Below are 70,894 nucleotides of genomic sequence, written 5' to 3'. Positions count from 1 at the left end.
TGACTTCATCTGGGTGCAGTTTTGCTGTGGGCTCTGCTGCTTGGGTCTACTCCACACTAACTGCAGATCTGCAAGTCTCTCTTGCCCCATCCTCAGGGCACTTCTGACTCTGGTGCAAGGCAGGTTGGGGAACTATCTATCTAACAACTATCTAACTGCAAAATGAATGTAACAGATACTCTGAGACACCCAATGGTATTCTAGCATTAAGGGTGCATACACTTAACTGTTGGCCAGATAGAATGATTTCTGTGATAAAACTGCACAACATGTCTGATGTCTGTTTTTGTGTTTTCTTTTCCCCTCCTCCTTTGTCTCCCACTCTCTTACCTCAGTGTGCTACCTGTGAAAGTGAGTGTTCTCCTTGGAGACTTTGTTGGAGCTCTCCACTTCATGGATAACTTCAGAGGTCGAGCAAAGAAGGACTGAAAATAGTGCAAGAATCAAATAGCAGCAGCTCTAAAGGGAACTGTATTAAGGGCTGGTGGTGGGAAAGGTTTGCTTGCTTAAAGCTATGGACTTAAGGTGCCTCAATTTATTAGTAATGGTTTTTAAGAAAATTGCCTTTTCAGTTAGCTCTTAACAGCTTTGACACAAGCTTTTATATAATATATATACACTTAATCCAGTGAAATGATTTATTTTTACCTCATTGTGAGGGGGAAAATGAATTGAAATGAGTTGCCTTGATGATGTTTGCTATAATAACTTTAAGCATCTGCATCATAAACTAACAATGGGCAGTTTTGTGGGGAGTTTGGGCCAAGAAGCTCCGGGCAGTTGTCAGGGCTTCAGCAAAGCCCTCGCGGGTCTGATCTGCCAGGGCAGCTCACAGGAGCACAAGGGGCTGCTGTTAGAGTTCCTCAGTGAACTGAGGAGTTCAAGAGGTTCCTGCAACAACAGATTCTAGAATTCAGTTGCAAAAAATATCCATTTTTTGCTTTGAAATGAGCCATTTGAAATAACCATTTCCTTTTGATGCTTTGAAATGAAAACAATTGCTGCATTGGTGCATAACCATTAATGGATTGAATTTTTAGGGTGTCTCAGGACTCAAGATGACTGAATGTTTGGGGAAACAATGAATGTAAATGATGCATTTATGCTAGTAATGTACTTTTTGTCTAATTTATTTTTAAAGCAAATGCTATGTCTGCGTCTGTAGAGTAAGACAGTGTCTTCGTATCTTTTAAGTGCAATATTCCAAGAACAAATTTAAATTCTCCACTCCTAAGCAAATTACACCACTTACAGGTGGGCTGTTGGACAGCCCAGATAAGACAACGAGCTACTGAAAGCAAAGATATTATATAGCATAATCATAACTTCTTCCAAAATTGTTCCAGCAAGGAACAATGCCGACAGACATGACATGAATGAGATAACTACAGACAACTACAGTTTGACTTAGGGTTATATTACATTCCTCTGATTTGAGGGGATTGCCTTGGATCTACAGAAGTTGATTTTACCTTCCTTTTACAACTATTCACTTATTTTGGACAAGTGCTGAGGAGGCCTCCCCCTCTTTGACAATGGCCACTTACTTGGAAAGCAAAAAGTCTGACTTGACATTGGTAAACCCAAAGCAAGAAAAAGGAAGATTATACTTTAAATGTATGTCATTTAAGCATCTGCTGCTTAATCCCCTCTCTTGTCACAGTACTTAACTGGTAATACCTGAAAACTAAGACTATTCAGAATTCCTTATTGTGCAAACAAATGGAAGGATAGGATGGAGAAAAGGGTGTGCACATCTTCCAAGCTGGTCTGGAGACGACCTTCATTTCCCTTGTCTATGCAATTAGTGAGGTTTGTCTGATAAGCTGATAAAAGTTTACACAGAACTATTTTTTTTACTGAAGAACAAGAAACTATTGAGTAAAACGACCATGTTAATAGTGGCTCTCTGTATGTACATTGCACTGTTTGCTGGTAATAAAGCTGGACCACTAATTAAACTGTTGAGTTTTTGTCTTGCAGACTCCTCACTCTTCATTAATGGGATGAAGGCTATGCCCCACCAGCCACACTTTTAATTATAAAATAAGGAGTGTGCAGGGGTCTAGAGCAGAGGAGGAGGGAGGCAGAGCATACAGGTGAGCAGCCTGAATTAACTCCAATTCCCAGCTCCCACAGTCCCAGCTTTCTCAGCCTTGCTTCCGAGTAGATGCTGCAGGCCCTTAATCGTCTCTGTGGCCCTTGGTTGGGTTCACTCCACTAAGTCCCTGCCACTTTTGTACTGGGGAGCCCAGCACTGCAACGGTGGTCTCACCAGTGCTGAGCAGAGCTCTCTCTTGACCAGCTGTCCAATGGCTTCCTCATGCAGCCCAGGAGGCTCTTAGCCTTCTTGGCCACAAGGGTCCAAAGTTGGTTCCTGTCCAACTTGTCCACCGTTCCCTTTGGGTCCTTTTCTACAAAGCTGCTTTCCAGCTAATTTGGCCCTCAGTCTGTGCTGTTTATGACATTATTTGTCCCCAGGTGCAGGACTACTCTGCACTTCTAGTTGGACTTAGTGCGGTTTCTCTTGACACGTTTCTCCAGCCTGTTGAGGTTGCTCTGAAAAGCAGCACAACCATATGTCAAATCAACCACTTCTCCCAATCTTGTATCGTCTTCAAACTTCCTGAGACAGCACTCTGGCCCATCATCTAGGTTATTAATAGAGATTAGTAATGGAGATTTTTTTTCTTGCCTCTTTTTTTTTTTTTCCTCTTGCAAGCTCAAGTTGAGTAGGGTCTGAAATCTGTCAGTAAGTAGGTGATAGCCTACTTGAACGCACTGACAGCCTGATAAAAGAAGGTGAGGTGTGACTTTTGGAGCCCAGGTGAGTTTGTAAAGTCTTCTAATACACCTGCACCAGAAAATACCTCCTCTGTTAGCCACTAATCCTGGTAGGAGTATATAGACACTGCTTTTATGCAAGAGTGCTGCTGTCTCTTTGAATAGCATGGTCACCATACTGAAATTACCTCATGCGACTGGACAATAAGATGGCAGGACTGAACTCCTACATCTCCTAACTGCATCTATTGTGATGATTTGATAGATGTGTAGAGATACGTCCTTGAGACTAAGAGATGGAAACCCTCCCTGTCTTCAGGAGGTAGGTATGAAGTGAGTGTGTGGGTCTTCAACTGAACTATGAATTCTTGAGGTTGAAGATGGCTCACTACCAAGAAAAAAAATGGTTTTCATTTCTTTCCTGATGCTGATTCCTCCTGCTGCTGACAAGAGAGAACCAGTCACAGAAGGATCTCTGTGAAAGACCCAAACGGGAAAGTAGAATACGAAATACAAAAGTATCTATCTCAACTGTGGCAGTGCTTGGGGCTGACAACAGTGCAAGGCTGCTCTCTGAAGCACCTCAGAGAGATCCTTCAAAGGACCTAGTTGTTCATGAGCATTACTTGAAACTCTAAATGATCTCTACCAAAATGACTGCATCTTTTTTCCTGTGTAGTCAGGCAAAAAGATAGCCTTCTAGTCATCCTCTTTAGCATGCCACACAGAAGTAATGGGTTTTTCCCATCCAAAGGAAGAGCAGTTGCTTTGTTTCTGTTGTTGAGGACTGTCTTGTGTTTTCTTGTATAAATCTGCTTTTTGTCATACTGTGCTGTGCTGGGCCAAGCCTTACTATAAATACCCATGTTTTCACCTGAGTTATGGTTATATGAAGGTATTTTGTTTGTTTGTTTTGTTTTCCTTTTAATAGTGTTGAATTTATAACCAAAAGGGACCACTAAAAACATTCATCAATCAAAGGACCACTTTAGGAGAGACATTCGGGGATCACACGCTTTGACTGAGGATTTTGGAGGAAACCTAATAGAGCAATGAGTTATTGCAAACCAAAAATGATTTTTTTTTAATGATTTTGAAGCATCTGGTCTGGCCATTTTGGCATCCAGGAAATCCCACTGAAAGAATCTACAGTGTCTGTGCATTTCTCAGTATAAATGATTAGAGCTTTTGTGGTAACTGACTAGTGAAGTTTTGCACTTGTTAAGGCTTCATGTTCCTGGTAGTCCATGAAATCTTCTTTTGGAAGGAATCATTTTTTGCAAAACTGTCTCCAGATTTTTTTACTGTATGATTTACAAACATTTCTAAAGAATGTTTTCACACTAACAAAGCTATAATCTTTAAACTGTAAAACAAATGTAACTGAAACCCAGAATGATAGATTTAGGTGGAAGCTAAAACAGTCTCAAAACAGAATGTTTTGGAGTCAAAGCACGCCAAAAGGTTATGCTTGTTCCTAATTAGCAAATGGCTGCCTTTCTTCTTCTTTACCTTCTGCATAAAGAAATGAGAAGCCTTCACTTTTTTCTGGGGTGCATGGATAGTATCTGCCAATCCAGGGCAGAATGGTCCTACTTGCAACTTTCAGCAACCAAATATTCATGGTGCTGCTTACTAGCACTTACTTACTGACTTACTAGCACTTTTAAGATTTCTGGAAATTCCTTGGCTCTCATCCTACTACCACTCCCAAGTCAGACTGTAAAGAGACTTGGCTGGAAAATATCAAGAACTTTTGTATTATGTCTGCATAGAAAAAGGGATTGCTATAAATTGACTGCTATTTTCAGAGAACATTTTTTAAGAATAGCAAAACAAGATGATTGTAAATAGACTACAATCCTTTGAGGAATCCGTGAAGATTGCTCCTAGCAAAAGTTGTTGTTTTAGGAGGGAAAAAAAAATGTAAACCTACATGAATATATGTTATGCTTACTTTTAAGATGGTGACTACATAGAAATTAAATAGAACTCTGAAATTGGACTAATTTGTTGGAAGAAATAATTCATAGCTCTATTTGGTTTCCTCCAAAATCCTCGGGGAAGGGACAGTGTGATTGGTCCCTGAGCATCTCTTCTAGCTTGTTCTCTTGATCTGTGTGTTTTCTTTAGTGGTTCTTTTTCTATATGAAGTCAACACATCAAAAGAAAAAAAAATCACCTGTGGGGGTCTAGAGACTTTCGGTGGTGAAATGGTTGGTTGTTAGTTTGAAAATGAATTGAGGTGGAAAGGCAAGTGGCAAATCACAGGCAGTATGAGGCTGACCGTACTTGTGTGACTGTAAGCTCTGTGTGTCTGTGCATGGGGGTGCACGTGTGCTGTAATGGAAGGAAGAGCACAGCTCAGCAGCGGCTCTCTACTGAGGTGGGAATGATAAAAGTACAAAAATTGAAGTATACAATATTACCTGCCACCTAGAGAGGTATGTGCACCTTTGCTTTTGTTTCTCCATGGATGTCTACATTTTTCTCATAGTGATGTTTTAGGAAATTATCTCTGCAGATAAGGACCTTAAATATGTCTAGTATTCCATTGCATTGGTGAAGGAATATGTAAAGTAATATCTTTTAGAGTAAATATCAAATCTGTTTCTCAAAGTTTATTGCAAGACCAATTTGCAGACTTACTGAGTTACGTGATCATATGAGCAAACCTGGCTGTGGGATTCTGCCATCTCCTTGGACCTTCCCCTGCAAAAATGTTAGTAACAATCAGACTTGTTCTAAAAATAAGAATTGGTAGAACTGTAGTTGTTCATTTAGCTTGGTCCTACCAGCTGGTGAACCCTCTGGCTTTGCCACAGTGAGTAGTTATACAAATACATAACTTCAAAGAATCCTGTTTGGCACCGTTTTTTTCTTCCCAGGACTAATGCTATTTAACCAGCATTGTGCAATCATTGGCTTGTGAGAGGAATCTGGCTCAAGAGACACCGACAAAGATGATAAGGGTGAAGTTGCCAACCAGCTGGACAGTGGCCAAGATACTGCTGTTATCCACATGGGAGAGAGGTGAACTGGAGTTATGCCTCTCTTGAGGGTGGAGTCAGTCCCCAGAAATATCTTAGGCATAGCAAGCACAAAATACATGCAAAAAAAAATATTTGCAACATAGATAAAGCTTAGTTTTTCCTTGGCACTTTCTGAAGTCCATCATCCTGAATGGATGATGTGAAGCCAAGGTAACTTACCTGTGACTATTTTCAGACTTTAGATGTTCAAGGAACTGTTGCTGGTGAGGTTAAATGGACAAATCTGTGCCACAACAAGTACAGAGCAAAAAGCATGCAGGTTCTTGCCAAGGTGTTCTCACCAGTGCCTGAGATCATCTCCTAAGATGATCTTCTCACAGTAGGTGCTTGCTCAGCAGCACAGCTAGTTGGTATTACTGTCACTGAGAACAGTCAGCTGGCCATTTGTTCTTCTAATATTAAACAGAAAAAGGTACAAATACTGAAATAAATAGTTCTAAGTATCATTGATTACATTAGTTGTTAAAAGTGTTGTGCTGTATAGTGGTGTAAAGGAGTCTCTGAAGCTGTCTGTTTGCAAAGGACTTGCCACTGACAAGTTCTCCTTTTTTTTCTGCAACGCTGCTGGTTGGACATGTGCAGTCCCTTGGGGAAGCAGAGCCTGGCTCAGTTTTCTACATGGCTTTTAGTTTTCTTTCTGTCTTTCTCTGCTGTCACCAATCCAGAAAATGGTAATTTGACATTGCAAGCTCTGATCTCTTTGGGAAAAATCAGAAGTAGCACCTGGTTGGAGCTACTCCATTATTTTTTATGTTGCCAACTGGCAAACAGTGGAGCATCACTAACCAAAGTTTCTCCAGCTACACTGCATATGAGATTGCTTTTCTGTAAATGAAAGTTTATGGCAGTCCATGTGAAAAAGTCCTCCCTATCATGAATGAGCAGCTGCCCAAGGAAGCTTTGATTAGACAAGATCTTGGTAGGGATGGCTGAAGTCGCAGTGAAGTCTGTGCAGATGAAGGCAACGTCACCCAGTGCAGCAGAAGTGGCTGCGCAGGCAGGAAAACACTCCCAGCTGCAGAAAACCATTTCCTTGCTCATCAGCCTTGAACAGCTCACTGTTGCTTGAGGAACTTGAGCCAGACTCTCACTCTCAGCGCTTGGGCAGGTGATTCACCAGCAGTTGAGTCATCCCTGTCGGAAGGTTAGCACTTCCAAAAACAAGGGAGGGGTACGCAGCTGGGGAAAGGGAGCACAACAAAACTGCTAATTCTTGCCATGTGGGAGTGACAGCCTGAGAGCCTGCAGCTTTATTTGCAAAATATTGGTTGCATTTTTTTATTATTGAGTCTATAGGGAAAAGACTTACAGTTCACAGTTCATCATCATTACACAAAGTGATGCTCTGGATTCAGCTTCAGAAAACAGGAAGCAATACTTGTAAGGCTGATTTCTTGGGCTATTTTGCAGACTGCCATCGGCAAAAAAAATGTTAGATAGGAAGTTGGAACTGGACAGTGTGATGGAATTTGAGTGTTTTGGTGTTTCAGGTTCTTTGGCTGAGCCAAGGAGATATGAGCCGTTACAGTCTTGACTCACCAGTGTGAGTGGTGGTAACCCTGCTTGCTGTGGAGGTCCCTCGCCCATGGTTGAACAAGAGGGCAACAACTACACGTGGTCCCTGCAGCTCACGTATCACAGCGCTTGCACAATCCTCATCCTCAAGTATGAGATTTCATGAGGCAAGTCATTAGCCCAACAGAAAGCTGTTTTCCTTATCCTGCTGGGTTAACAAATCTAATCAGCTCAGTGAAGGGTCCAGCAAGTGTCAGAACCGGAGAGAGGAAAAGCTGAAACTGTCCACAGGCAAGAAAATGGTGCAAAGGGAGCAGGCTCTCCACGTTTTGACAAGGGCTCAGCCCTAACATGTAACTTTGTCTTGGCATGCTGTTTTCTTTACTGCTCTCAGATGCCACTTAAAAAGAAGATCCCAATAGTAGTTACTGACAGTAGGAGTTGCTTTCTTTTTGGTGGAACCCATAATTAAATAACAACCTTGCAAGGTAAGCATATGCAATGGATTATTCATCAAACCACAGTGCTAGAAAGGCAAATTCACAGGCCTTGGCTAATGCTTTAAACACTGAATTAAAGTCAAAACACATGTTGAAAGCCACTTTGACTTCTAGTTTCCATGGGGAAGGAGCATCCCTTGCACTTCCATTCTGACCATGCGGCCTGGATTGACAACAGTGTTTCTAGCATCAAGGGATCCCCACCCATCTCATCTTCCCCACTTAAAGACAGATTTTAGCTTAATTTCAGGGCTATAAAATTGGACTATAACTAAGACCTGGGTTCCCAAATCAGCTCAGGTTCTGTCAGAAGACATAAATGGGGATAAAACATTCCCAAATCTCCTCCCTTCTCTCCCCACTTCCTCAGATAGGGCAAGGAGCCAGGAATTGGTATGTGGTGCAGGTTCTTGAGGAACCTAAAGGAAGGAATGAAAGCATGAGGAGTGTGATAGCAGCAGTTACATGCCACAATTTCAGGTGTATCTAGTGCCTGGGCATTCACACTATGAGCACAGCCCGAGGCATACTCAGAGGGTCAACATTCACAAGGAAGAAATACTGCCTGAAACCACAGCTTTGCATGCTGAAAGCACATCCTGAAACTGCCAGATTCTGGACCTGGGTCTATAAGAGTCATTGGCATCAGCTGAGGGTGACACAGATCTCCAGTGAACAAGACTGCAGGTTTCCCCATCTGTGGGCTCAGTGGAACATTTTATCTCTAACTGAACCTCAAAATGCTCCCACTTACTCACTTGGGAGCTTTGACATTATAGATGTATGTGAATTTTAAAAGGTATTCAGAAAAGTGATTCACAGATCCACTTATTCCAATCTAGGTATGGCTTAAATCTGTGGGTTTTTTTGTTTTGTTTTGTTTTTGTTGTTGTTTTGTTTCAAGAAGGAAACAGCTTTTATATGGGCAACAAAAACACCAGGCCATAACCTTTATTAAAAGAGTTGCTCAAGCTATCAAAAAACTACTACATGAACTACAGCTAATTATGACAATTATTTTCAAACATCATTTAGTTGCAGAGTAAAAATGATGGCAGAACTTAACAAATGTTCTGTTTGGTATTGGCAAAAAAATAGCACAACTTGTGCTTTATACAGCTTTTAAAATAATACAAATGTTTAATATGTCGGTTTAAAAAATGGCAAACTAAATTTTAATGAAATCCTTAAGATAAAAAAACTATTATTGATACTATAAATATTCTCTTGATCTGTTTCTCCTTTCTGTCTCCTCTTCCTTGAATTATCCTGAAAATGACAATTAGCCTGATGACATCCATGCAGCTGAAATGGGCCTTAAAGAAGGGGAAATAAATTTGCTTCAAGTTTTGAGAGGTAAAACGTGATCATCTCACCAGACGGAGAACATGCACGTGATCATACTGGTGCTGCAGGCATTGACAGGGAAATGTCTACTTCAATGTATGCTGGTTGCCTTTCTGTTTTTAAGGGTAATGTGGGCTAAAAGTTTGAAAAATTAAGCCAAAAATTATTTGGGAGAGGTCTGGCTGAGAGAACTATGCTCATAAGAGGTACCTTTGCTGCCCTTCCTCTGACCACTCAGTCAGGCAAGTCAACTTGGTAGGAGCAGATGAGGCAACTGCTAATAAACAGGATATCAAATCTGCTTATCTCAGACAGCTGTGACTGTGTATAGTAGAGAGGGAACATTTTAAAAGGCTGCTACCAGCATATTTATTCTGAGATTCATGTGGAAGAAGAAAAACATATAAACTTCCTAATGCAAACAATGTATTTCCTTAAGTGTAACGAGTATCTGCTACTTTAAATTATTCTCGTGCATATTGTGAGGGTGAATATAGTTCTACCAGGCACTCAAAAGGGTGCAGCTCAGTCCTTACTGACAGCCAGCAGGTTCGTTCAGATCCCAAGATGCTGACTGTGAAAGTAATGTGTACTCACACATATGTAAGTTGCTGTCTCAAGTTTTTAGAATGTTCTGTTTTGGTATGGATGTGTTTCATTAAATCAAAATGAGTTTATGGCAAGAAATGTCTTACTTTGAGTTATGTTAGGGAATAATACTGTAAAGAAAACAGAAAAGATTAAAATCCAGTGAGGTCACTGAAGGACAACTGTTAGTGATGTTTTGTTTATTTTGAAGTGTCCAGATATATATTTTTTAATTACTTTAGAAGTATTTTTTTCTATTTTTAGAGTTGCTATACTCTAGGAATAATCAAATTGAAGGAAAATATGCTTCTAATTTTACAAGAACAAATTCAAAGCCCCATTTTAACAAAAAACATATGACTGGGAAGAAAAATAGTATTGTTTCTGCTTCAGGAATGAGGAAATAATGGCACAGTCATATGAATACAGGAATACATGTATTAAGAAATATAAAAATAACTTGGCAAACAGATACTCTCACAATCAAATGCTAATATTTCATTGTAAAACTCATTTGTATTTCAGTTTGCTAACAGAACTCATATTTCAGTGGCTGAATTTGTGACAAGCTCAAGGAAGACTGATTACCCTAATTACAAAAACAGAATAGCCTGACTATGCTGGGTGATGAAGGTGGAAGCCATATATTAAAGTAGGATCATCATCAGTGAAAGAAAGTGCTTACAGACTCTCACTCTAAGAAAAGTCACACTGAGGAGCTACCTTCATGATATGATAAGGTCTGTCTGACTGCCTAGACCAAAACATTATGCACTCCAAGGGTGCTGCATACCCAGAAACAGCAGGACAAATGAAACAATCCATGTAATGTAAATAAATGGAATATAAACTGAGTCATTGTCTTGTATCTCTCAAAGAAACCTGATGCTTCTGCAGTCCTTAGAAGCTGGGGTGGGGATGGAGGAAAGTTATAATCTCAGTGTTGATTAAGTCAGTTTAAGGACACTTGGTTAAACACTGCAGGAGGCAGCGTTATCTGTGAGCTGCCTGATCTGCTGACTCTTTCAGACAACATCCAAAGCACAACATGAGCAAGATCTGGTCCAAAGATCCGCCGTGAAGATGTACAGCATGTTCTGGATCCCACAAGCATCCTATAGCACAGAAATGATACGGGGAGGGAATTTCTGGAAAAAAAAAAAATCCTTTCTGACATTGCAATCATTTCTATGGAGAATTTACATTTTAACTATAAAAAGCACCCAACTTTGTGGATCTAGGTCTCTGCGGACACAGAGAAATTATTTTTTGTCTATAAGTGTTGAAAGATGTATTGAATATGGGTTTTTGAAAGAAGACCTTGGTGCACATCAAAATCTGTTACCCATAAAAGGCTTTTGCAAGTGAACTCAGCACAGTTAATGATTTGCCTTGTTAGAAACCTCAACAATTACTATGGGACCAGGCAACAGCACCCTTGATTTCTTTCCTCTTTTTGTGCATTGCATAATCCAAAAGCAGAGATGGGCTGGAATATCTCTGGTGAAATGGAAAGCAGGGAAGTGTTAATATGAAACAGCCCTCATTTCTTAGGGTTGTTTCAGATGATTCTTCATGGGTTCCTCAGATTGGGGATGCAGCTCTGCATCCGTTGACACTTCAAAGACTGGAGCAAGAACATCCCAGCGAACTCTGTTGTGCTCCTTGCCGTGCCCTTCCCATCCCACCATCTTTTGGTGGGAAATCTCAGTGCCAACAGCGCCACTCATCCCTCTCCAAAAGGGCGCGTAAAACAGATAGCTTAGTAAGGACCAAATTATATTGCGCTAATAAAAATAAATTACTTGGCTAAGCACTTGATTTGGCTCCCTCTAGTTTGATGAAAAGTAGCTCATTAAATTAAGCAATTTGCTTACCTAAAATTTGTTGAGCATGTTCTTGCAACACCACATGTAAGAATGTCCTTTCAAAGGCTTGTGTAGGAACATCTGCAAGCCTCCTGTGTCAGAAACATCTCATCAGAAATATTAATCCCTTACTGAACAGAAGAAAATGTTCTTTCTCTTGAGTTTCTGTGGTGTAAATGCTGCACTGGAAATAAATCAGAAGACTAGCACATTAAACCAGTCCACAAAAGCAAACAGCAATCCTTTACCTAAGGGAGGAGGCAAACGAGCATAAATGAACAAGTTGAGGCTTTAAATTGGCAAATTGTTTCTAAAATCAGAGTGTTCAGAAGCAAAGTCAGCTTGTCACTGTTTTATAGAGGTCAGTCAGCAGAAAACCACCTCACGAGCGTGTTCAAAAACAGTCAGCTTGCACTTCTGAGGCGGTACAAAACAGTGCAGAGCTGCACCCATTTGAATCCAACCAGGAATGAGAATTCCCGGTCCCGAGCAATGGCTGCCCGTTTGCAAACACCCCACGCCAGCTTTACGGCAGCCTTGCTGGGGGCAGATCTCCTGCGGTGCCAACCGGAGGAGACCGAGGGAGATACTGATGCTCTCTGCCAACTCCTGGCTGGCAGTTTTTCTCCACTGCAGAAAAACCAAAGCATTTTGTGAACTCTTCTTGTCCCACAGCAGCCCTAAAAGAGCTGAGGTGTTAAAGTATTTATTAACATAATTGAATCTCAGGGTTTTGAACATTAAATTTTAAAGGGCAGAAACTTGAAAATTGCTTAATGCCTGAGTAGGTAAAATCTACCACTGAGCCTTTTACTGCATTTCTATTCATCATACACGTGCGCTCACAGCACTTAATTGCAATGCAGTTATGTCTAAGTGTAAAACATCTAGCACTGTGTCAAAAAGCCTAAATTGGAGGTACTATGAAGTGCCTGCTTCAGTTTTGGCTCCTTCCAGGTTTTAGCTGTTGCCACCTTGAGAACCCCAGGCCTTCACAGAATCACAGAATGGCTGAGATTGGAAGGGACCTCTCGAGATCATCTAGTCCAACCCCCTGCTCCAGCAAGGACACCTAGAGCACATGGCACAGGGTGGCGTCCAGGCAGGTTTTGGACCCCAAATTGTGAACTAACCTTAATCTTTAACTCGTATTTTAAAGGAACTGCTTTTGCCTACTTGTCCAGTAGAATACCAACATGCAGCATTTTAAATCATCAGTAAAGATGTTTTAAATCTACCAGCTGTGGAAACCTAAAGCCAAGGTACTGAACACTGATGATGCGGGATATCAAAGACACAGGATCTGCCCCTTCAGCTTTATTCCTTCCTTTAAGCCCCTATGCACTGATGAAACTACTGTACTAGTAAAATATTCCAATGCAGCAAACTTAATTCCATTATGCACCCAAAAGCTGAGAAAATACCACAAACTCAACTCTTGCCACTAATTCTCATATACAACTGCGCTGACTTATCACTTGAGCAGTCACATGCAGCTATAGCTGAGGACTGTGTAAAGGTCCACATGCCTCAGGGCAAGAACTTTGCCTGAGACTCACATGTAGTATAATAAAGAATGTTAGTAGGCTATTTTAGTGAAAACAATACAAAATCCTTAAAAAAAAAAAAAAACACACAGAAAAATGCATAGATTCTTCATAGAAATATAACAGTTTCCACACCTGAGCTGGTTATATTTGTTAAGTCTAACTAGATCTCAACTGTGAATTATGTTTAGTGAGTTCCCTCACCTTCAGCACAGCTTTCTTGTACATTGGCACACCATACATTCTCATTCTTCTTGAGAAGATTTTCCATATTAGAACAAACTCTGAAGTATAAGTGTCTACTACTTCAAAATTTTTACACATAATGTTGTTGCTGAATCCTGATATGAGATTAACAGTAATTCAATTTTGTTGCACACATGTAAAACCAAAATCCAATTCTTGACCCAAAGAGCTAAAAAGTTTGGCTTCAAACTATGAAATATGTGATCAGGTCATCTGAAACTTATATTTCAACTGCGTCTACTGAAGAGTAGTCAAGGAAATCTTTCAATTTCTTTCTAGCAAGAACACATCTGAAAGAGAGCTCTCAAAAAAAAAGTTTGTTGATTGGATACTTTCTATTTTAAACCCACCAACCTATAACACACCAGAACACATGCAGCTGCTGCAGGAAAGGTAGGGTAAAACACGGTGTTTTGCAGTGGCTGAGGGCAATTATTCTTATAAAGATTAATGAATGACTGATACTCCCTGACACTCCTTGGCATGAAGGACAGGTTTTGTGCCAGGAATCTGTCATATAAAATGTTAAACAACAAAACAAAGCCAGCATAGAGTGATGAAGCATAGGAATTTAAAAACCATTGAGAAAAGTACATAGGAGATGGTATAAACTGGAAATACTGAGTACTGTACATAAAAAGAAATGAAACAAACAGGAGGTAGTCAGATTGTTAGGAGCAGAAATGCATGTATGAGATACAAGATCTCTTCACCGAAGTGGAATGAAAAATGTAGCAAGAAGAACAATGGAGTGCAATATTTATAGTTGTATTATAAGAGTAAAAACATTTGCCAGGTAAAATTGAGTCTTGCATTAACACAAAATGTTACATAGCAGCTTAAAGAGTTGGACCATAGATTGTATCCACTGATGAGACCTAGGGAAAAAAAGATGAAAGAGCAAGAATAGACAAGACACTTTTTAAACTGTTTGAAAATGGAAATGCTTAAAAAAATGCAGCAGAGTTCTGACAATTTAGACATTCATTTTTGTTGCAGATTCATATCAGAAAACATTCAGAATGGAGAGCTGCTTACCAAAATAAATTAGGTAAAGAGGCAGCCCAAGGGTACTGAGCTTTTTTTTTTAAAAAAAAAATATATATATAAGAATAGTGCGACACATAGAAAATATTTCTATAATTGACATTTGATTTTAAAAAAGAAGGTTGTGGAATAATTCCAATTAGGTTAAAACAGTGCAGAATTGGGGTCTCAGTCTGTTAAAATTTGACTTTGACATAAAAAAATCCAGATCCTGAGGTAGTGCAGTCTGACTAGTTAATCTAGAATAAGGGCAAAATGTTACAGATAAAGCCTAAAAATAGAAAATTATTTTTAAGTGTTCCAGAGGAAAAAGTGCATGCTCAACTTTGAAAATAAAGATTTTAAATTAAAAAGGCATATCTGTGCTAATTCTAAAAGAGCCACGATGCTCCAACTTGCCTCCTGTTTTGTTAGACAATCCATTTTTATATGCATATATATTAAAGAACAGTCCTGCAGACAGCATTAGGAGAGCACATTTCTCATTGAATGGTTTTTTATATCTTTGGAAGACATTAATTTGGGAAGGAATTGCTAATAGTAATTGGGCTGCCTGCCACTCTCAAATGTCGGAAAAACACTAAAACTTGTCGAAGCTCTCAGCATAACAAACCTCAGCATTATTTTTACTTGAACGCCACAGCTGTGTACAGTGCTCAACAAGCTAATGGGAAACGGCAGCTTGCTGCTCAAGGAGCTGGCGACCTGCATTAGACACAAGGCACCACAGTATGACAAATGGGACTGGAAAGTTTGAGAAGGGGCTACTAGAACTTTAAAACGCATTGAGATACACTTTCACTAGCCAACAACTTCATATTTTATACTGATACACAGACACTGTGTTCACTGCTAGAAGGGCCTTTTCTAGGAAAGTAGAAAGTAGCTACAAAAGTGGTGGGGAAAGTTTTGTAAGAAACAAGTTTTAGATAGACTTGTAAAAGCGAAAATCAATTTACTAACACCTGTATGAGCAGGAAAGATATTCCATCCAGAGCTGATACGAAACAGCTTGTGAAGACAAATGAGCAAAAGACAATTGGAGAAAAGCTGTGAAGAAAGGAAGCTTCAAAATGAACTTTGAACCTCATGCACATATGGAGATCATGAAGTTACAGGTCCAGTTAGAAAGCAACATACTTGATAAAAGGAAGAAAGTAATACAGAAATTAGGACAGGACATTATTGTAGTTTAAAAAAAAAATAGAACATTGTCCGCAGGAAGCAGCATCAGCTTGAGGAAAACAAGAGGCTGAAATTATTGAAAGTGATGCTAAAGGAGAGGCAGGCAGTTGCAACAGGGTTGTGTTACCTTGATTCAGCTTAGCAGCTGCAGCATCAGAAGGGAAGTAACCATGTGTGATCGAGGGATCATTGTGTGGAAAGTGTTAAACTTGAAGACCCTCAAAAAAGGATTTGGAGGAAGGAGGCATGAAGCCAGAACCCTGAGAAGGGCAAGATTACTTAGTCAACACCTGAGTGTTATGTACAGCATACACCTGAAATCATACTATGATCTATTTTAATGTCCTACTGCATCTAGTGGGTATAAATGCAGTGCATTGCTACATCTTCCATCACACAGGTGGTTTTTCCTTCCCCAATACAGTCTCCTGGTTCTGTTCTTCAGTTACAATGCTTATAACAGTGTTTCCACCAGTCACCAAGTTCTTAAAAAGCCTGCAATATTGTAGAAGGATGGTGCCAAAACACCAAACTCCGCAAACTTTAACACACTGGTTACTTTTTCCATAGCTGCTTTGGAACTTTGAAACATGCAGATACTTTCAGCCTGGGTGAGGGGTAGCCTCCAGAGGCATGAGAGCAGAATTACAATTCATGCTCTACGTTCATCCCATCCATTCTGAGGAAGGATGACTGAAACCTTCCTATATAGATATTCCCTGCTTGATCATATGCATGAGTCAGTGTCCTAAAGCAGGAGTTCAAAAGCTTTCTTTGGAGAAGTTCATGAAACAGAAGAAACAAGGCTTGGGCTGCTACCCAGACAACTTCCTGCTTTTGAGAGGGGCCTCAGCTGCTGAATGTCGATGTCCAACATGTTCAAGAGCACAGACTCATCCAATCCTGGCAGCATGAAGTATCCAAGGCCAAACACAGCGACCTCACCCCACAGAGCAATGGGAAGAGAGGAAAATGAATGGATGTGGGGCCAAATACGCACCTAGGCCTGGCCAAGATCTTGTGGTTGCTAATGCCTCAGTGCTCAGCCACTTCTGTCAGATGACCACAACAAATATTGCTCTGAACCTTAATACAAGGCTGCATGCATCAAAAACATGAAGCTTCCCAGCCCTGTGGTTTTTAGATTCTTGTCCTCCTCTTTCATTTATGGTGCCAGGACAGTGCCAAGCTTTTCTCCCACATGACTTCTGCAACCTCTGTACAAGGAAGCTAAAAAACCTACCTAAAAAAGGACCCACTCCAGGAGTGCCGCGGTTTTGTTTTCATATGGTCTCTGTTGTGCAACAGCACCATCCAGCTGTCAGACACAAAAGTGAAACAGTTTAGCACTGTTCATTTTTGTAACACTTCAGATTACTGCAAAGAACGCAGCCAAGATGAAGAATTCTAGAGCTATTACAAAAATGGAAAATCTTCTTCCTGCTTTTGAATGAATCACTAGTCCTTTATGTTACATGCCTGTACATGAACTCAGAATTATGATTTAGAGGAAACTCAGGACCAACCCAACCCAGTTTATTTCTGTTCAGTAAGACTGGCAGGCTATAGTTTACATCTGTGTTTCAGTGAAGGGTGGAATATGAACTCTCAGATACAAGGAGGAGACTATTATCTTTGGCTTACAAAGAGAGACAATTAATCACACTATAAAGATTAATGGGGAAAAAAAAAAAAAAAAATCAACCATTGCATACATAAGAGCCTATGTTTCAACTACCATGATTTACTACCCTGGGTTTCAGTAGTAAAAGCAGAGACAGTAACCTCCAGTAGGAGAAAAAACACACCTAAGGAAAAGCAGACTTGGCTAACAGGGTAACTCTTGAGAGGCTTTATGGCACAAGGAAGAACACACTTGTTTTCCAAGAATTTCCAGTAAAAAGTTGTGTTGTTTTAAAGTAACTACAAGACATACTCAGCAGAAATACACATGTAAACCACATTCCCCCAAAGAGGTGACTACTGGAATTAAACCCATTAAGCCTCAGGCAGGCTACTGCCTCAGTTACCCTCAGACCCCAAGAACCCAGCTTTGCAATAACACACAAGAAGTTTATCATGTGCACTCACTGAGCATCAAAGTCTCCAGTCTCCAATACTAAAAGTTATTCTTCCATTCTCTATACCTTAGCCCATCCTGGGATTTCACCTTGAGAAATGTGCCATTAAAAGAGCAGTAAGGCCAGAAGACTTCAGAGATAAAACCCTAATGAAAAGGGAGCAGTCAGCTCCCTGAAGACTGAATTAACAGTTCAAAGAAATATTGGCCATTAAGGACCAAGTGGGATTATGAAAGGAAAAAAAAAAAAAAAAACCACACACCTGTTCTCATCAAGAGGGTAAGGAGCATACAAAATGCATGGTCTTCAAAAAAGGACTTTTTTTTAGAAAAATTGTTGTAGGACTAACATGAGCACAGAGAAAGAACAAAGCTGTCAGGGAAAAAAGGGTGAAATAAGGCTACACACCAAAGAGCCAGAACCAATGAAAAACCCAATTTGGGTCACGCAGACAAGACAAAGATTAGCAAGTAGGAGAACACTGAAAGACTCTGGAGGGGATGGGCAAATTAGAACTTTTGAAGTTATTACAAAGTTTCTCGTCCATACCACAGACAAGGCACAAACAGTGACAGCAGAGTATAAGCACAAGTCCAGAGAAACATTGTTCAAAAGAAATTAAGAATTTGGTAACACTGGAAGACTATTTCCCCCACCAAAACCCACTAATCCCAGTTTGCTACATGGTTTGGAGGTTGGACAGTTATGCACCAGGAGCTGTATGTCCAAAAAGCACCATTACATGTTCTTTCCAAGAAGAAAGAAAAGATATGATCAATCCACTACTGAAACTTACATAAGAGCAACAACAACAACAAAAAAGACAACATTACAAAAACAGTAATAAAGAGAAGTTATCTCCATTAGCTACAGATCAGGACAAACAATGAGGGGGAACTTGGAGACAAAAATCCATCTAAGCACAGAAATAGGCCTATAATGAAAAGAGATGAGACACTAGCCAGGAGGAGAAATGGGAAGCCATGAAGCCTTTCCAAAACACTCTAAATAGATACAACACTTTTACATCATCCTCCATAAGGTCAGCCAGACTTCTGCCAGCTTCACTGCCATAAGTCTTAAAGGATTTCACAGGGAACCTGAGCCCCACCCCCAACAGTGTGTTTTTTCCTGTTTTACCACAAGGTGTAATTTTAAGTCAAGACACTAGAAAGGCAATCAAGGTAGGAAGGTACTGTTTCATCAGACAGGAACCTATTACTCCTAATAACAGTCCACTTTAGTTAAGGAATCAATCTTGCTGAAGATTAAGAGTTCCTGTTCAAATTGTATGAGTCCCCTATGAGCAAAGGTTTCCAAACCCAGGCCATCAGCTGTCCAGAAAGTCTTACATAGATGTACTATAGTTAAACCTGCAATGTCACTCAGAGTATATGTTTACATGTCTACTAGCTTCCCCCAAGTGAAGTATCCATTTACTATCCAGAGAAGGCTCTATTACTACTCAGTTCAGAGCCGAGTTCAGTTTATCTTTCTTAACCTCCCTAACCTTGCAACAAGTAAATCACCTCAGTGAGCTTTGCAGCAAGCGCATGTTTCCAGGGACCACGGCAATGACAAGACCTCCTAAGGACAGTTGCAGAATTGTGGGATTCAGTTCATGAACAGTCTTAGTTAAACCAGAAAACATGGAACAGTTTGCATGAAATCACTGATGCAACCACATGCGAAATGCAAAACAATTGTCAGAATAGCTAGATGCAATAACTATGCTGCAAAGTGTCTAAGTCTGCTTCATCCTTAGTTGCATCCGTGTTGCAACTCCCACCATCACCTCTTTGACGAATCTTTTTGAGGGAACACTAATTTGATAATGCTTCATAACAAGTTTCTGCTTGCAAAGTGTTTAGACATAAGCTATATCAGAACCCAGTTTCCAGTGAAAGAAAGTTTTCATAAGGTGAATATGAACAGACCCAAAAATCCCATTTCAAAGTTCAAGAGCTTATTTTAATTTGAGATATGGCAACAGTAAAGTTCCCAGTTAGCAGCTTGCTGCTGACAAGTCTTGGTATGTACAGTGCAGAGTATAAAACAGTGCCAGGATCTTCTTCGGTCAGTAGGGCTTCTCTATTGAATCCAGTATTTTCTTTCTCTCTTCTGCTGAGGGCATGTCTGGCTTCACACCATTTCTTCTCCTTTCCATCTTAATATCATGCTGAAAATAGAAGAAAGTGAGAATGAGAAGACAGATTTCTAAAGTCTTTGCCTCTACTGAATAAGGTTCAATACAAAAGTACTTTTCTGTATTAAAATCCAGATACTCTACATCTGATCAGCTAATAACTAGACACACTAGTGCTTAGTTTAAGCTGACAACAAGATGCACTAGTCTAAGCTACCAGAGAGTTCACCTTACTGCTTCAGGGAAATCAAATACTCTCAATCACAGTATTCCCATGACACCATGTCAGACTAACAGACAGTTGTCTGACAAGAGTTTTCATTGTTTGTGCAACTATTTAAAAGCATCAGCTGAAGAACTCTTTACTTGCAAGGCATATGCAAAGAAAACAGAGAGCAGCTCAACTGCAGACAGCCCCTCATAAAACTTCTTTACCCAGAAAAAAAGCTAGGAAAGAAAGAAAAAAAAAAAAGATAGATAGACATCATCTCAGCTTTCTTTATATCCATTTAAAACAAAACTTGTTACAGAAATATCTGACAGAGTCAGAGGAAAACATATCAGGCATTGTAAAAACATCCACTTACAAATCTAAGAGGGCAAACTTAGGAGAGCCAAGTAGAATAGTTTGATGTACATCTGCTTAAGTCTTCTGGTAGCACATACTGAGGCTACCTAGGAACTACACCTAGGTCTGTAGGTCACTGTAAAAACAGGGTCAGCACCAATTAAATCTAAAGAGTTCAGAAAGCAGTGCATCACAAAATATAGTGCAAGCAAAATATGGAGTAAAATTTCAGATCTACTGTGATTAAACCTGCTTACCCAGAATTTTCTGCAGTTTTTGTACTTCAAAAAATAATCAGTACACATACTCTTGTCATAGTTGTTTTCATCCATACATTTTCTAGAGGCATCTGTTTCCTTTAACAGGGAAAACACACTTCAGCACTGAGAGAAGTTACTGTACCAGAAATTTGCAAACTCTAAAGCACCACTGAATGTCTATGAAGTTGAAAGAATCATATGAAAGAATGAGGCAGGCTGATATCCATCACAAAGCAGGGTTAGTAATCCTAACAAATGACTTAATTTGGAGACAAACTTTACGATAGGAAACCTCAGGATGTTTTCTTGCAAAAATTCTTGGTATAACCTACAAAAGACTATTTTAAGATTAAGTAAACTTGTCTAACCAGGATTTTTGACTAATTTTAAGGGCATAAATTTGAGGAGATTCCTACTAGTTGTATTACTGCTATTTGTGAAATGGAAATCTGCAATCCTTCATATTTACTACAAAGTGATTTTCAGCTTGTTCCCTCCACTTCAAGTTCCTTAATAAATTTTTTTATTCAAGATACTCATGCAAGAGTGTTATCCACACTGCATTTTCTAGACGAATTACCTTAGTACTTGGCCTAAAAATGAATAAGCTAAAATTTGATCTTACCGCGACACATGGGTTTATATCATGGTCTCTAAGCTGTTGTGGACGTCTGGACATTCTAGATGGACACTTGCACCTCGGTTAGAAACAGAAAAGAAACACGTTAATTTTTTTTTTTCTGTAGTTGTACCGAGGGATGAAATTTGTATTTCCTTTTCACCATTTAGGGAAAGCCTTGGTTCCTCACATGAGTAGCTTATTGAAGGACCAATGCAAAACTCTTTTGCAAAATTGTGTCTCAAAGAGCGGGGCGGGTGGAATAGAGAGAGACGTTGTCTAACAGCAGGACAACTCACATCAGTTCAGCCCATCACCAAGATGCTCACTACCTGAAACTCCTGCAGCAAGCAGAGCCAGCGGCCCTTACAGCAGCCTGTCACACTGCTAAAGTGCAATTTTCTAGTATTCTGGACAAGTAGATACATGAACGAGCCAACAGTCCTCCTCCAGCTAGCAGGAACGGGGAGCAAATCACAAGAAAGACTTGCCCAGATCTGTGCCTACTCTGACTGGATCACGACATCTGTATCCTCTACCGAGCTCTCCCAGAGACGCAGACACCTTCTCCTATGCTGCTCTATTAAAGGTGTCCAACAACAGGAGAAGGCTGTTTCCCTGCAAGCCTGACAACCTGACGCCTCACACGTGACCAGCCTGACACCAAGTCCAGGAACCCTGAGCTCGAGAGCAAGCCCAGTGCCAGGAGCCGAGCTGCTCCAAAGCTGCCGCCCTCGATGCCACCAGCCTGACCCTTCGCCACGAGCTCGGGAGGAGATGGGGCAGCGCAAGTAGCTGCTCCAGGAGAGACCAGCTGCAGCAAAACAGGCAGCCAACATTTCCTGTGTGTTGTGTGGTAACACAGGACTGAGGAAAAGGCTCTTAACAGCAACCCCAAAATACAGGTGACTAAGGAGATTAAGAAACAGCACCTTTGCTTGGGCTCAGATTTATTTTTTTTTTAAAAAAGATATTGCTCCTAAATCTAAGCTCAAATGTGTTTCTGATTCTGTTTGACTGATTACTTCAGACATGCAGTAAAGAGCCAATTTTGTGCAATATCAGCTACAAAAAGGTCAAATACTGCTGGCCACTATCCAGAGACAAACTCAGAGAAAACCACACTCTAGATAGAGACTTATTGCTCTACTTTTTCCTCCAATAAAAGTAAGCTAAAAGGATAAGTAATCATTTTCTGAGTTCGCATACTGAATTTCAGTATAAACATCTGACAGCTAGAATACTATTTCTCTTGCTTTCCATGTACACAGTTTTATGGAAATGCACCTTAAAGAACAGCATTGGGAAAAGCTTCCCCTTCCCTTTGAGGGCCTTACAGGGTCTAAACTAGCTTTACTAGGCTAGTTGTGTGATATCTGCATTTTTTAATGGGTACAAGCAGATTTTTTTTTTTTTTGACCAGGCACTTAGAAAATAGGGACACAGGCCAGCAGAACAGCAGCATTCCACGTTCAAAAGCAGGAAACAAGAAAAAAAACACCCAAAAGCAGCAGACTGCAACACCTCACCTACACAGTACTACAGACACAAGAGCTGGGAGGTTTGTTTACATCCACTTATAACTCAGCACTGCACTGGTTTTAGAAGCGTTAGGAAGCACTGAACAAGCACATTTTAAGGAGTACAGTATTAGATTAATTCCAGCATTCTCTGAAAGACGATTCCCAGGGGATTTGCGGGTGCCATCAGTACTGGACACCATAAACACTGGAATTAACGTTTTCAGATTGATCACCAGGGTCCATTAACGTACGTGCACCCAAGAACCAGCGCGCTGCGTACGCCGCGCACCTCCCTAACCAACAGGCAGCTCGGGCTCCCGCGGAGCTGCGAGCTCAGAGCAGGCGAACACTTGAACACACTCAGTCCTATTAAAAGCCCGACAGTTCCCGAACACATTCCCTCCTCCCTCCCTTTGGGGCTGGGAAGGGCAGGCAGGTCGCACTCCGGCACTGCCATCTGATGAAGCTAACGCTGCGCGGCGGGAAGCGGGTTTTCCGCGCAGCTCCTGCGCGCGCCGCCGCGCGCCGCTCCCCGCTGCGGGACGAGGGGAGCCGCACCGGGCACACGGAGCGCCGGCACCCCCCGACCCCGGGGCTCCTCCAGGTCAGGAGACACCGGGATACTCCCCACGCGCTCCCTCCGCTTGTTTGTTAAGCTCATTAGAAACGGCGGCAACGCAGAGCAGGGCATTGCAAACGCGCAAGGAGCCCACGGGTTTCGCCAGCGCCGGAGGTGGGAAATGGAGGGGAAGGCGGCGGGAGCGGCGCGGGGGGAGCCCGCTCCGCCCGCCGCAGCCTCCAGCGCGGGGCAGGGGACGAGCGCGGCCCAGAGGGCGAGCGGAGGCCCCGCAGGGCCGGAGGCGACACGCGGGGGACGCCGCGACCGCCCCGCCCGCCCCAACGGCCAGCGCGAGGCGCGCGGCGGCAGCCCCCGGCGCGGCGGGAGCGCGCGGCGCCGGCACTCACCTCCGCGGCCGCGGAGCCGGCGGCAGGAGGAGGCAGCGCCGTCTCCAATTCGAAAGACGTCAGCGGCTCGGGCAGCGCGCTTAAGTAGCGGCGCAGCCTACCCCGCTCCCGGCCTCGCGGCTCCCCCCGGCGCCGGCGCCGCTGAGTGGCACCGCGGCGCGGCCAATGGCGGCGGCGCCGGCGCTGAGCGGCGCCCGCTTCCACCAACGGCGCCGAGGGCGCGGGCGGCGGGCGCGGGCGGCGGGGCGCGGCCGCGGCGCTGAGTGACGGGGGGAGGCGGCCAACCCGCGGCGCGAGTGGGCGGCGGGCGCCGTGGGCGCGGCGTGCGCGCCAGGCTGGGCTGCACCGCAGCGCATACACTACAATGGCTGCTGGAAAGACGGGAAAGCAAACAATTTCCAGGCCCGCCGCGTCCAGCCCGAAATATGGGGAAAAAATTACGGAAAAATCGGAGAACACTGTAAAGGGTGGAAACGGGGCGCAGAGGGGATGCTGAGGCTCCCGCGGTGAGTCTGCTGCGGGTTTGGGGGGCAGGCGCCGGGGTTTAGCAGGGAAATATCAGGGTTATTTAAATTATGAAGGGGGAGGAGGAGGAGGAGGGGGGAGAGCGGAGAGGAGCGGCGAGCGGCGAGGAGAAGTTTGTGCTAATCATCCCTCCCTTCCATCCCGCTTCTTCCCCGTCCCCCTGAGCCCCCCGCCGCCCCGCGTCGGGACCCCCCCCCCCAACTCCCTTCCCCTTTCCCGAGGGGCAAAAACTAAAAAACTAAAAAAAAACTAAAAAAAAAAAAAAAAAAAAAAACAGGCGAGGGGGAGGCAAGCGCTGCTCCCCCCCCCCTCCCTTTTCTTCCTCGGAGGGAGAAAGAGATGATTTTCGGAGGAGAGGGAAAAAAAAAAAAGGAAAAAAAAATAAAAAACCACCCTCTCTCAGGAGTTTCCTCCACTCCTCCCCTCGCTCCCTCCCCGCGGCGCCCTGCGGGCTCGCGGTCCGCCCGGGGCACGGCAGGAGGGCGCGGGGTGCCCGGCGCGCACCCCCCGGCGGGCCGGGGCCGGGGCCGAGGCCGGGGCCGGGGCCGCGGGGCGCGCGGCCGCCCCCTCCCCTGCTCGCCCCTGCGGAGCCTGTGCTGTGCAGGCAGTGACAGCGGCGAGAGGGAGCGGAAGACATTAGGAGAGCGCGGTGCCGAAAAATGGGGGAAAAAAATTAATATAAATTCACCCCGCGGCGCAAACCGGCCGAATTTCGCACAGAAATTTTCCCCGCGGAGCCGGCTACCCGAGGGGTGTCCCCCGGAGCCGGCGGCTCCGTCTTTGGGGGGCTCCGGAGGCACTTTGGGGCGCTCGACCCCCCTTCGCCTGCGTTTTTTCGGACAAAAGTTTCTTTTTTTCGTAATAAAGAAACGAATTCGCCTGCGCTGCCCCTCCGGGCGGCCCGGGGGCTTTTCCCTTCCCGAAGGGTGCGGGTTTGGGGAGCAGTGCGGAGCGGAGTGCGCGCCGAGGCGCCTTGCCGTGGGGAGGGGGGTTTGCTAACTGAAAGCAGGAGAGATCCGGAGAGAGAGAGAGAGAGAGAGAGCAGGGACAGCTTGTTGTCAGTATCATAAACAACCAAAATGGAGGGAGAACTGAGGCATATAACAAAATAAAAATCGGAAAAAAATGCCAAAAAATACCTAAAAATCGGGGCTGCGCCCCCTTTTCCTCCTCAAGGTAACAGAATAAAACTCGGGTCTTCCTGAGCCTGTTTTAAGGTTTCAGGGAGCAAGGAGTTAATATTTATTATTTTTTTTTTGTTGATGAATTCTTTGGAAAGGCAAAAGCCACTTATAACTCGCCACCGACAATGAGAAAACGTGAAAATCCCTTTCAGGAGAGAGAGGTAGGGGGAGATGATAGTGCAGAAAGTGCATAACTTTGGGGCAGTGTGGAGTGATCCTAGATAAGATAAATGCTGCGTTTGCTGCTTCATAACTTCCCTTTCTAAGGCTTTTCTTGTATGTTTGGGGGATTTTGGGAGGCGGGGGCTCTCTCCTTCCCCTTTGCCTTTTATTTTCCTCCTCCTTTTCGCTTTTCGGAGCAGAATGCAATGCCTTTGTAGTGTCACTTTCCTGATCTGATTAGGATGTGTGAAGCAGAGAGTAAACCTTTCCGGTTTGTACCGTGCAGTTCTCGTTGCCTCCCAATTTGGAGCTTTCCTGGTGGCTCCCTCCTCTATTTAAAGTGGATTCCTCAGAGGAGCCTGGGCTTGAGGTAATGCTCCACAGGGAGAGCCCAGATGCCCAGGGTGAGGGCACCCCTGCTGCGCCTGGGTGCTGATTTCCCTGGCAGGCTCCATTCACCTGCTCGCGTCCTGCCAGGAGGGGCTTCGGCGCTCTCCCCGTTTTATTTATATTAAATAATGATGCCTCATCTCGCCTCACGTTGAAGTTAATGCGAAAGTGCTGCTGATGTTGGTTCCACGTGGGATCAGGGACATAGCAGGGCATTTTAAAGAGACAGCTGCTGTTTTCCTGGAGTTATCATCACTTCTGCCTCTACCAGAGGGATGACTTGGAATTTTTTTTCCTTTTTTTTTTTTTTTTTAATGGAAAAGTATTAAATCAGCCCTGATATGATAAATTAATGCAACTCTGTGTGGGGGGGTAAACATGCAGATTGGTTGGGATTAAAGCATTTCTTTTGTGTATAGCAGGTCTTCAGGGGAGTTTTCTGGTGTGTTAATTAAAATGCTGTGTTTTGGAGAATGCTTTTTGGAATGGATGTTGCAGAAATGAAATAGTTTAAGGTTGTTAATATTAAAACCTAGTGGTGTCCCGCCTGCTCTGAGTTCCCTGAGAGGAGACCTGTGTGGGCAACACAGTTTCAGTGGCGCTTTGCAGAAGTTGTGATGTGCATTATTTTTGCTTAAATAACTTCAGCTTTGTTGGAGACACTTGAGTTTGTTCAAAAGTATTGTAGCGCTGAGATCTATACTGGAATCTTCTGAACCCTTCCCAAAAGATTTGAAAACGGCGAAAATAACTGCAGGTTTTAATTGGCCAAAATAGGCACTTTTTAAAAGTACACCTGAGGTGTGTAATTATAACATCCCTTGGAAGAATTACCTCTGGCTTTGTTTATTTTTTTAAATCATCCTACCTGTGGTCTAGTTTCGTATGTGTGTGTGCATGCTTGCTTTTAGCATGTGTTTTGGCTGATACAGTTTTTTGCTTATTTTTTGACTTGTAAATGTTTAACTGTAATGATGTGAAATGTTTTGCTTGTCTGTATTGTCTCCTAAGGATTTTAATTTACAGGAAAATGTTCTATTAAAAAATTACCATCATCTCTTAATATGGCAATTTGATATCTTTATGAGGAATTACAAGGTTTCCTTTACATGTGCTTTGTTTTTGGAGCCTTCGTGCTTAATTCTAGATTAAAAATTGAATACAGGTACCTGGCTCTGGAGGGAGGAGAAGGAGCCCTGACCTTGTAGGGAGGCTATTTCAGCAAAGTTTTCCTTGGATTTCTTGATATTGAATGTAACTGTGATAGTCCCCTGTGTTCAATAGCACGTGTCCCCAAGTGATGTGTACCCTGTCTCCAAGTGTGACTAAAGAAGCTGTTGTACAGTAGTTGTTGACTAGGATAGTCTTGTGGTTACAGATTTTGGAAGAAATCTCAAAGTTTTCCAGTGACTCACAGTTGTGAAAATTAAATCCCATCAGCTACACTTAGGCTTGAAAAAAAAAGGCTCGTTAAGGAAGAAAAATTAATCAGTTTTATATAAAGGAATGAAATGCAACATTTTTCCAGAACTGTCTTTTCATGGTTTGGAGGTGTTTCGGATAGTTAGTAAAAATTCATACTTTCAAGTTTCTTTCCAGGTATTTCTTAGACTGATTTTTCTTAACTGAAAGAAATTTCAGTCTCTTGAAATTTATAGAAATTTGAGGAATTAGCAGCAGTGTGCTGTCTCTCTCTCTCCTTTTTTTTTTTTTTTTAATGCACCAGGGCAGATAGTAGTAGATGTACAGAACTAACTATATTAAACAAGCTAACTGTTAAACTAGTTAATGAAAATAATATTTGAGAGCTCTTCAAATACTGCATGGGTGACATTCAGGACTGAAATATTTAATATGTTACAATATTTTTACCTATTTAACAACTTCAAAATCACTAATTTTGTAATGCTGAAAATAGTTACAGGCATAGTTATATGATCGTATCAACATATATGATGCACATCTTGTGGGAAATATTTCTTGACTTACAGTTAGGTGTTGCAAAGTGAATTCAGTATATTCAAGCATAGCACAAAATTCAGGACATGAGGATGAGGAAGAGGGAAGGGTGTTCTCGGAGAATTTGATACTCTTCTAAAGCGGTTTTAATTTGAGGGTATAATCCAGATGATGATGATAGCAGTGGAAGATGAATGTTGTTTAGGGTTGTTTTTTTTACAAACTGAGTTATCTCCTTATGTACAAAACTGAATTCTTCTTAGAGGGACAGTGTGGTGCTTAATAAAAATAGAAGTAACTTTCAGAGCTTCTTTGCTGCTAAGAGTTAAGATAATCTCTTCTATTATGCATTGCTCTGGTTCTAGACATTATTCAGTAAGATTTTCAGGATTTTCTGAAGTTTTAGCACCTAAGAAAATAAATACTTGCTTACAAATTGTTGTTGGCAAAGTTATCTCAGTTTTTTGTAGGTAAATTAGGGAGATCTAAAAGTAATGAAATCTTTTGTAGATATTTATCAATCCTATTGAATACCCTTTTAAAGTTAGTAACTACAGTATTCTGCAACAGTTCAACAAATGCAGGAATCTAAAGTCTCATGCATTAAACTTTTCCTGAATGATTAGTTCAAGAGTATTTCTTGATGTGTGCTTTTTATTTAGTAATAGCCAGAAAAATTGGTTTTGCCCTGTAGACCTTTGAGATTGAAATTAAGAAAATATATTTTTAATTTTATGTAGTTCAAAAAGACACTACATAAAAAAATGTAGCCGCTTCTAATGGTCGCCCACCTCTGCAGTTAGTCAAAATGGTGCCCTTAAGTCTCCTCCTCTCTGGGGTGTGCATATATTTTAAAATTAATGGGTTAAAGAAGGCACTGCTCGTGTTCTGAATAAACTACTGTTTTTAGCTGTTTAAGGTTATTTTGGTAAAATAAATGTTTTATTTCAGAGTCTGAAACAAGGTTTTTTATTTTATATCAATAACATTTATATTTTTAAAAGTAGATTTTCTCAGCAGACAAATAACTTTTGGGAAAGTCCTTGAATTAGGTTAGCTGTTTACCAAAGGGAAATATTCAGGAGAATATGAAGTGTGTGAGACAACTGTCAGGCGCAGAATAGAGTTAAAAGCAACTAGCAGCCACCTCCCCTGAAGTGACAGAACACTTGGTTTCAAGGAGATCCCCTCTAAATACCTGCTGCTAGTGGAGTTTCACTTGAATTACTTTTGAGATAAATATTCAGTATCTAGACACTGGACTGCTAACCATCTTTAATTACGAATGTTTAGGTAGCCTTAAAAATATTTTTTAAATAATTCAAATATGCTTGATTTTTGCATTGATCAGATGTAAAGTGTTTAGATTTCTAAAGTGTAAGGGTTTTTTTTTGTATTTATCTGAGCAGCTATGTAATACAGAATTATGTATTTTTCCTATTAATCAAAAAATCCCATCTGTTACTTAATTAAGTGTTTATGGATTTTTTAAATTGTAAGAACTTTTAACTTGAATGTAAATCATACTGATTAATTCTCATTAGAATCACTTATGCAGCTTTATATATTTATTTTTTATTTTTTCAAGGAATGTAATAACCCTTTATCTGAAATTGTATAGATGCAATTACTAATGAATTTAAAGTGAGCAGCTGTCCATCAGACATCAAATGTGAAAAGCTCTAACTGTATGCAGTTACGAAAATCTATTATTTAATAAAATTGATCACCAGTGCTGCAAGTTAAATTTAGCTTTTATATAAAAGTCATTACTGCAAGTTAAAATTTACTTTTATACAAACTGACTTGTTAAATTAGTCTTTTCTACTTCGGTATCAGTATTCACCTGCTATTACCTCTTTGTATAGGGATGAAACCAATAGAATTACAATTTTTTAAAATGTTGAGAAGTTATAACATCCTTTCAAAATAGTTTTGTGATAACAGTTGTAAACGATGGGGCCTTCTCATATAATATATTAAAATACTATTTAACTAGTTCCTAGGTGTCTTGTAAACGGTTACTGCAGGGTGATGGCATTAAAAGTAGCCACAGTATGTAGGGGGGATTTGAGATGGCTGTGGAAGTCCTCAAACAGTGAAGAGTGGGAAAACCTATATAGTTATTCTCATGCCGAAGGAATAAATCTGTTTGTGTTATAACCTTCTCGGCAATAGCTTCTCGTCCTTTTCTAATTCACTCCTTGTTCAGAGCGTGGAGGTAACTTGTCAAATATATGAAAATGCGTGGTTGTAGTGATGGACTAATTTGTACCTGCCCAAACCTGATGGTTTCTATAGATTTGCAAGGGTGTAAAAAGAACAGAAGATGGCCCAATGTACATAGTTTTACTTTATGTATTTAAGGGAAAGATTTTGAAAATCGGGAGTAAACAACTATAAAATAAAAAGTGAGATAGATAAAACTGATGTATACAAATGTGGCAGAATAATACATAGAACAGTATGTGAAACAAAATAGCTCAAATCAGTTTTGAGAAGCTGCGTGGGACTCAGGAAAGCAAAACCTAGAATAGCCATCAGATACAATTAGAAATAACTTTGTAGAGAAACTTGGGAAAAGGCAAAAGGAGGCCGTTACAGTAAACTGAATTGCTATAATCTTCTTTTGCACTTAATGTGCTAAATGCCTCTCTCAAAGGAGAATATCCCTAGAAATCAGATTAGAAAGTGTTTAAAGGGAATTATTTGTCAAAGTTGTTTTTTTACTAAAGTTAAGATAACTAATAGCAATCTCTTCCATATTGTTGTAAATATTGCCTTTTTTGGTATCATTTGACTATGCAGGTTGCACATCAACTGTAATTTCCTGCATATTGCGCAGATAATTCACCTGGACGCCCGACATTGCGTGTTCCTAACTTCCACCCTAAAGGTTTTCTTTATGGTTGGGGGTCAGATTACATTTCTGAGACTGCCAAATCTCAAGTATTTCTCATGAAAAAGATGTAGCTAGCTCGTTTTGTCTTATTTCCATTTGCTATGGAATTGCTAAATGATCAAAAGCAGGGAGAATGTGTCCCAAGGCTTATCTTCCCTGCTCGTTCATTGAGCAGTTCATATACCACAGGGTATCAGATTTACTAGGGCATGATTTCCTAAAAAAGCCCTGCAAATCATTTGAATCTGAATTAATGAGATCTCATTACACTGACTGTTTGAACAGCAGAAAGACCCTGTGTATGCGAATTAGAAAATTTTGCTATACCACTTATTCGTCACTTCTCATCAAACTGTTTTTCTAGTGCAGTTTATGTATTTATCGTGCGTGTTACCGGTGTGTATTTATACACACTGTGTATAAGGGAAAACGCTGTGTGTATAAAGGAAACTTATGGCTGATTAGGAAGAGAGCTATGTCCTTTAAATCAGGAATATTTTTGAAGAGAGACCTTTTTGAGAAGAAACCAGTGATCTTATTACCAAAAAAAAAAAAAAAAAAAAAAAAAGGCAAGGGGGAGGCAGAAAGAAAGATTCTGGCAGCTTACTATTAAATTTCAGTCCAGCTTGTTTAGCTAGTAATAAAACATTTACAAGTTTGTAATTGTTAAGTTTCTTCAAACTCATATTGTCACGAGTGGAATGTTCTTATATAATAATTGTGCATTTAATACAGCTGCCTATGTTCGAGGCTTAACAGTGCTTATCATACAGAAGTATAGATACTGTATAAATATGCCAAAAAAATAGAGATTGCCTACAGCTATTCTTATGTTTTCATAAGATAGTACACTACAAGGGCGTAAATTTGTGGAGTTAACTGCCTGTTACCAGCGCTCTTCTCCCCCAAAACATGCTAAGCAAAATGGGTGTTAAACTGAAATAAAACAACTGCAAAAATCCTTTCAAGGTTTTGTGCCCAGTTTAAAAATAAACGTTATTAAAGCTAATTCTGTTCCCTGGAAGTTACTGCGGTCAACACACATTTCATTTGTCTCGTCTTGGACATTAAGAAACTGTGAACAAAGTAGTTTAAGAAGAGCTTAGACGTTAGCAGGTAGCGATAGTTAATTTGAATCTGGTTGGGTTATTTTTTTTTTCTTGTTCTTCTTTGATTTGACAGAGTTTTCTTTAGTTCTTTAGAGTGCTCAAATTGTGTTTAGACTAAACCACTTCTAATTATACCCCAATGCAAACATATAGCTTATGGCTATATTTTAATCAGTTTCAGAAAAAGTAATAAAAACATTATTGTATATGTCAAAGGATGGTGTTGCTACATGCTAGTTTAAATGTTTTTTAAGTACAGTTATAAGCATACCAGTACCATGAAATCAGTCCTGTTCCTAAACAACAGAGTTCCATTATTTGTTACTTAAGAAGTTATTCAGAATCATAACATGTTAATTACCCTAATTATTCAGGCTGCCTTTTAATATGTGTTGAAATTGCTTTAAAAGTTATATATGAAATATTTATATTAAAATAGTTTAATTTCTCATTACTAGTAAACATAATGTTCTCCCCATTGTAATTTTTAAAGCTTTTTAAAGCTTTTTTTGTCTTCAATACGTGAGTGTATTCTTTTCTTTTGGTATCAGAACCTAACTGTTTCTTAACTCATTTTAAACTCTTGCTCCCTCAAAATAAGTTTGTGGCTCATGGAAGTGTTAATATTGGTTCTCTTTGTGCTGCAAAACTTGTGCTGAGGAGCAAGTAAGTAATGCTGCTGGTGATACAAGTCTAACAGCTGGGAGGGAAAGTATCGTGGAAAACTTATTCGCAGTGGGGTTTAAAGGATGGGAACCATCCCAAAGTGGGTGAATATTAAACTAGCCTATGGGGAAAAGCACTAATCAGATAGGTGGTGAACAGGATCTCTGTTTCTCATCGGAAAAACCCAAACACACTTGTAGCAGCAGTTGCTGTAGGAGGCAAACAGAAATCTAGGTGATCGTTTCAGAAACGATCAACTATGAAAGATGTTTCTGTGGGAAATACTGTTTTTGGAGATATCCCTTGTGATATAATACTATTTTACCTTTGAGATCTTAACCGCTTCAGATTATTTGAGAACAAGTAAGTTAAGTCCATCTCGAGTAACGCTTTTGAGATTTCAGCACAGGTTTTATCTATGCATTATGTAAAACAAACTTCAGGCTCTTCATTATGGTTAAATATTTGTGCAGAAAGGAAAGTGCATTTGATCTGGTTCATTTGATTGGAGTAGAAAGGTGCTTTGATTTGAGCAGAGTGAATGTATGTGATTCTCTCCTGTTTTTTGAAGTTCACCTGGTTAAGTCTAGCGGATACAAAGGGAGGCTGGATCTTCGCTCAAGGCTGGAGCGAGCAGGGAGGTGCAGCAAGGCAGGGACTCGGCTGCCTTGAGTCACAGCCCTCCGTGTCCCGAAGTACCTGTCCCTGGGAACTGGTAATTTAGCTGGTAAATAACTGGTAAATATAGGTTAAAATTTGCTACGGCTCTTGCTGCCTAAAGGTGCTGTGGTTATTCTCTGTACATATATAGGCAAACTTCTTGTAGCTTGGGCCTGCAGGAGATTTCAAGAGCGCTGGGGGATGTTGCCCACGGGGTGTTTGCATCTCTCTTACGGATGTACTGCATTTAGCAGCTTTGTAAATTCATGATGTTGTTTTATATTCAGGGTACATCTGAGAGAATATGTTGTCAAAATTATGTGTATTGTCACTGTGTATAGCCGGGCTAATCCTTAAGAAGGAATGTTCTACCCTCTTGCTTTGGGTATTTAGGTAGGTTGCATAGAGCTAAACGTTTACTCAGGTGTTTTCCTCCTCTTGAGACACTTACCTGTTGTTGAAGAAGCCTCTCTCTCTTGCGGTTTTGTTGTGAAACACATAACAGGGGCTGACAAAGTTATTAAATGGCCTGAACTGCAGAATTGGTCGGTGAAAGAGGGAGATTTTTTTCCCTGACCATGAGCAGGTTGCTTGCATGGCTCCTTGGCCTTTCAGGCAGTGCTTTGCTGTAGGCCAGAACAAAGGAAATTGAACAAATATTCTGTTAAAAAGTACATCGCAGCTTCCTCTGGCAAAGCTTAAAAATCCAACTGAATGCTGACAGCTCTTCCTCAGTGCGACCTCTAAAATATTCAGCCTGTCCTCCTGCTCTCCAAATTACGATCATTTCCAGCTATCATTTTCTAGGTAGATCATTAATAACTGTACAGCAGTAACCGCGTGTTCGGTGGGGGGGTCTCAGCCTGGCTCTGAACAGGAGATTCGTGTTAAGGTATTTTGATATTTCCCCCCCTTTTTCCCCTACGTGCCTCCAAATGGACATAATTTCACGGTGGCATTTATGAAAATGAGTGACCTGTCAGGTTGTCAAGAATGAAGCCATTCACGGCATCATGGGTTAAACCCAATATATTTTAGCATCTTTTGGAAACTGGTTGTCACTGAGGTTGTGCTGTGGAAGAGCAGAGCCAAGTGCTACCTAGGTAGCTATCCTGCTTCATGGGGGACTGCACAATCCTGAGCTGAAGCTTTGGTCCCCCTCTCTGTAGTGCGAGTGGAGAACTGCTTTGCTGTGGCTTTTACAAATACATGAATTCTTAGGAAAAGGTTCTTCACTCACCAACACTTTTTTTTTTTTTTCCCCTGAAATGTCAAAAGTGGACTTTTCAGGCTTTTACAAGCCCGTGAACCTAAAAGGGCAATTAGTGTAACTACATATGAAGTTAGAGTATTTGAAAAGCACAAAAATCCTCTAAATGAAAATCCTTGGCAAATATTTAGAACTGTCTTTAAAGCAAAGAAAAATAACTGTCACGCTAAAGTGATGATATTTTTCAACCAACTAAATAATACTTAGATGTCGTGAGGATTGCAGCTTAATTTAGCAACAGCTTGAATCCCTCAGTGAGGGAATATTTATATGCTAATACATTTATGAAAAAAGAAAATATTTATATACACATACACACCCCCACCTCTGTACCTTCAGTATGAGGTGTGTATATTGTAGAATTTTAATGTAAAGGTTATGTGGCTTTAGACCTGACCTTCTAGAACTATAGACTGTACCTAAGAATAGAGCTGTTTGGTTTTGTTAGAATTGCTGTCTCCCTCTGCTGTATTCGCCTTTAATTGAATTCTGTTCTGTGATTTTATTTATTTATTTTGCGCAGAATTGTGCTTGTAATTTTCCCTCCCCATGTCTGCAAGTAGCTGTGTGCTGCTGCTGGGATCATTATGCCTAGACCCTCTGGGTCAGCACAGAAAACATTTTGTTTACTGAAACAGAATTGATATTTTATAATTTTTTTAAGATGACTTAAAAATAGCTGCATCAAAAGAGATTATGCCTTTAACATGCTAATCCACTAAGCCATTATACATCGTTCTGTAGGGAATGTTTTTTACTTGGCAGCTGTCTCTCACTAGAGTCCATTTGAAAGGTTTCAAGTTATTACAGAAATATATCCAGGAGCTTTGGTTCTTAAGGAGGGAAGCTTCTTTAATATAATGTATATGTGCACTACCCACTTGCAGTCTTTTTTTCCCCAAGAACTGTTTTATATATCTGCACGGTTTGGCCTGTTTTAAGTGATCTGGACCCTTCAGACAAAATGTTGATTAAAAAGTGGCCTATGCAAAAGCCTTCTCTGAGCGTGTGTGTGGGGGGGGTAGCAATTCCTAATTTTAATAGAGAATATTATGCTGTGGTAACCAAATATGTGGAAGGAGTTTGTTACTGATTATGTGAAAGAGGACAGAAGGGTGAGAATTTGTGTTGGATGCATTGAAGACCGGAGCTCATCTGAAGTAGTAGTTTCAGTGGCTAATCTTGCCCTGAGTTTCGTTGGCACTTTATGTTTTTAACAGTTGCGTTTTCTTCATTCAGTTTTTGCACTTGTACGCCAGGCTCCGTACAAGTCAGGCAAACTTGGGAAACAGCAGTGCTGACTCTGTAGCAAATGCAACTGGAAAATACAGTTCTGTCAAATCTTCTGTCTCCAGAAATCCTGGGTTTTACTTGCAAGAGCAGTGGATGGAGGTCTGTGTCAGGCTGACATTTGCCTGCAGGCTGGCTGCCACTTTGCACATCTGTGACTAGAATCTTTTAGTTGTTAAAGATGAAGACAAATAATTTGCCTCCGGTTAGATGAATTATGGTGCAAACTCTGCTGCAGGAGCTCAGCGACAGCCATTTTCCTTTACTTTTACAAATGCTAATGCAAAAAGTTACGTGATAAGAGACGCTATTGGTTTTTATGACTTGATACCCTATTCTGGCTAGTTATAGAGCTCCACTTAATGTTATCTGACAGGTTAGACTATTTAACTGGAAAGTGCTGCTGCTGCCTGACTGGTGAGCTGGGCTGTTACCTACTGTGATCTGCAGCTGGCAAGAAGTCTGAAAACATTTTGAGGCAAACTTGGCCCTGCTTGAAACTAAGAGTTAGGTAAAGTTTAATACGTTTCTTAGTGACATACTAAAATGCCTTTTGCATTTTGGGCTGCTGTGTGTTTGAACCGGAGCAGCGTTCTTTAGTATAAACTAAGAGTTGTGGTGTTTGGTGGTTTTAGCTCTCGAAGTGGAAGTTGGTTCTTTTGTTACCGGAGTCGCCTAGGAAAAAGTACAACCGTAGCACAACGTGTTGTGTTGCTGCTCGCTGGTGTATGGGCCATCTGCAAGGAATAGCTCTAAAACGAGAGACAGGGAGTACATGGGAAAGAGTGTTTTCGACAGAGCTTTACCTTTCAGTAGAACAAAGTATGGCAGGGAAGTAACTACATTAATCTTTATGTAAATTGTTTTTAAATAGGCAGAGGAGTAAGGTTGTGTTCCCAACAGTGACAGTTTAAAATCCTGCAAAGGAAGGAATTGTTGTAAATTGCTTTGTTCTGAAGCTGTACCCCCAGTCTTCCCGGCAGGCAGGATACCTCATTGTTCTGGGGCTGTATTTGCACTGAATATTTAGTTGGGGGTAGCTTGCGTTTGAACTAATTCCTATATGAGTGAAAATGATAACGCTGAAAAACAGTGCATAAATCACTTCTGTGGAGCTGGGTTGTTAACTGCATTGGTAAGAGAATATATTCTTTGAATCACCACTTTAGATTTAAAAAAAAAAAAAAAACAGTGTTTTGTGTGTTATTAGCATAGGCTGTTACTCAATTTACATGTATGGCCAATGCAGAAAAGAAGAATGTCTCTAAATTCAGCAAGTGGTGTGTGTTGCTCTAAAGGCAGCAAGTGACTCATGTGACTGTCTTAGCAGCTGGGCAGCGAGATTAGAGAGCCACTCTGTACACATTCCCGTACGGAGGGTCCAAGTTATTGCTAAATGAAGTTGTGTTACAGCCAGCAGCCAAATAACTGGCATAAGAAAATATAGTAAATAAGTGTGTCATCAGGTTAGTGCAGTTCTTATTTTAGATGGTCTTTAAAGTGTGTGTGTCGGGGGGGGAACTTTTTCGGGATCTTACTTAACAGATCTTTGTCCTTCTTCAAACATCATATGTGGTTACATGTTATTTGTCCCTTTAAATGTGCAGACTGGTAAAAATCATCCTGAAATGGCTGTTTCTGACACTACAGGAAAAAATGAAAATGTTAGTGAGTGAAGAATCTTATTCCAAAGAATTCATTTATTTGTAGAAGTACTAAAAATATGTTTGTATCATGAAGTATTTTGATTTGAACTGCAATTGGCAATGTGTTTACTTCTTGGTCATTTGCTAATTTGAAGACTTATTCATGATGTTATTCCTCATGTATTTCCTAATTGTAAGAATTTGTGAAGTTTGTTCCAAATTGTCTTTAAGTTTTCCTGGCATGCCAGTATGGATTAGTGGAATATGTATTCTTTTTATTTCTTCCCGAGTCTCCCTGAATTTTTTTTTTTTTTTTTTTTTTTTAATCTCGGGTACCTGCCTTTCTTAAGAAAGTTTGCTGAACACGTATGAATGCTTTGCTGTGTATATTTACAGCTACAAATTGTTTTAAAAATAGAAGTTAGGACTATAAACTCAAAACCGTGAGCCTGTCACATGCCTCCGCAGCAGTAAACTCTGTAAGAACTTCCAACCCAGAGGACCAAAGGACGTAAGCTTGCCTGTTGCGATCAAGTAAATTGATACAGAAATCAAGAAGACCTGAATATAGAGCTCCTTGGTGCTATTTTTAGCATCAGCATTCAGAGCAGAATTATGCTTTAAAGATGAGAATGTATTTACTGAAGAGGAGTTTTTATATTTAAAAAGATGAGACAGACAGGAGGTCAAGCCCTTGATAAATGCATTATAGTGCAAGAATACCAGAAGAGTGTGTGTCCCTTGCGTTATTCACTGTATTCCCGCTGCCCTCTAAGAGATTAAACAGTTTGTTTTTCTTTTTGACCGCTTCGGGGTCCCTGGCTTTCTACTTTCTCTCTTTTGCTGTCTAGTAATGACTTGCTTCCTGTATTGTTAATCACTTTTGTGTTTGTTCCAAGTTCGCGCCGCTTTCCTTACTGAGAGTTTGGATTTGTGTGCCTAACATAAAAAGGAGAACATAAAGTAGGGTTTGTGAAATTGTCAGTGCGTCTGAAAAGTGCATTCTCAAAATGAACCATTATTTTAATAACATTGTGAAAAAATCCTGTGCATCTGTCCCTTTTATTTTTGCATATGTTTATATTTCTTTGTAAGTAAGTCTCTTATTCATTAGGATTTTGAAATCTGTGATTCATAGAATTCTTGTTTTTTATTTATTTTGATTCACCATTTTTTGAGTCTTTCCTTACTACTTTTCTAATATGTACTATATCCCCTTACCAAATTGCTTTTCTTTTTTCCTACTCTGCTTTCATCGTTTATCAGTCACACATTACTCATCAGCTGCAAAAGAAAAAACGTTGCCTTTTTTTCTTCACTTGCTTACTCTGATGCCCCGTGTGACGTACAAGAACTAGGCAACAGAAAGATACTTGTATATTGATAAATAGCTTATAGGTAAAGTGCTAGCAGATTGTGGCCAAGGATAGACCTGCAAAATTGCAGAGCGGGGAGAATAACCCAGCACAAAGGCTCTCCTTGGGGGTAGCTGTGAGGGCTTGAGCTCTGTCCGGGATGTTTGCACATCTCAGCATTAGGTCCCAGGTTTTTGAGTCCGCAACTTCTGAGCCACAGATTTGTGCTGCTGGTCCTCACCGAGCCAAAGGGGAAGTGTCTTCTCGTGCTTCCCACGGAGGAGTGCTCTTAAGCTACACGTAGCCAAAAACGCAGTGTTTTCTTTAATGATTTCGATTTCCAAACGGACAAAGGGAAGCAGCTAGCCCGTATGGATATCTCATGCTTATTGCTCCCTTTACGCTGGCGTTTTTAGGAAAGATAGGAATAGGAGAGTATGACATGAATGGGAAATATCTTAATACAGCCTTTTTTTCTGCCCTGCTCCCCATACCACCCCATTTTTAAGGGAGGGGATCATCACTGCATTTCTATCTTGGGGCTGTTAAAAAAAAAAAAAAAAAAAAAAGGATATTTTGAAGAATATTTTGAGTTTGGGGCTGGTTCTGAGGCTAGGTCTGTCCTTCTCAAGAGAATTTTGTGAGTGTTTCTGTGATCGTGTATGCCACCTGCCCAACGTGCTTTCTTTGTCAGGAAGCTGAGAAAAAGGAGAAGGAAGAAAATAAAGAAAAAGTTTGGGGAGGAGTTGCCAGCTGTTTCTGAGAGCTCATGGCATGCTCTCTGACGGCGTTCCTGAGGACTAGAGCTGCACTCTCACCCCTGCCCTCGCCCCAGTGCAGATCTGGCAAATTGGTTGGAAGTCAGAAGCTGATCTGAGGAGACGGTTCAGCTCTTCAGTTTCAGTTGTGATTGTGGCATCTGAGCCTTGTAGGGAGTGATGAGCTTCCCAGTGACGAGGCAGAATTTCAGTAGCTGCCTTTGCAAAGAGAGAAATCCTGCTTGCGGTCTCCTGTGAGGAAGCAGGCCTTCTGTGGCAAGCTTAAAAATAAAAATAAAGCCAAGTAAGGCTCAGGGCCTACATAACTGAAGCCCTCTTCTCCAGTAACTATAGATACTGTGTCTTTCAGGGGAGAGCAGTGGACAGGACGAATGTTTGTTTCTAAGCAGTGATGACTGTGTGAGGATAAACAGAACTAAAGAAGGCCTTAGGAGTTGTGTTGCTTTGTTCATGCCTTTAAAAAAAATAGTATCCATTTTTAGGAGCCAGTGTGCTAGAGCCTGAAAAAGAAAACGTGGCAGGAACTTGTCCCCAACCAACTTGCAGTGTTACTTTGAGAAAGAGAACGCTAGAGACATTTGAGGGGGAGGTGAATCAAACTGCTTGCTGTTATGTATATGCAGACCATTTGATTTGGGGTGTTAATGAAACAGCAGTGGCTGATGCTACTGCTGTTTTGTCAAATAGTAAAATCAACTGCCTCTCGCTTAGGCGAAGCCAAATTATATTGCTCTTAATCGTTGCCATGTGCACTCCTAGGCTATCCTGCTTTTCGGGCCCTAGATGCCTGAAGGAAAAGGCCGAGTGGGATGCTAGTTCCCAGAGCTGGATGCATCCTGCAGTTGGGAGCTCATAAGCCGGTTTGCTGGCTGGAAACTTATACATGGATCTTGACAATGGAACATATTTATACAGAGTTCTGGTATGCTCTGATGTTTTGCCTCGGGCTCTGGATACTTGGAGAAATCCTGCCCCTCAGCCGGTGTGTACCCTTGTGAAATACCTAGGCGCTCGGAGGGCCTTCCTGGCTCTCGCAACGCGGCTCGTCCCGTGCTCCGTGTGGCGTTCGCACCACAGGCGCTTCAGCAGCAGGCCGGGAGAGCCTGCCGTGCGCGCGCGGGGTGAAGTGCGGCGCGAAAACCAAGCGAACGGCTCGTGCGGTTTTCTGAGGGTTGTGTTTTAAGAATCAAGTTTCTGTGGCATTTCTCAGGAGAACCTGTTTTGAGATTACTAGGCCTAGTTCTCAAAACCATTGTCTTCGTAATCCATTTAGAGGCCAGCGTTCACCGACTTGCACTGCGATGGCCTCCGTTCAGCATTGCTACAAATCCCTCCCGCAGAGCTGTGCCAGGCACCCAGGAAATAACTCGCAGCTTCTGCAGGGTTCCGTTGAAACGACACGGAGAACCTCTAGTTGAGGCTCAGAGGAATCTAGTTATCTAGGGCAGCATTCAGTTATCTGACACAAAAGGTTAGTTTCTGAGTGGAAGAAAAGGGTTGCAGAATAAATAACCGCGAGTTGGTCAAATTTGGGTAGATTTCCCAAGAATGACAATTCTACCACCCTCTGCATCTAATTCCCAACCACTATCCTGAAGGACAGGGATTCACAACTCTATTATAAAGAATCCAACAGATTTTTTTGACACTATTTTTTTTTCCTCCCAAATTTAGCTTTTTTTTTTTTAATGAATGTAATATTTTGAAGGAGTAAAAGTTAAGAAACAAAGCACTGAAGCAGACACTGACTTGTGAAATTTCAGCCCAAGTGATGGCAGCTTGGCAGTGTCTTATGTTTTCTTCTGTAGAGAAGATTGTCTCACAATGACAAGTGTCAGGCAGTCAAACAAAATGTGATACTACTAATTCTGCTAGTAGTAAAATACACTGGGTTTCAGTTAGCATTTGAACGTACTGCCAGCAATGTTGGTTCTTGTGTAGATTAAAGCAGGAATTATTTTCCTGCTTTAAAATCAAGGCTTTACAGAGAACCATTATATTGGGTCTTATCAATCCAAATGAGACCCAAGCTGAAAACCAATATGTTTAATTAACTTGATAAATGCTGATCAAATTATATGTGTGTGGCTTTTGGCTTTTGTGTTTTGTGTTTTTTTTTTTTTTTTAAATCACACTTACATTGTGTGCATATTGACATCATGTATTCTCTTCTGATAGTTGCGAAAACAAATGTGTGGTGAAAGGCTGGGAGCAAAGCAAGCCTGTAGTGATAATTTTCCCAGAGTAATCTCCCAGTCTCTAATAATTTGCTGGTCGAGGGTTTCCTGAAGCAGACACGGTGCTTCTGTGCTTGCTAATCCATGGTGGACTTTTTCAAAGTGACCTCTTGAGCCTCTGGAAGCTTCTAAGTGTCTGAACACCCTGTCTCAAGATGTTCCCCGGCATGAAGATGTGAAGATCCAGTATCTTTTCTTCTTGAACCCATATTCTAGTAATTTGGTTTGATGTCTCCGGTCCTTTTATTGGAAGAGGCAGTTCCTATGAGCTTATTCACCTTGATCTGTCAGCCTCTACCCACTTCAGCGTAGCTATACTGGCATTTCAGCAGTTCTCCCTTATCTCATGTTCCCCTTCAGGGAACTCACCTTGCTTTGTGGACCTCGATTTCCTTTTCCAGAAGTTGAGCTGTCTTTTCAGTAATATGTCATATTTATTCATGGGTCCCTTCCTATTCTTTCTAAAGTTTCTAATGATTTGCCCAATGTAGGTATCAACCTGACCGTTGTGTAGAAGTCGGTGAATATCAAGAATCGTTAGGAAAGGAATAACAGGCAACAGTCCATGGTGTGTCAGGGCCTTGAATACGTCTCGGTCTTGAATGCCGTAGGTAGTTCTGGTCTTGTCATGGGGGATATATCTGAAATGGAGAAAATACAGGGCAAAGTGATAAATGTGATCAAAGTCATGAAACAGCTTCCATCCAAGGAAAAGAGACTACTGAAGGAAAATGCATACAAGTTTCATATTGTAGATGGTGATCTCAGAGGACTCCTGAGCAGTAGAGATGAGATGAGCGAGGAACAAAATCATTCACTGAGCGGAAGGAGAAATAGCAGGTGACAAGTTCAAAACAAGCTAAAAGAAATTGGTAATTAATAAAACGTGTAATGAAGTGGAGGAATTCCTAGCCATGGGCTATTAAATCTGTCTGGCTCAGGAAGTGCCCAAAGCACAAATGGTGATGCTTCTCCCACTACCACGTGCCTGCCTGGTCTCATGGTGCTTCTTTGGGATCTGCTACTGGCTGTTGCTAGAGCGAGGACACCAGCTGGAGGGGCTGCTGGCTGCCCCGGGGGGACCATTGCTGTGTTCTGATGAGAGGTCAGGGACTCGGTCTCTGCTGCCGAGCCAAACTGCTGTCTGTCATAATCGCCCATATCTGTCTGTCCATAAACTTGCTTGGATCTACTTGCAAACATTTTTCTGTTCTTCACATTCCTATCTTTTGGTGTGCACGCTTAAAAGTGAAGCTTGTTTGTTTGTTTGGAATCCTGTTTATTTCCAGGCTAAGCTTAGTCATAGTAAACGTGCATTTATTCTTTATTCCAACCCTGCTGATTTCCACTCTGGTGCATTTATTAAGACCTTCTATGACTTTTGTCAGCTGTTTTGTTGTGATACACCAAATAACTGTTTTGTGAATATGTATTACATTTCCACGGGGTGTTTTCAACCAGATCTTGCTAGTCTGCCATAATGGCATCTCTGTGTTCCCTTCTGCACTGGAAATAGAGTTGCTTTTTTGAATCATATTTTCTTCTTTTCTCAGCCAGCTTTCATTGGTGACTTATATTAGTTGCTCATAGAATGATTGTACATAGATCTTTTCCTGTTCTGTTACTTCCAAGTGATGATTCTTCACCTTTCAGCAGAAAATACTGTCTGTAGGTGGGCTACCCTGTCCTTCATAGCTACTTTCCATCCTGCTTCTGTTGCAGCTGGCCTTGGCATTTGTCAGTTTTTCCTGTAGGTTGTTTCAGTCTGTGCTGATGCTTCCTAGTTTTGTAATTTCCACAGATTGTGTACTTTTCTCTTAAGGGCATAAAAAAAAATTCATAAATGAAAATACTGAATCAAAAAAGACTGAAGAGAAATATTGGCAAAACTCCCAAAATAACATCCTTTTACCTTTCAGAAAGAAGTCAGTTCTCATCTCCTCGTGAACTGCTGCTTTTCCTGCTTTATGGTTCTTCTTCTCAACATCAGCTCAACAAACTACTTCTCCTGTAGTAGTAACCACATTTCTTACTGAGTTAGACCAGAGCTCTTGTGCTGCTTTTGTCTAAAGAATATGTTGTTTTTTCAAAGACAGGAGTTAGATGTTTGACACAGCTCTTAAAAATCAGTTATGTTTTATTCTATTTTACCTTCATGTTTTAATTCTTTCATTCTTTTGTACCCCAGGCTGTAGGCTGTGCTATCATAATGTACTCTATGGCCAGATCACTTTTCTCTCTTTAATCAGGCGAAATATTTATTTGGATTGATGCTGTTCTGAGACTCTTCAGTCTTATCACACGTCAGCAGCACTTCCCATTAAATCAGAATGTAGTTCTGTTATTTATTATGAAAGGAATGGTCATCGTTCTGGGAGCAGTGATTTCACACAGTTGCCCACTACCTCTTTATGTTGTTAGTAGTTACTCATTGTAGGCGTTTGGTAACCTAGTTCTGACCAAGCTTATTTTACTCAATAAAATGACAAATGAGCCCCTAAATTCATGTTAATGCTCTTGACATCCCCGGGAAGGTGAGGGCACCTCACAGTGCTGTGAAGCTCCGCAGTGTTTGGTCCGTTCTCGCTGTGCCTGCTGTGTGAGGACTGAGCCTTGGCTGCACCTGGCAGGTGTGCTCGTGAGCCAGAGGTGATGCTAAGACTGTTCAACAGCTACTGGCATTTTTGCTGGACTGACATGCGATGTGGCCAGTGCCAAGAGACTATAGGGAATCCTTAGGTGCTGATTCTTGGCGATTTGCGCTTTGAGTTAGGGCTGCAGGCTGCAGTAGACCCTGCTCTTGCCTTCCCCTGAACTGGCTCTTCTGTTGCTGTGGAACCAGGCCCCGTCAGAGACGTAGGCTGGGAGAAAACAAATGCCAGTTTTGGTAGGGTTAAGTCTTCACTGCTTTAGCTCTCCAACCTGGTAGGCTGTGTGGTCAGACGATTGCTGGTGTGAGAAGTAGAGAGATATGGGGAAGCACTGGAATTTAGTTTAACCTGATTGAATATGGAAGCACCTGTAGAACAACTACATTTTATTAAGCCTGTGCTTTGGGCTGATAATTAATAATAGTGTGTCCATATCCTTTGCAAATACAAGATTTTTTAAGGGAAAAAGCAAAGTTTTTACGATAACTGTGCTAGCAGTGAGGCTAAAATAAACAGGGATGACCTATCTGAGTTCCTCTTTGGGATGCAGACTACTCTGGGAGCACCTCCCCACTTTGGGAAGCTAATGACCTTAGACAGGGCACGTTGAAATCAGGAGGCCTCTGTACCTGTGCTTGTCAACACTGAGCCTTTTGCCTTAGCCCTTCTGCCCTCGGCTCTTTTTGAGCCTCAACTCTTTGACCAGTTTGTCTCCAACCCGCCAGCAGACGTTTCCCCCAGCGTGGGTCTCTCGACCACAGCTGTGTCTCTGCGCTGGCCTCGCCTGCCCCGCGCCAGGCCGAGCTGTGCGTGCAGTGCGAGAGCTGCGGCCATGGCGGTACCTGCTGCAAGGTGAAAACCCTCCTCAGGCGAGCGGCGGCCATGGCAGTACCTGCTGCGAGGTGAAAACCCTCCTCAGGCGAGCGGCGGCCATGGCGGTACCTGCCGTGAGGTGAAAACCCTCCTCAGGCGAGCGGCGGCCATGGCGGTACCTGCCGTGAGGTGAAAACCCTCCTCAGGCGAGCGGCGGCCATGGCGGTACCTGCCGTGAGGTGAAAACCCTCCTCAGGCGAGCGGCGGCCATGGCGGTACCTGCCGTGAGGTGAAAACCCTCCTCAGGCGAGCGGCGGCCATGGCGGTACCTGCCGTGAGGTGAAAACCATCCTCAGGCGAGCGGCGGCCATGGCGGTACCTGCCGTGAGGTGAAAACCATCCTCAGGCGAGCGGCAGCCATGGCGGTACCTGCCGTGAGGTGAAAACCATCCTCAGGCGAGCGGCAGCCATGGCGGTACCTGCCACGGGGTGCAAACCCTCCTCAGGCGAGCGGCAGCCATGGCGGTACCTGCCACAGGGTGCAAACCCTCCTCAGGCGAGCGGCGGCCATGGCGGTACCTGCCGTGAGGTGAAAACCCTCCTCAGGCGAGCGGCGGCCATGGCGGTACCTGCCACGGGGTGCAAACCCTCCTCAGATGAGCAGCGGCCATCGCCCCAGCTCCGCATGGGTCTCTTGTCAAGTGAAAGCCTGGCCATGCTTTTTTTAAAGGATTAGCAGATGCTGTGTTTTAAGAGATTGGTTAGTGGTAGGAAAAAAGCCTGCTAGTGAAAATGTTCTTGAAGAGTCCACAAGCAAAGATCTTGTATTAAAATTTATCTAGTTGTTTAGCTTTTCTTAACAGAAAGTTCATAGGTCACAGAGACAAGTACTGTATGAAATTTCAGACTTGGTGGTAACCTACTTTTAAAGAAAACAGGAATATACCTGGTTTAAAAGGCAACACGATTATTTATTTGCTCTTCTGTGCTGTCAAGATATGTCCATATTTATTTTTATTCATCTGTATAGTGAACTGTTTGGGGTTTTATTTTGTTTATTTTTATCTGCAGAAGCCAAGACAGCCTCCTAAGGATTTCATTGCCTTTTTTCTTTTTTTTCTGGATGCTTTTTATTTCTAGATTCATTTTTTTTCTTTTTTTTTTTTTTCCCTACAAAAAGCTGACTCTGGCAAGGTTGTAAATAATCTTCTCTCTATGCAAATATGTTGAACAGTGAGTGTTGCCTTGCACATCTGCTCTGCCTCACTTCCCTTTTTAGACCCTCTCCTCTCTTTACATTATTCTCTGATTTTAACCAACGTCGTTACCTGCCAAATAAAATGGCAGGGGGCGGGATGGGGTTGAGAGGTTTTTTTTTTTTTTTCCCCTCTTTCCTCTTGTCCAGTTAAGAGAGCTTTGTTGTTCATAATCCACCTATAATTTGTGTATGCTTCCTCTTCCTTGCTCTTCTTTTGCCCCCATCCCCTTATCTGCTCATGTTCATCCCCGTCCCTCCTGCCTCCGCAGTCCCTGGTTGATTGTGGAAGGAGCTGGAGGCGTGTTTAGTTGCCGGCGTAGCTCAGTTGTGACTTACCAGGGAAACTTCATCCTGTCCAGCAAGAAAGCTATATCTGAAGGGCACAGAGTTTCCACTCAAAATGTAAGTAGATTAGATTTTGTATACATATTTGTTGTGAGCTGGCAGGTGTCCCAGTGCCCGAGGTCTGAAAACATATATTCAGCTGTATGCACGGCAGGCTCGGCTGCGTGTCTCCAGGGATGCTCCGGGGAGGTGGGAGGCTGCTACCTGCGGTTCGCAGGGGTGTTTCCCTCCGCGATCTGATATGACATGGGAATTCACACTACTGTCTGCCTAATCTTGTACACTGTCCTGATACTAGCTGCTATGAGATGCTTCAGCAGTAGGGCATGGCTATAAGATACAGGGGAGAAAAGCCTCTCAGTTTTCTGTTGGTTTGAATTTTGTGCTGCAAAAGGACTTGTGTTACTTTTCTGAAGTCCTGTTAAAAACCTGTTATAACTCTGGATGATCCGTTTATGTGTGTGTGTTGTCTGTGTGACCATGTATGTTGTCTTCTGGCAGTAAGCCTCACAGGCAAATACTTTGCTGTTAAAAAGAAAGTGTTTGTGTTTGTTTTGCTGTGCGCTAGTTTGAGTGAACATCTCTCATTCTTATACGACCAGAAGAAGCAAATTACCCTTCTGCTGATTATTTTAGTAGTATCATCTTGTCTACTTGTTAAAATAAAAAAGGCAATCCCAAAGTTCAGGTGCTGTAGATATGTTGGAGGGAGTTCAGAAGTTAAAACAGCTGTATTTTATGAAATTCTGTTTGGTGTGGCACTTCTCCTTATAAGGTCCAATGACCAATTGTTTTGATTATTTAGAGAGAAAAAATTCCATGAGAACTGTTACTGAAAATGACTAACTTGGCATTAGTGATCTGTTGCTCTCTCACAGAACTTGAGGCAACAGTGAAGTGAATCAAGATAGCCAAGACACCCCATTAGCCACTTCAGCAGATCAGACACCTCAGCATTCATATGTGGCCCGTTTGTTGCATTTTCCTGTAAGTTGCTGACAATATCTCTGAGTTTTTGGTTTTTGGTCTGTGACGATGCCTTCTGGATGTGCAGTCTTTTGCAACTAAGGAGCAGCCAGTGTATCTAGTAGACGGCTCGAGCACTTAATTCATGGAGCTCAGTGACCTACTGCAGGAAAGAAGAGATTGCCCAGGGCTTGCTGCTGGAGAAGCGAGATCTTTGAAGGAGAATGGTAGCGCTCCATCCGGGTGGTGGAGAGTCAGGAATAGCCGAGCGGGTGGAGCTGTGTGTCTGAAACTAGGGAATGCTGTGGTGGGTTGCAAGGGGAGAGAGCGCTTGTCAGCGAGGCAGGCGGGATGTAGCTCTGTGGTTTTGCCTCCTCATTGAAGCAAGAACTGGGAGTTGTTAAAAGTGTGCTAGCTGATGTGTGGCAGATATCGTCTCGTTTTGCTCAGAATGACAGGAGCACCTGAGAAAGAGAGGACCAGGGTTTACTAGATCTGAAAATGTGTGTTCAGCTGGCCTGTTCTTCTGGCACCTCAGGGGCTTAGAGAAGACATACTTGAAAACAAGTGCTACAGTTGCTGAAAAACATTTGTGTTCTGTTAGAGTAGGCTTTTAAAGACAGAAGTTGGCAAGTAAGTTGTGTTGTTTTTTATCTTTCTGCATGATATTCTTCCTGTATGTTGAAAGAAAGATTTCCCCTAATGAAAGAAACTGTATGAAAAATATACCGTATTTTCTTGTTTCACATCTTTTTTTTTTTTTTTCCTAAATATGGAAGCATTGTATTCACTCAAATAGTAGGTAGACTTGCTTCTTTGTAACCTTAAAAGGGAAGTAGTGGAAAAGAAGGTTTAGACCGTTGATCACTGGGAAGTATTAACAAAAGCAACTTGCTATGACTTGGTCTACAGTAGGATGTTTTAAGAACGGTAGGTCCTCTTACGGCATCTTCGGTCCAGGCTGCGCTTAATTCCCGAGCGTGTATTAAGAAAGACTACGTACTACAGTAAGTGCAGCAAATGCAATAAATGCATTTTGCCATGATTTAATTTACACTCCAAGGTTTCTTGAGCTAAATCCTAATAATGTGCTGTGGTCAAGTTTCTACACTGTATTTCTTCATACCTGGTGCATGACCCATGTTCTTCGTTACTCCAAGACCGTGTTGGCTGGAGGTAAATGGTACTGAAGTGGTGTCAGGCAGCCAAGAGTGTTCTTCTCTGAAATGAGTTATTAACAATTACAAAGAGTCTGCAAAGGCCACGCACCTCTGATTCGTGTATGTCTGACCCTACCCAGATAAGAATCATTATAGGACGGACTTTTACAGGTCACTGCTTGTACAAAAGACAGTGAAAGAGCACACCTAAATCTGGCCCCAGAGATGAACGAACACAAAGCACCGTGAAGGAAATAGCAGAAGACCAAGAAACACAGCAGGAATCTAGAGCAACGTCATAAATTCTGTGGACTGCGTTTTTTTTCTAAACAACCCTGCCACCAAATCTGGGAGTGTGAATTTTTTTCGGATGGTGCCCGGTGCCGCGGCAGGAGCGCGCGAGTCCCGGCACCCGGAGCGCAGCAGCAGCACGTGGGAGCGATGGCCCAGGACGAACCTCAGAGTCCTGCAGGAAGAAGCCGACCTGGTAAGTACCGCATGCTCCCTTGCCCAATACGTTCATAGCAGGACATTAGCTACTTTTTTTTCCTGAGATCTCTGGCTCAGGCAGGGGCTCTTCCACTTGCCATTGAACTCAGGGGTGCTCCATCTTAGGTCAGACAATTCCTAATTTTCATGTTAGGTTTGGGTCCTTCCCACACACTGTCACCTGCTGGCCTCCCCCAACCGTGTGCACTCTAGCCACCACCTGTGTGTGCGTTCATTTCCCATACTCTGCCCTACAGGGCTTAACTGCTACAGCAGGTATCCCACTGCCACCCCACCCCAAATCCTTGGTGTCAAATACAGCAAGTTCTGTTCAGTCTTCCTTGAGATAACCTTGCCTCATTATGAATCCTGGTTTACTGAAGAATATTGTGAAATCTTCACTGTGTCAGCTCCTTTGTATCTCCATTTCTTTCCCCCCTTCCCCTTGCTCACGCTCTCTTCTGTGTGCGAGACCCGTGCCTGGGGGTATGGCAGCAGGTTCTCCCTGCTGCCCAGGGCTTTTCAGCTCCATCCCAGGGCTCTCTTGCCCTGTTTGGTAGGGCTGGAGTTTTCCAGAGGGAGCAAAGGGACCCTGCTGAGGTAGCCCCTGAGCAGTGGCCTGTGCTGGGGCTCACAGGTCCCAGGCTGGGAGGAGGAACCTGCCCAGGGACGTGTCCTGCTGCAGTGCTGCAGCCTGTGCCTCTGAGCTCCCCCTCTCCTCCATGAACATGCTGCACCCTGCAGAGAGTGTGAGGGATTGGGAGAGTTGGGTGAAGGGCACGGTCCTGGAGGAGGGATGGAGCTGCACGAGGCTCTTCGTGTTTCTTCCTCCTGCTTTGGCTGCACCTCTCGTGCCTGCCCTCTGCCCATGCAATGGGTCCTTCAGTTGCAGAAATGCAGATTTAACCTTCGCCCAGTGACCTCTGTGGCATTTATGCTGGCGACATCAGGTTCCGTAGCTTTGTCTCCCAACTCCACAAACACAACTCCTGGCCGCACTGCTTCATGCTCCTGCCTTTTTCAGATTGAATTTCTTTTACCCTTGCTCTCCAGTAAGCTGAAATGGCATCTCTTTCATCAGTCATCTTAAAGCTTTACCACTTCATTGCTCAGCGGGGTAGTCCTGAACATAAGTTGCAGTTTTCTGCCTGGTTTTGCAGCTCTTTGGTCTCCTCTCATTTGCCCTTCACCAGCTGAAGTCTTCTCCAGCTTTGGCTGTGCTGCTCCCTGCTTCAGACCCTAGTCATGCACGGGGTGTTTATTTATCTTAATGCAATTTCAGATATAAAAGCATGCTCAAATTTTTGCTGCAATTCAATTTCAGACCGCCCTGCTATTTTAAAACTTTATAGTGGACTTGTGTATATAGAACAACTATTACAGAATTTTCTTAATTGTGGGTATGTTTTGTATCGTAGGAGCCAGAAAATGAGTGAAAAAGGAGTAAGGGGCTGCGGGGGTGGGGGTGGGGGGGCGGCCTGTAGTTTTGACCAAAAAAAGCAAAAGATAAAGTAGTTTGTTATTGTGATTCTTTTTCAGGACAGGTTGAGGTTTTTTCTTTTTTTTTTTTTTTTCTTTTTTTTTCTTTTTTTTTCTTTCCAGGAAACACTTGTTTAGCCCTGTGAGGCTGAACTTGTGGATAGGTTGCAATGTTTTATCCCAGTCTGCCTGTTGGCTTTATAAACAAGGCCCCTGTATCTCCCAGAAATTTGACAGAGATTAATAAGGAGCTGTAGTTACAAATGCAAAGCCTGGTGACTAATTATGATTATTTTTTTTTTTAGAAAAATGAACAGCCTTTATATTCAAATGCTGATCAAACTGTGCCCTCTCATTTCAAGTTTTAAAACAATCTCAGCCAGCTCACCCTATAACATATGTCCCAGAAAAAGCTATAACAATATATATAGTATGTGAAAGTAATTTGAAAGGCATCTTGCATTTTTGAAGGGAACATGGTGAAAAGAAAACTTGGGAGGAAAGAATTTGAATGTGGTGATGAGGGAAGCTAAGTAGCATTTTTAAAACAGATTTTCTAGGAAGTAGGGTGAGTAGTAACATCTTATTTTTCTGATTTCTCTTAGCACATGTAATAATGCAGCCCGTATGAAGAGGGGAATTATTAGCTAAAAGATAGCCAGAAGATAACAAAAGGTGGATCTGAACCCTGAAATTGTCAGCTCAGCTTACAAGGAGGCTGCAAAGGCAGAGTTGTGAAAAGAGGTTTTCCTCGAGATCCCCAGAAGATGGAAGTGGATTATGTGGTTCTGGAAGGAGACAAGGAGCAGGCGACACAAAGGTGCTAAACAGTCATAGCAAAATGGCTCAAGCATTTACCCCTACCATCAACAGCTTGCAAAATGTAAAGACATTTCGTACTGAGAGCACTGTTTCAGCTGAGCTAATCAGAAATGTCTCTTCACAGTGTTCAGGATCTTGTGCGTATCATTTAGAGGAGCACTGCCTTCTTGGTTTTTGTGGCTATTATTTTTCATTGAGAAAGCACCATCAACTAAATAAGTAAGCAAATCATTTCCCTTAATACTTGTCTTAAAAATGAATTTAACACAAAAATATTGTAATACTTATCTCTTCACAAGTTTTTAAAAATTAAACTGAAGCATACCTTTTGTTTTGGTTGCAGATTTTTTGTTACTGCAGAGCTACTTTCCCTCAGTGTAAAAAGAGCTGTAAAAAAGAAGTACATTCTCGAGGACTCAAAAAAGCATCTTCATTTCATGTTTCCATCTGCCCTGCAGGATTTTTTCCCATAACGTGCATGAAACATTGATGCATGCCATACAGTCATAAGACCATGTTTTTATTCCATCCTTTTTGTCACCATCTTCCTTCCACCTTTCTGGAATGCTGCCACACTGGCAGTCTGCAACTGTTGAAGGCAAAGTCTTACATATGCTCTTCTGCCGTCGTTTAATTTGCCACACCTGGAGTATTGGGTGCAGTTCTGGGCTCCCCAGTACCAGAGGGACATGGAGCTTCTAGAGGGGGTCCAGCAGAGAGCAACAGAGTTGATTACAGGGCCTCAAAAGACTAGGCGAGCTGGGGCTGTATAGCCTGGAGAAGATAGAGGGGATGGAGCAGCGGGGTTGGACTGGGTGGTCTCTGGAGGTCCCTTCCAACATTAACCTTTCTGTGATTCTCTGATTCTGTGATTTAATGAAGGCTTATGAATTGGGGAAGCGGAGACTAAGCTAAGTTGCTTAAGAGTGGAAAACTCTTCATCGCACTGATGTCTTAGACTGTGGAGAACAAAAATTACCTTGGAGAACACAAGTCTTTAATCACACACCACACATTATTGGTATTGGTGGCTGCTCACTGTGACAGACCGTGTCTGGTCGGACTGTGAAGAAAAATGTCTTCTTGATGATGATACCCTATGCCTGTGGGTTTGGGAGGTGCAGACAGGATGGAATAGGGGGTAGGTATGTGTCACCTGGCTGTTTGGTGCCTGTTGGGAACCCTACCCATTTCAAGCTATTGGGGAGCTCCGGCGCAATGACACGACACAGAGCAACCTCCCTGTGCCACTGGGAGCCTTCCTGACTCCGTGGCCCTGCCATTAACAGGCTGATTACCTCATGACTAATGATAGAGATGGTTGGTGACTGTCTGCACAGTTGTGACATTTCCTCAGGCTGATGGGAGCTCCTGGATCATTTTTCTATTGGTGCAGCTCCAGGGCAGAAGCTGTACAGACTTCTAGGAAGCTCTGTGTTTGCTGCCTGAACGTAGTGTTTATTGCCAGTCGTCTGAATCAAAAAATTGTGCTCCAGGTGACTGTTCTGGATTCTAACTGCCTGGCTTCATCTCCCTCCGCTGTGTTCAATCATGTGCAACTGTAAATTATGCATGACTGCTTTTAACTATTCATAAATTTGACATCAAATCTCAGGATTCTTACAGATTCTGGCATGCATCCCACAGCATGACACACTGGAGCAGAGTCCTGTGAATGAACTGCTTGGAGTCCTGAACGAGTAGCTGGAGACATGCAGGGCTACACTCACCTCCTGAGCAAGGATGCACCCGTGCCAGAGCGGCGTAGAGACGCCCTGGGCAGTCTTCCTGATCCAAATAAACTCATTCTGTGCTCGTTAGCATCATCCTGCAGACACAGCTGGCACATGTGAGCTGAACTGAGGATCTGTGCAATGCCTGAGCAGTGCAGGTTCTGGAAGGCCCCTTGGTAACAGCTTTGCTGCACTTACTGGCTTACAGTTCGAAAAGGGGTTTGTCTCCTCCCTGGAAATTCTCCTTTACTCCGTGCTCTCTTAATTCCATCTGTCTGTCTCACATACACATGCACGCACGTGTGAATAGTAGAGTATTACCCGAGGCTTAATACAGCAGAACCCCTTGTATCTCTCTCAGGGTGTGTGTTTCATTTTTACCTTAAATATTCTGCATCTTCAGTTACTCTTCACAGAGCTTTTCCATTTTAGCTTGTAGGATCTTTTGATACAGTCATCCAGCATCAGAGCTACAGCGGTAGTAGCAAAGGCCATCTTGACTGAAAGTTTGTGATGCTTTTTATTTAATGTAAAGCTGTAGTAATCTCTCAAGTTATTTTCATTCAGGTAGAGTAGGAATTCCTTGACAGCAGTGTGTATTAAAAGCTTTGCTGATGCTTGGAAACTGGACTTTCTTACTTCCTGCCTTTCTTTGAGGACTGGAGTGGGGGCAGAGGAACCAGAGAAATCAAGAGCAGCATTTTAATTGCAATAGCACCAGTAAATCATATGAAAATCTGAGGTTACAAAAAAAGGCAAGGCTAAACCTCGTCGCCGTTTCCCCCACAGGCAGCGTTGTTCAGACCGTGTGATTAAGGGCAGGACTGGGCTTCTGCTATGTTCCTTGGGCTGCTGCACAGTTACCATGTAAGCTCAGTATGTGGCATATGTGCTGGGAGGATGCTCCTTTCTCTCGGTGACTTTATGTCTGTCCATTTTGACTTGTATATTTGTTTGAAATGTGAGCTTCTGAGCATCTAACCTAACCTCCCTTCAGCTGAGATGTGCCACTGCAGTGTGTCAAACCCTTCCTCCCACCGCTTTGCCCTCCTCATTTAAACTTGCTTTAGCCAGAGGGGTGAGTATTATCCCTGTTTTGCAGCGGGCGAAAATTAAAGTAGGATAGAGGATTTGTCCAAGCCCAAATGATGAATCACTGGTTGGTTTATTGTAGTCCAGTGTGTTCTGACTCCTAGTCCATGCTTATTTTACAGACTTTGCTATTTAAAACTTTCCCCCGCCTTCTGGCACCCTGGTAATTTCTCCAGCACAGCCAGTTCCTTTGTGCTGTCTGCATAGCAGACCTTCAAGTGAAATTACTGAGCTCTTTGGTAAGTTTTACTTTTTCAGCTTAAATTATGAGCACAGCACAAAGTGGTGTGACTGGTGACTGCTTTTTCCTGTGCCATGTCAGCTGTGTCTGCCTCTAGAATAGAGATTGCTGTTTGTACAAAATTATGTTGTTTGATGAAATATGTGAGTGAGGACTTACCTTGGGTGCACCAATGTCACTGTGATTCCCACCTAGCAGACTCAAGCACCAGAACCCCTTTTCCTTACTGAAGCTGTAAAAACATCTTGTACTATGATTCAAGTTACAGCACTCTATCTCAAAAAGCAAAACTCAGAACCAGCCTCCTATTCTGTTTAGTCATGAGCTATAACCTAATCATGTCACTTAAACGGTACTTCCTAAAGGATGAGGGTGTAGAAAAACATTCTGAAATGTAGTGTGTAAAATCACTGTTTTGGAGGAGGTCAGGGGAACTACAGGCCTGCACCAAACAAACCTGAAATCTGTATCAGGCTATTTTGGTAAAAAACTATAATAAAGAATAGAATGGTGCCCCCCCGTGTAGGTAGGATTATTTGGGAAGAGTTAAACTAGCATCTGTGAGAGAGTCCTGCCAGGTGGTTCTGCTGAGTTCTTCGGAGGCATTGGCAAGAACGTGGGTAAAGATATTGTGGTTCTGAAATCCAGGTAAATTTTATCAAAGGCTTTTAAGGGAATTAAGCAGCCCTAACATAAGCAGAGCATGAGCAAGTGACAGATTAAGAGATGGGATCCAAAGAACTGAAGACCTGGGATTTCTGCCTAGAGAAGCCATGACTTGAGGACAGTATCATAGAGATCTGCAAACTCAGAGACCTGCAGGGCAAGCAAGAGGATAGTGTGAGCGCTGCCCTTCAGAACCCGACCGTGCAAAGTTGGGAGAGATGAAGTTAGCCTCAGAGCTGGGAGTGCCCGGGGCACCCGTGGGAGCCCCTCTGCAGCTGCTGTGGGTATCGGGGCTGCTGTGGCTCCGAGGGGAGCCTGGCCTGCTGTGTGGAACGGTGACTTGCTGGGAGCTGCTAAATTATTAGAAACCACATCTGGTCCTGGAAATCCCTGGGGTCCAAACTGGTATTAGCAAGAAATTCAGAGATACTCATGATCTGTTCCTACGTATCTCCTTATGACTGTAATTGGAGGCAGAGTGCTGGGCTAGATGAGCCTTTAATCTGGCCCATACACCTATTCCTGTGATTTTAAGATATTCTAGGGAGGACTTGTGTTGCTTATGGGAAAAGGAAAATAATGTTTCTCACTTATATCAATGGATGTGTATCATATTTACTTATGCATATACAGAATCTACTTTTGGTTAGGGTTTATTATAAAAATGACACGGTCCTAGATACAAATTATATCGTAATCAAAAGCTGTTCTCACAGAAGCATCATCAGTTTAGAAAGGGGTTTATGCGGGTTACTCTTAGGGTTTGGGTTTTTTTGTTTTGCTTTTGTTTTAATTCAGAAGTATATGGAAGCCCGTTCAGAGGTTTTAGGCATTGTAATAGTAATCACAGTACAAACATTTGTATCACAACCTCTCCAAAATTTTTAGAAAGCATCTATGCAGAGTCATAGAGATTCTTTAAAAGCTCATAAAACCACAAGCATCAGATGGGTTAATTCTAGGGAGCTCTTGTTTCCTTTAATTTAGTATATAATCAGGAATCCTTTGGAACATTTAATAACCAAAACTGAGCTCTCAAGATTTAAAGTGGACCTAAATAATTTGAAATATGGAAAGCCCGCAAAAAGATGCTGGACAGCATTGTGATTTTTTTTTATTATTTACAGAGTATTAGTTCATGATAAATAAACTTTGATAAATTCATGCTCTATGTTTCCAAAAAATAAGAGGAAGAAGAAAAAAAAGCAGGCACAGTAGAGTATTTTTTAAATATTCTGAAAAAGTTATGTAATTTCTTCAGCTGAAAATGAGTTATTTTCTAATATTAACATGCTGGTAACCCAAGATTTTGTGGCCTTAATACAGCTTTAAAAATGGCAAATAGTCTTACGATCATGAAAAAATGTTGTATTTAGGAGGCAAACCTATATATATACATATCTATTTTCATATAACAACTACTGTCTCACAACAACTTTGTTTTTTTTTTTCCCCTCCAGATGCTTGCTTTCTTAAATAAAAAGAGGTATATTTTTTAAAAAAAGTGTTTAGCAGTGGCACTTAGTTATTTACTGTCCATGGAAAAAGTGGTTTTGGCCATTTTGGTCTGTTCATTCCCCTAACTACCCATGTTTGACACTAGTTTGAAGTTTGAAAGAGGTGGGTCAGGGTTTTTTTTTCCTCAGTTATATGCAATTCCAGAAAGTTTATCTGTTTGTGGGTATTTTGCTAAAAAACAAAGTCTTTGATAATTTGTTTTGATGAAATATCTTAATTCTTGTATTTTTCTGCCTTAGACATAGGGCTCTTCACAGCACAATCATTGTTCTGCACACAAAAGATATGAGTATTGTGCTGTCACTAAGAGAAGATGAGAATTCTTGCCTGTTTCTAGTTTCAGTGTGGGGCTAATTCATTACGTTTTAGCTGTTAGGCAGTCTACCTAAGGTTAACTCTGATGCATTATTATCTTTAAGTCATTCTTATGTGTATACCTAAGATCACTTGATATATATTTTCATTGTTTTGCCGATCTCATTCCATTTTTCTACATGAGTTTTCATAGGCAATTCTCCTGCTGTGTTCTTGAACTTTTTTTTTTTTAATTTATTTTCCTGCAGTCTGCATGTGCTCTCATTGCCATCCATCCACACTCATTCAGTTGCTTCTCTATATTGTAGACTAGAACTCAAATCCGTGGAAAAAGAGTCTTCTGAACCCATCTGCCTACTATATGGAGAAACCCTGAAGTTCAAGATAATACAGCCTTGTAAAAAAGATATTTTTCAAAAATTTTATTTGTTTGCCTCTTTTAAATGAAACATGGCTCTACAGTAGGACTAGGACCTACATGTTTGAGTCTTTTACAATAAATGTTGTCCAAAAGACCAAGTGACTTCATCCACTTCTCAATTCTCTCTCATTACAACCATAGCATCTGAGTAGATCCCTGTTTCTTTTTTCTTTCATGTCTCTTTATAAACTTGTGAGAGAAGAGCAGCTATAAAAGCACCAACTGATTCTCTGCTAGTATAAGATAGCTGTAAGATAGTGTAAGATGTATGTGATGGCTCCGTTCCTCTCTCAACCTCCCATACGAAAGTCCAAGATGGCCAAAGGCAGGGCTGCAAGATTTGAAATCTGTCCCTCCTACAATTTGGCAGGGTCTTGTTTATAGGCAGTCATGCCAGGTGTCTTCCTTGCTTAGGGAGAAACATGTGCGTACATGTTTCTTACTGTTCAGGTTTTGTTCAAATCACACAATAAAGCAGGGAGAAAAATAAGTAAAGTGTTACTTCAGCCCTGGTGAGGCCTCATCTGGAGTACTGTGTCCAGTTCTGGGCTCCACAGTACAAGAGGGATGTGGAGCTGCTGGAGAGAGTCCAGCGCAGGGCTACAAGGATGATCAGGGGCCTGGAACATCTGCCCTATGAGGAGAGGCTGAGGGAGCTGGGCCTGTTCAGCCTGGAGAAGAGAAGGCTGAGAGGGGATCTAATCAGTGTATATAAATACCTCAAGGGAGGGAGTGCAGAGGACGGTCATGGTCTCTTTTCAGTGGTGGCCACTGATAGGACTAGAGGAAATGGCCGGAAACTGAAACATCAAAAATTCCATAGGAACTTAAGGAAAAAATTCTTAACAGTGAGGGTGACAGAGCACTGGGACAGGCTGCCCAGAGAGGTTGTGGAGTCTCCTTCTCTGGAGATCTTCAAAACCCGCTTGGACGCAGTCCTGCGCCACATGCTTTAGGTGTCCCTGCGTATGCAGGGGGGTTGGACTAGATGATCTCTAGAGGTCCCTTCCAACCCTAAGCATTCTATGATTCTATGATTCTACTTTGTGGAATCATAGGTACAAGCTTCTTCTGGCCTAGGCAGGCTCACTGGTAAGACCATCTTCTGGTTAACAGTCTTACTCCAGCAATGTCTCCCTTCCTTCAAGCTTGAGCTTTCATGGGTAGTAGGACACAGGTCAGAGAGACACCTCCTGCTACCCTCCCTTCTCCTGCCAGGCAAGAACAAATAGTGACATAGACCCTGGCATCAAGGGGGGGGTCACCGCTAACATCATTATCACTTCAACATCTTTGCCAGTTAAGCATGCATTTTTCTTATCTGTTTGACTTTTCTGTTGGTGGGATCAACTTTTCCAGCAGAGATTGTCTGTTAGGAAGGTAGCTCCCAATTAAGACGCATCTCTAGAAATCCTACACTTGGCAGCTAGAACTTAGGCTACTCAGTTACTTTGAGATGAGCCTCTTGCTATAGAGGTCCACTATTTTTCTGTAAGGTCAGAGGAACTAAGACCTAATTTTCCAAGCTAATCCCCTGCTTAGTGCAAATGTGCAGTAGGCACAGTGCTTCTTCATATAGGAGTGATCTTTGAACCTTTCAGGGCTCTAGGTCCTAGTGTGTTCTTCTGTAGAGGTGTGAGCAGTTTGCCCCTTTGCCTTCAGCTGTTTCCAACAGTTGGCCCAGCAGAAGTGTTCAAGAGGATCAGAGTCAAATCTTCACCTTCCATGAACCAAATAGCCTAATGGGAGGCAGGGAAAACAGCAAGTCCTGTGGTTGAGACTAAGTGGTGCTCCTTTTTTGCTTGCCTGATAATTCTGATGACATTTGCACAATTTTCATAGCCCAGGTTGAGACACACAGACCGAGTGAGGCTGTTTTTCGTTCAGTTAAGCTGCTCTCTAGTTAAGGTAGTGTTTAAGTGCCCTCTTGGCTTTCCTATTCCAAAGCAACTGTTACATTGATTAACAGTTTTTCTCTTCACTTTCTCCTCCTCCAATTTGACTTCTCCTGTCCTCCAGTTTAGCTCCCCTTGCAATTCTTCAGCACTGCTGTCACACTGACTGTTTGCTGTGCCGCAGAGCAGGTTACCTCAGTCTATACTCTTGCTCTCCTGCTGTGACTCTTAGGCACCTGACACAGAAGAGCAGTTGCTTATGCTATGGCAGTTGAGGCTCATCCAGACTCATTTTCCATAGAGCTTCCACAAGTGATCTTTTTGTCTCTCATCCTGAAGGGCACTTTGCTGGTGGCAAACTTGAGATAGGTTAGACTGGAGCTGCTCTGCTGTGTTACCACTATTAGCAGCCACAGCTTCTGGCTTCCTAGGTTGCACATGTTCACTATATGTCTCCCCAAAGCAAGTGGTCAGTCCATGTTTCCACTTTCCTGTCCTCACAACCAACCTGCAGTTAGAACATCAACTGCTGCCCATTTATTTCCCTCTCTGTGCCAAACTAGGACCCTGGTCCCTTACGCGATTCACGGGGAACCTTCTCTACTCCCTCTCATCCCGCATCCAAAACCCTGAGGTAGGAGAACATGTTCAGGGCTGTTCGGATTGCTGCAGTCACTGTTTCCATGTGGGAGCAGGCAGTGAAGCTGGAAGTTGCCACTTCTCTAAGCAGCTGATAGTAGCTCTCACTGCACAGCATAGATAAAATACAGAGCCCGGAGCGGCTGCTGCTGCGCCCCACGTTAGGTGCCCTGAGGATGTGCACAGCAGTCTGGGAGTCCTTTGGTCTTCCGCCATTGATCGTAGTCATCGTGAGGGGTCACAGGCACGGCCTGGATGGACATTATTGTCTTCAGAGAACTTGGTCTTGTTCATGTGAGTACATGCTCACCGGGGAGCTGTGTGGACAGCACTTCTTAAAGAATCACAGTTACCATAGGGTAAGTAATCACTTTTCCTTTTGTTTCCTTGAAGAAACATCTAAAACCGAGGATGTGTCTGTAATGCCATTGATACCTCTAAGTCTGTCATTATTATGACTAATGTTTCTAGGACCGCTGTTCTGGTTTACAGACAGATTAATTTCAGCAGACGAAACTAGATTTACTCTTCTGCGTAGAAGACACAGTGACACAAGCTGGCACTGGGCACTGTATTCCCATTATAGATGTCTTATTTTGAAAGAAAATAACCATGAAACTGATGTTTTCCTTTATTGTGACTGCCTACTCTAAAAGAATATGAAATGCAAGCAGGAGAAGGATCGTTGCTTCTCTTCATTTGATATCTTAATTATCATTTTACTTTGCATATCAAATCACATTTTAAAACATTTTCAAGCACAGCTATTTTTTCAGACTCTCAGAGATGATCTACAGATTTTTAAAAGAGAGTATTCCTCCTGTTTAATAATAAAAGCAGGAATAAATTATTTCGCTTAGGGCTTTAGGGATTTTTGTTTTTCCTTGACTGTTAGAAATATTAGATGTTAGAAAATCTGGTACAGGCTAATGTAAAATTATCTAGGTAGTTGGACAGTTGGTAAAACTAGTGCCTCATAGATAATAGAAAAGCTGATTTATGAGATTGCAATTTTCATAATTAATTATGAAGCAAAAAAAGTCTAGAAGTCTATTTGATACAAGTTTCCGGATGGGTTTTTAGGCATGTACTTGTGACAGCACATTTTGCAGTGTGATGCTTCTCTGTTTCACATGGAGTAATCTGAACTTTAAAATTGTTCCCAACTTATCTGGTTGAGAAGAAAGCTTAGTAATACTATAGCTATAAGCAGTTCTAGGAGGAATGGTGCATCTTTGTCCAGCCTTCTGCTGCAGAGGTTTTCTAGCATCAAAAGCTTGTGAGAAGGGTGGTTTTAAAATTATAATTGTAACAGACAACCCTGGTATTCTGCCCAAAAGAGACAATCTTTTAACTAGTTTATGTCTGCAAAACATAAGATTTTTTTTTATCTTCTGTTTTATTTAATTCTGTCAAAAATAACAGATGTTTTCATTATGCGTATAAGCTTCTCTTCTTTTTTTATGTATCTTGTTAAGCTCTTTGGTGTAATAATGGTCCTGATCATTCCCCTTACCTGAATCCACGACACTGCAATGTTGCTTATTTCTCAGATGGTCAACATGAGCATCTGACCTTCCTCGTTCATGCTGTTCAGTGTTTAAATACATCTGGCCTTTACTGTCGTTATTGACTGGCTGCAGTGGCTACAGTTTCTCCTGCTTTGATAGTCTTTCCACACCTCTGATGGTCCACTTCTGAGTACATCTGTTTTTTGCTCAAGATAGTTTAGATGTTTAGTAAGAATTGAACATCATAAGTATTCAAGAGATGATGTTCTGCAGGGTTGATGGGGCATTGTAACATCTTAAATAGTTTTCTTTTTTCAACAGGTTCTGTAAATACCAATAGTGGAGAAACTAAATCTGTGAGGACTTACTTCATTAAATTTATGGTGTTGTTTTAAATATTGACTATTTATTGTGGGCTACTTGAGTAGAAACATCCGGATAGTAAACTTTTTCCTTTTTGTTGTGATAGCGGGAGATGTTGAGATAGGTATCATAGAGTAACTCATAAAGGTTTTGCTGGGAGAGGGACTGAGGAGTCATCATCATTTTTCTCCAGAATAAAGTGATCTTGGGACCTTCAAAAGAGGGGGTGAGAATTATGTCCTCTGTCTTGAATATTAGTTGAGAACAGAGGTTTCAGTTTTCCTTTGAGTATGGAGCAGTCTCTACCACTTGCCTGGCTGTAAGAAGCCCCAGATAGCAGTTCTTGGCTGCCAGGAGGCTTCCTGCAGGTTTGGCGAAGCGCTCGTGCCTTGGTGTTCAAGCCTGCCGGTTCGCTCACATGCCTGCTGCCCAGCAGAGATTCAGCTGTGCAACATTGAGCTCAGTACCAAAATAAAGACTTCTTTATAGGAGTGGATGGGAAACGAGAAAGCGCTGGGGGCGGGGAACACTGCATCATTCCAAGGCCTCCTGCCGCATACGAGGAGCCTAATATGCCACTTCGGGTATGGGCTCTCTCTAGGGTTTTGCCCTTACATAGCTGAAGAGTTGGAGGGGATGAAGCTCTCCCCGACAGTGGGGTGCTGAACATGTTGTCAGTGCATACCTGTGTTATCCAGAAGGCCTTCTAGCAAGAAAAGGAAGACATAGTGCATATTTACAGAAGAATAGTGGAGGAGAAAAGGGAGAAATAAGGGAAATTCCAGAAGGGCCCTCTGGATTTGCTCAGGCACACCTAGACTTGCCCTGTATTGGGATTTACCTGTAGCATGTACATTATTAAGAGGCTTTATTATTTTTAAAAATTAATTTTATTTTCCTTTGCAGGTCATCTTTAAGCTGCCATTTCCTGTATAATTAAGCAGAATGAAGGCATTAGGTTCTAGTAAAGCTGGGCCTAATCCAGAAATCCTCTCTTATTCAGTCTTTCTGAGTAAAGAACTCAAGTCTGGGCCCACCGTTTTATGTGTTCTGTTATTATTTCTAGATTATTTGTTGTCTGTGAATATTTTGTTTTTAACTTTATTGAAAGCTCCCTTGCATTTGTCTGTTTTTTTCTGTTTATGTGTTACTATCCAGCATAGCATTAGTTGAAATGATGTAAGTATCCTTAAAGTGCATAATTGCTACTGATCATGCAAGAACAATTGATTCATACTGTTTATAATTAGCAGTATATAATGTTTTCTGCATGGGATAGATTTATCCCTTTTAACTTTTCCCTTCTGATTCTTTCTGACTCCTGGTCTTGCCACATCCCAGGCTTTCTGAACATGCTAGTTCACTAGAGTCTAGTCTGTTCTTCCTTTTGTTTTTCAGACCAGTAAAAATGGGAAGTACTGGATTCTGGTTTCCTCCAAGAAGAGTCAGCGGAACTGGTTAAGACCAAAATCTGAGGACTTTAGTGGACAAACATCAGGTGTGCATTAAACAGAAGCTACTTTAATCCTACTTTAAGTATATGCTTCTTTAAAATGCTATTACAAATGAGCTTTTGTATAATGTGCTTGCTATATGTGATATTGCATATAGTCATTCATCCTACAGTTGTGAAAGCACCAATAAGAATGGGGATTTTAAGTGATAATATGTTGAGACACAAACAGGCAATATTACTCATAAAATTCTTTCAGCTGGTCTTTGGAAAGTGTAATATTTGAGGATCAGTGTTTTTTTAAGTTTTATCTCCATTGCTCAGTCTATACATCCACAAGAAAAAGAAAGTGGTTATTTGCTATTCAGAGTTAAATACTGTTATTGCCTATCTGTTGAGAAATAATACTGAGATAATAGTGCATACACATTTTTAATAAAACATTGTCAAAGGTTGAATCCATTATATTTGTTTTAATGATGCATTTTTAAGGACACTTAAATGCAATTCAAAGTCAGCTTAATTGAATTTGATGATAGAGAAACAAAACTGGAATTCCTTATCCCCATGAATGTTACATTTAATATGACAGTAGCTTACTTGAAGCTTTGGAGAAGATAAAAACTAACACCATATTGGCCTGAATATAAGATGGCCTCACGCCTGAGGTGTGATCCTCATATTTAGAAGAGACACATGAGGTTGTCCAAACTTAGCAATTCCACCTGCTATGCTGTTCCACTGCAGACATTGCTTATGGCCTCACACCACACCCTTCTGCATGGCCTAGTATTTTTCCTGCATCTGCCCAGCTCGATGCATCGATGCATGCTCCGTTCCTCCCCGGCTGCTCCACAGGTGCCATGCTTGCCCCATCCTGCCATCCCTACGTGCTGCCAACCCCATGCAGAGCTCCCGCACCTCTTTGGCTCCACAGCTGCGTGCCCCCATGGCCATGGCTGCTCCCCCCAGCCATGCCTCCTACCTGTTCGGCTTAGCACGAAGGCCACTTGCTGCTGAGCGCCAGACCCGGCAGCCGCGCGTGAACCCCGCTAGCCTAGAGCAAACTGCGGACGTTGCAGCTCGCCACTCCTCCTGCTGCCCCTTCTCAGGGTACGTGTGGATTTGGCAGGGAGGCTGAGATGGCTTGAGATGCAGTAGGTGCTTTCCGACTGCCTGACTCGTGGAGCCTGGTCGCCATGGTGCCAATGGCTGTAGATACGCCATGCGTAAGCACCGAGTGAGACGGGTTCCTGCTCCCCAAGGCTCAGTTGTCACGAGAGGATCATTAAGACAACAGCTCATTCTATATTCAGGCCAATAGGCATAGAATGCAGCAGTGCGTTAATTTGTGAGAAAGCACAATTAATTCTATTACCAGATTCTGGTTAAAGTGTACGTTGAAAATTCTTTCAATCTACAAGTTTCTCACAACCTTTTATGTGGATCATATCCTCCTTTTGACTCCCTTGGAGCTTCATTGAAGTCTTTGGAATTGGTCTTCAAGTTTCCAAATAACTATTTCATGAACTAGAAAGTTGCTTAAAAGAGAGGAACTAAAATTAAGCTGATTCTTTGAAGGCTGGTGAATGTTCCCACTGATGGGACTATCGTCCTCAAGTTTCATCCCATGAGTTGGAATGAGTCAGAGACAAAGCTAAAATCATAAGAGTCCTTAAAGAAATGCCTTTTCTGTTGCTCGGTGTCTTTAAAAAGCTTAATGGTTTCATACAAAAGTGCGGGGGAGGTGGTCTTCCAAAATGTTTGTGATTTAAGAGTGTAGCCTAGTCAAAGGTTATAGGTTTGGAAAAGGAGCAGGTTCCCATCTTCATCTGCCACTATTTCTTTTCTCTTAGAAAGACATGGGGAAGGTCATGGGGAAGAGGGAGGACAAGGCCCAGACAAAGACATACTCTGTACATGCATTTCAAATGGAAACCTCAATCTGAGGCTTTCCTAAAATGCACATGCAGATATTAGAGGCAGCTCCCCTCGCCCCGCTCCCTGGCCCCCTTCCCTCCCGCACGCGGAGCCACCGCAGTCTTGTCCTTTCCCTGCTTCCTCCCTGGCCATGCCAGGGCTCCGGCAGCCCTTAGCAATTGCCACCGCTCCGCATACCGCTCCGGGCTCCTTGTCCTGAGCAGTTTGTACCCTGCATTGCGGAGCCCCTGCTCTGTGGGGCAGAGCAGGCAGCTGCACCCAGGCCCGCCAAGCTGCCCAGCCTCAGGGGAAGGATTCTCCCTGTTTTTTTTCTTTTTTTTGTGGCGGTGGCGTGAGGCTGAAGCAGCTGCAGCCTGGTGCTCTCGCTCCACCTGTCCCGACAGCTGCCAGCGTCCCCGGCGCTGCGCGGGGGCAGCCGGGCCGGCACGAGAGCCACAGCCGCACAGGCCGGCCTGGCCCTTCCCGGGCCGCCCCGGCCTTGGTGCCCGCGGGCCGCAAGGAGCAGCTGCACCCGCAAGCGTCGGGGGTGCCGGCAGCTGCCAGAGCCACCTGCGGAACCAGGGCAGCCGCTTTGCCAAGGAAGGGCCCAGTTTGACGCTCGCCCCCGCGTACACCGAAGGCCGCCTTTGCGTCTTCCTCTGCGCTCTCTATGGCGGGGCGGCTTCAGACCTCGTGGTTGGCCTGTCCCTTGCTGGATGGCTCTGGTCGTATGGTGGTATCTAGAGTAGTGGTGGTGCTCAAGTGTTTTGAACAAGCTGCCAGCCAATTTTCCAGCAATGGCAAGTTGTTCAGCACCCCGTAACAGTGCGTTGCTGCTCTACGTTACCAGCTTACGGGTTTAGAGCTGTTCTTGCCAACGCATCATATACAAGTATGAACGCACCTGCGCTAGCTGAGAGTTTGGTGCATGGTTCCTCATGCCCCATGGCAGGCTGCGATCCTCCCGCGCCCCTTCCCTCCCTTCCTCCCTCCCGAGCTGAGCTAAACCACCCCGGCCACAACCCCTGCACCTTGCAAGGCAACTTGAGGAGCACAGTGGGATCCAGGGTTGGGCTGGTGATCTAAGCTGAGAGATTCCTGTGCTTCCCGTGACAGGTATTTATTAGCGAGAGGTGAAGTTTATAGGGGGATTTCACTTGTCATTAAAAATTATTGGAAATGTTTACATTTTATTATTATACATACATACATATATATACAGTAATCAAAATGAGCCAGTAAATACGAGCTGTGCACCCCTCAGACAGTCAAAATGTGTATGTGCTGCTTTTCCTGTAGACTTTCAAACACACGGTTGTATTTCAGGGCTTAAAACTTTTCATTTTGATAACTGTGTATGTGCGTGTGTGTGTGTGCGCGTGTGTGTGTACAACACCACCGGCACAGCACTAAGTCCTTTGAAATCAGAAGCTGCCAAAAGCCTTCTCCATACGTTCGGAAGTAAGTTCTTTGCTTGGTGCCTCCTGTAATCTGACAGAAACATTGCTGTTCTCCATCTATGCCTGAGGGGAAGGATATGAGGTGTGATTTCAGGGCATATGTGGATCTGTTCATCCTGAGCAATGCGTTTTAAGAGTTGCAGCAAATAGTGTAAAGAAACCTACAGGTATTACATTAGACCAGCTGAACCTAATTTTATTTTTAAGTTTTATTCAGAAGCATCACATAGCAAGTAAACTTCAAAATTTAAGTTTAGTTACAAACTAGTTGTTTCTTATTTTTTTTTTCCAGTCCCCTTTTGCTTTCTTTTACGACCACATGAAACTTGAGAAGCCATCTAAAGCTAAATCATTTAGTGGAGTTGGGCAATTCCCAAGTGTCCAACAAGAAGGCCTGGTTTAGGCTGCGATGGCCACTGTCATTCCTGGTGATTTGTCAGAAGTAAGAGATACCCAGAAAGTCCCTTCAGGGAAACGTAAGCGTGGTGAAACCAAACCAAGAAAAAACTTTCCTTGCCAACTGTGTGACAAGGCCTTTAACAGTGTTGAGAAATTAAAGGTTCACTCATACTCTCACACAGGAGAGAGGCCCTACAAGTGCACACAACAAGACTGCACCAAGGCCTTTGTTTCTAAGTACAAATTACTAAGGTATTAAACTCTATTTATCTTTCAGATTATATTATCTATTTTATGTTGGCCGTGTTAAGCCTTGTAAAAGTATATATTTGTGTACACCTTCAGCTGATTGCAGAGAGGATATGTTGATTAAAGTAGACATGGGATTGTTTCTAGAATTCTAAATTACAGTACATAAGTTTGCAAGCTAATGTCTTTGGTTTTGTTTCTTGATTTGTTTTCTGTTTTTGTTTTCTGTTTGTTTTTTTTAATGAGAATAGAATTTTCATTTGTATAAGGAATTGTCACAAGAAAAGAGTATGGACTGAAAAAATCTTTTGTCTATGGACTTTTACACAAGTACTTTCATACTTGCCCGTATACCCCTGTTGCAGTAGCTAAAAAACAGCAGAAACTAAAGTGTCAATTTAAGAGAAATGGCTCGTGTTTTGTTATATTTTAATTTGTCCAACTGTCTATGTAGTGTCATGCTTTCAGTTAAAAGGCTCTGTTGCAAAGCATCCTTAGTGTAGTATTTAGCTGCCATTAAGAAATGAACACATGTATCTTTTTGATCAAAATAATTACTTACAGAATATATCTGTGTTTAAAGGCATATGGCTACTCATTCTCCTGAGAAAACCCACAAGTGTAATTATTGTGAGAAAATGTTTCACCGAAAAGATCACCTAAAGAATCACCTACATACACACAATCCCAACAAAGAGGCCTTTAAGTGCGAAGAATGTGGAAAGAACTACAATACCAAGCTTGGGTTCAAACGTCACCTGGCTTTGCATGCTGCAACAAGTGGTGACCTCACCTGTAAGGTATGTTTGCAGACTTTTGAAAGCACAGGAGTGCTGCTGGAGCACCTAAAAACTCACGCAGGCAAGTCATCGGGTGGAGTGAAGGAGAAAAAACACCAGTGTGAACACTGTGATCGTCGGTTCTACACCCGGAAGGATGTCCGTAGACACATGGTAGTGCACACTGGAAGAAAGGACTTCCTCTGTCAATATTGTGCACAGAGATTTGGGCGGAAGGATCACCTAACGCGCCATATGAAGAAAAGTCACAACCAAGAACTTTTGAAGGTCAAAACAGAGCCAATGGACCTTCTAGATCCCTTTACCTGCAATGTTTCTGTGCCTATTAAGGATGAGCTGCTTCCAGTGATGTCTTTACCTTCCAGTGAACTGACATCAAAGCCATTTACAAACACTTTGCAATTAAATCTCTACAATACTCAAATTCAGTCCATGCAGAGTTCTGCATCTGCACACCAAATGGTCGCCACATCGTTGCCATTGGGAATGCCTTGTCCAATAGATATGGAATCTGTCCACCCTTCTCACCAGCTATCTTTGAAATATCCGCTCAGTTCTACCTCATACGCAATTTCTATGCCTGAAAAAGAACAGCCATTAAAAGGGGAAATTGAAAGTTACTTAATGGAGTTGCAGAGTGGTATGCCTTCTTCATCCCAGGATTCTCAAGCATCGTCATCAAAACTAGGGCTGGATCCACAAGTAGGGCCACTGGATGATGGGGCTGGGGAGGTTTCCCTTTCCAAGAGCTCCGTTTCTATTAGCGAACCTCTAAACACCCCATCTTTGGACTTTTCTCAACTCTTCAACTTCATACCTGTAAATGGCCCTCCCTATAATCCTTCCGTTTCAGTGGGAAACCTTGGGATGAGTTACACACAAGAGGAGGCACATTCTTCTATGACTCAACTTCCACCACAAACACCGGATCCACAAGATCCTAGCAATAGTATAGGTCTTGGGTCCCTGCACTCGTTGTCAGCAGCTTTCACAAGCAGTCTAAGCACAACCACGACCCTACCACGATTCCATCAAGCTTTCCAGTAGGATGTACAAAGCTGGCTTATTACTGTCGATTTGTAGAAATGCCTTAGGTGACCATTTTTAACTTAGTGCCTACGATAAGACATTATCAATTCTCTGCTTTTGTACAGTACCGATCTCATGAAGCCAGTAAGAAATTTAAGTTAACTTTTTAAAAAATGTTTTGAAAGTGTTTATTCTCAACTGTTTACTTTGTTTTCTAAAAAAAGTCTCATTGTATTGTTTTCATTTTCACTGCCAATTGACACACGTAAAATGTTCAGTAGAAAGTCATTGCTACCAAATGTTTTACACTCATACTTTTAAAAAAGTTTTTCAACTGTATCAGTCATTCTGTTTTACTGATTTCAGTGGTAGAACTACCATTTTTACCTTCTATGTATTTTAGTGTTTGCAAGTAATCTAGTTAAAACATATATCGCACAGATTCCTGAAGACTTGGGAAAGAAATCCCTAGTCCCTTTCCAAAAAAGAAAACCCTTCCCAATGGCAACATCTGATCTGTTCTATTATGACAAATCTAAAATTTTTAAATAGATATATAAATCAGATTTTTCTGAAGACTTGTGTGTGTATATATAGAAGTCCATATATACACACGTACTTATATATAACATTTGACTTGTATTGAAGTCATTATAAAAGGTAATTTGGCCATTTTCTGGCTTAAATTGTTGTGGCCTGTTAGAAATATTGAAAGAAAAGAAATTTATTTTAATTTTCTAAAACCATGATTTAATGGAAATTGAGAGAATCTCTGCTTGCTAAATGACAAATGTTTCCAGTTGAAATTGGAACTGTGTTGTGCTTTCAAGACTCTGGTAGAGGGAAACAGGCAAAAAAAAAAAAAAGATGGCTGATCTTGAAATATAAAAGTGTTGTAATTTAGTAATGCAGAATATTTTGTCGCAGTTTTTGTTTTAATTCTTAACTTGCTGTTTTTTTCTCTTTAGTAGCATAGAAAGAGTACTGCATAGGAAACTTCCAGTAGTGTATTCACACTTGTAGGCATCAGTCTTCTCCCAGCTGCCACCGCCAAAGGGTGGATCAAGTCCAGCCAGGAACTCTGTCCGTTCAGTACTAGTGTGCAGTCAGAGAGTGAATGTAAATTTGCAAATACCATTTTTTTTATTGGAATGCTCTTTTCACTTGTGTTTCATGGTGTGTTATGTCCTCCTAAGCAACAAGTTAGATGTTAATCACGCTTTCTACACC

General features: G+C 42.1%; 3 protein-coding genes across 5 annotated transcripts in view; 2 read left to right on the top strand and 1 right to left on the bottom strand.

The window, feature by feature from the left end:
- The window catches only part of LOC104574328 (short chain dehydrogenase/reductase family 16C member 5), a 9,311-nt gene extending 8,669 nt beyond the window's left edge, over positions 1–642 (top strand). The window contains exon 6 of the mRNA XM_010221586.2: positions 336–642. Coding sequence (XP_010219888.2) covers positions 336–429 — 94 coding nt within the window. The 3' untranslated portion in view covers positions 430–642. The remainder of the gene's footprint in view (positions 1–335) is intronic.
- A 19,068-nt stretch (positions 643–19,710) lies between these two features.
- On the bottom strand, positions 19,711–23,935 carry CHCHD7 (coiled-coil-helix-coiled-coil-helix domain containing 7). Its single transcript, XM_088540101.1, has 4 exons — positions 23,844–23,935; positions 21,361–21,433; positions 20,733–20,831; positions 19,711–19,940 (listed from the first exon to the last, which is right to left on the bottom strand). Exons 2-4 carry the CDS (start codon positions 21,412–21,414, stop codon positions 19,839–19,841), a joined length of 255 nt encoding a protein of 84 aa, XP_088396227.1. The 5' UTR covers positions 21,415–21,433; positions 23,844–23,935; the 3' UTR covers positions 19,711–19,838.
- Positions 23,936–24,132: 197 nt separating this feature from the next.
- On the top strand, positions 24,133–70,478 carry PLAG1 (PLAG1 zinc finger). Of its 3 annotated transcripts, XM_088540144.1 has the most exons (3): positions 24,133–24,349; positions 63,753–63,852; positions 68,419–70,478. In XM_088540144.1, the coding sequence occupies exon 3, from the start codon at positions 68,423–68,425 to the stop codon at positions 69,680–69,682; it is 1,260 nt and encodes a 419-aa protein (XP_088396270.1). In that variant the 5' UTR covers positions 24,133–24,349; positions 63,753–63,852; positions 68,419–68,422; the 3' UTR covers positions 69,683–70,478. The 3 variants fall into 3 exon arrangements, 2 of the variants coding, with proteins under 2 accessions (XP_088396270.1, XP_010219884.1); XR_015914411.1 differs by lacking the exons at positions 63,753–63,852; positions 68,419–70,478 and adding an exon at positions 51,744–52,115; XM_010221582.2 differs by lacking the exons at positions 24,133–24,349; positions 63,753–63,852 and adding an exon at positions 67,332–67,838.
- The last annotated feature ends 416 nt before the right edge of the window (positions 70,479–70,894 follow it).

This window comes from Tinamus guttatus, unplaced genomic scaffold (assembly GCF_059628265.1).
Source record: "Tinamus guttatus ecotype Peru unplaced genomic scaffold, ASM5962826v1 Tinamus_guttatus_pri_ptg000056l, whole genome shotgun sequence".
NCBI lineage: Eukaryota > Metazoa > Chordata > Aves > Tinamiformes > Tinamidae > Tinamus > Tinamus guttatus.
Note: the sequence above shows the minus strand (reverse complement) of the source record. Positions and strands in the feature narration are given on the sequence as shown.

Excerpts from the sequence above, each read along its gene's own strand:
- CHCHD7 (XM_088540101.1), bottom strand. The coding sequence starts at position 21,414 with ATGTCCAGACGTCCACAACAGCTTAGAGACCATGATATAAACCCATGT. Across the intron at positions 20,832-21,360 it reads ATATAAACCCATGTGTCGCG|GAAACAGATGCCTCTAGAAA; the intron begins GTAAGATCAAAT and ends TCCCTGTTAAAG. Across the intron at positions 19,941-20,732 it reads AAAACTGCAGAAAATTCTGG|CATGATATTAAGATGGAAAG; the intron begins GTAAGCAGGTTT and ends TTCTATTTTCAG.
- PLAG1 (XM_010221582.2), top strand. The coding sequence starts at position 67,597 with ATGGCCACTGTCATTCCTGGTGATTTGTCAGAAGTAAGAGATACCCAG. Across the intron at positions 67,839-68,418 it reads TCTAAGTACAAATTACTAAG|GCATATGGCTACTCATTCTC; the intron begins GTATTAAACTCT and ends CTGTGTTTAAAG.